Source organism: Nelumbo nucifera, chromosome 8 (assembly GCF_055504915.1).
Source record: "Nelumbo nucifera cultivar China Antique chromosome 8, China Antique-T2T, whole genome shotgun sequence".
Classification (NCBI taxonomy): Eukaryota; Viridiplantae; Streptophyta; class Magnoliopsida; order Proteales; family Nelumbonaceae; genus Nelumbo; species Nelumbo nucifera.
The window spans coordinates 25,129,892-25,190,839 of NC_142656.1; the positions used below are offsets into that span (position 1 = coordinate 25,129,892).

At 38.0% G+C, this 60,948-nt stretch overlaps 2 protein-coding genes, 1 non-coding gene and 1 pseudogene across 16 annotated transcripts; 1 reads left to right on the plus strand and 3 right to left on the minus strand.

The window, feature by feature from the left end:
• The first annotated feature begins 480 nt into the window (after positions 1–480).
• On the plus strand, positions 481–788 carry LOC148789771 (signal recognition particle RNA). The gene has a single exon (XR_016079980.1).
• A 10,585-nt stretch (positions 789–11,373) lies between these two features.
• LOC148789772 (major pollen allergen Ole e 10 pseudogene) lies at positions 11,374–11,781 on the minus strand (annotated as a pseudogene).
• A 10,614-nt stretch (positions 11,782–22,395) lies between these two features.
• LOC104605434 (putative vacuolar membrane protein YML018C) lies at positions 22,396–33,856 on the minus strand. Of its 13 annotated transcripts, none has more exons than XM_088893214.1 (9): positions 33,597–33,854; positions 31,210–31,269; positions 30,874–31,005; positions 30,255–30,469; positions 29,380–29,450; positions 29,145–29,246; positions 23,087–23,204; positions 22,848–22,983; positions 22,396–22,747 (listed from the first exon to the last, which is right to left on the minus strand). In XM_088893214.1, the coding sequence occupies exons 1-9, from the start codon at positions 33,624–33,626 to the stop codon at positions 22,610–22,612; spliced, it is 1,002 nt and encodes a 333-aa protein (XP_088749340.1). In that variant the 5' UTR covers positions 33,627–33,854; the 3' UTR covers positions 22,396–22,609. The 13 variants fall into 13 exon arrangements, with proteins under 13 accessions (XP_088749340.1, XP_088749339.1, XP_088749338.1 ...); XM_088893213.1 differs by having other exon boundaries at positions 33,461–33,854; XM_088893212.1 differs by adding an exon at positions 32,079–32,175 and having other exon boundaries at positions 30,874–31,269; positions 33,597–33,853.
• A 13,094-nt stretch (positions 33,857–46,950) lies between these two features.
• Positions 46,951–59,362, minus strand: LOC104605433 (putative monogalactosyldiacylglycerol synthase, chloroplastic). 2 transcript variants are annotated; one of them, XM_010270204.3, is made up of 8 exons: positions 58,474–59,362; positions 58,201–58,373; positions 52,337–52,498; positions 52,092–52,233; positions 50,336–50,560; positions 49,303–49,365; positions 49,144–49,218; positions 46,951–47,345 (listed from the first exon to the last, which is right to left on the minus strand). In XM_010270204.3, exons 1-8 carry the CDS (start codon positions 58,969–58,971, stop codon positions 47,106–47,108), a joined length of 1,578 nt encoding a protein of 525 aa, XP_010268506.1. In that variant the 5' UTR covers positions 58,972–59,362; the 3' UTR covers positions 46,951–47,105. The 2 variants fall into 2 exon arrangements, with proteins under 2 accessions (XP_010268506.1, XP_010268507.1); XM_010270205.3 differs by lacking the exon at positions 49,144–49,218.
• Positions 59,363–60,948: the final 1,586 nt, after the last annotated feature.

Consider the following 60,948-nt stretch of genomic DNA (forward strand, 5'->3'; position numbering starts at 1 on the left):
AATAACTAATTATTATAATTCTTAATTTTTAAATATCAAATAAAAAATATTTTTTATATATAACTTTTTTTTTATTTTGATAAAACATTTTTCTCAAATCAAGCTTGAGCCGAACCAATCTTAAGCTTAGGAACTTTTGACTTGAGTCGACCTCGAACTCAAGGTTCTAGCTATTCAAGCTCGGCTCGGCTCGGCTCGAACCCACCCCTACTTAGAGTTAATAATTAGTTTATTGCCAAATGGACATCAAGATCAACAAGAATTCGAAATTATTAGTATTTCCCATCCCACCTCAATTGCTTTGTAACTTGGATAAATAGCTTTAAAGTTGAATAACCCCTCCAAACAAGAACCTTTAACTTCCACAATATTCTTAGATTGAGAACTTGAGATGAACACCACGTGTATGGCAAAAGTCCCATATTGGTAAAGCATAAGAAGTTCTTGTTCCTTATTAGATCCATCAGTCCATTAGATGTTGCCGAGCTTGGTAGCACAAGCTTGTAACTCAAGCGAGGGCACCAAGGTGATTGAACGTTGGCTCGATTCTTGCAAGCAGGAGCAGTCGGAGCTAATTTGCTGGCACGCCCATTCCAAGTAGGGAGTTGAACCATGTGACGTGAACAAAAGCTTGGGTCATATGGCTCTTAGAGTGGAGGGCACCGCGTCAGGCTGGCTTCACAGAGCAGCGAAAACCTCCCGCTCCTATAGGTGGAAGGACAACGAACTAGTGCTTCCCTGTCCCAACAATTGCCCTAAGAGTCGAGCCTAATCGGACAATCACCTTTTGCTTTCTTTTTTTTTACTGTAAGTCTGTAACAGCTACTGGATTCATTCAAGGGAAGAGATTTGGGTTTTTATGGAATCTTGTAGATCAATTTAATTTCCCTTTTCTTTCTCAATTTGCTTAGATACTCCTATAGTTCTATGCGTCCATGAACCACTAAGGAAGGCGCACGGCTGAATAGTTTTGTAACTGTCCATTCTTGTGTCCTTCCATTCTTTGGAATTTGACTAAAAATTAACTCTTAAAAGACCCAAAGGAAGAGAGAAACAAATGGTAAAAACTCTTGTTCTTTAAAATTGGGTAGGAGAGAAAAACAAGCAGATCGAACTTGTTCTACTCTTTTCACTATTGCTTTTCAAGTTTTCTTCAGATTTTCAGGCAGGAATTACTAGGTTTGGTTATTACATCATATGATATATGATATTCTGGAAACCTACAAATGGAAACATTTTGCCTTTCAATGTTTGAATTTAAAGTGATCAAAATGGAGGAAATCCTAATTTGGTGAAGGTTGGTGATGATATCATTATCTACTGAAGTTTGTCTTATTGCCTTAATGGATTTGAGGGCATGCATTTTTCAATTCTTATCCGTAAATAAACAAATGATAATAAATAAAATAATAATTGTTTCAATATATAATTCTAGGAGTCTAGAACCAGGGTACCGCCATGACCAATGTCCACCCAATCGGACACCATTTCAGATGATTGCAGCTTAGTGGTAGAGCCTTGGTTCATTAGTGGGGAGGCCTGGAACAATGACATTCGGTTATGTCCACACCCATTGAATCAGATTGGCCCAGATGATAAAATTATATCTTGCCACATTGGACATTGAGTTCAATGTCTAATATTCTGCATATATTCCCACTTAAATTGCTTTGGATTGATAGCTTAAAGGGTCCTACTATGATATGGAAAACCATATAATATCTAAAACCTCTGCTACTGCCACGTATACAGCAGCTACCTGAGTTATGTAAGAAGTAACTGGTAATTATATTTTTATATGTTAATTAAAATTTAACACTTTAACCTATCCGTTAATCTCTAATCTTCCGTTACCCATTCTTATATCCTTCAAATTCCCTCTTCTGGTCAACTTCTTTGAGCTCCCTCTTCTGGTTGAACTTCTCCTTCAAGTTCCCTCTTCTGGTCGAACTTCAAGGGAACAAATTTGCTCTGAAAAAATTTACAATACGTTTTTTGGCCTAAAGATCAGTGGCTAATTCATTCTTAAGAAGTTTTGCCCTTTGATATCAGGTTCAAACATTTTTAGCTGAATAAATGAACACTTGAATTATTCAGTATTTGATCATGACAAGTTTCATCCTGAAGGGTATAGGTACTAATGAATTTCTATTCTATAAATTTACTACACATTAACAAAGTATGAATTAAATTTTGACAACTGCATGAAATTAACATTAAACGAGCAATGAAATTCATTTCCAAGCAGCCAAAAAGCAACCCTAAGAATCAAGAATCAACCTACAAATATACATGTATTCCAAGTTTCTTTTTCATCAATTCCACCAATACCTCGTTGTGTAGATCCCTGCTGCAAGTTCTGTCACTCCAGCACTTATTCTGGTCTGTCAATATGGCCCACAAGCCACCTACAAGAGAACAAGACTCGTCATTCCAACTCCAACATATACACAAATGTAGAGAAGAGGGATCTAATTAATAATAGTGTCTTGCGAATGAGATAACACCTAAAAATGTGTTTGCCGTTTACGATTGGTGTCGTCCATGGAGAACATAAAGAAAATCAAATATGATATCGAATACAGAGAGAGATGGAGAGAATGACAGAGAAAGAGGAGATAGAGATTTACCGGTGCTTAGATGCCGCCACTGGTTCCATCCTCGCCGGTGATGTGAAGTTTGATAAGAGATAGAAAGAGATGACTGTGGGAGAGATTCATCCAAGGAGGAAGAATGAACGGAAAGACGTTAACGTCTTTATTATTTGAAATGAATTTCTTTTTTTGAAATGTGATTTTAATTGTTGTTCAAACCAGTTACCTGCGATACCCAGTATTCATCGAAATAGAAAGACGAAGGTGATTGGTCCATTCCATTTCATTCCCTTATCCTTAACTTTCCATCACACTCAGTCGCATAACATCACATGACCAATATTTTTTTTTTCAAAACTTCTGAAAATACCCTTTCGAATCTCTCTCTCCTGATCTCTTTCCCCGGATAGCGGACTAGAGATCAACTGAAAAATCTTAGATCTGGTACATAGGCTACATGATCCTTCGGCAGTCAGATCCAGTCCAAATCTCATATCTGAGTATCTCTTAGACTCCATGTCATTTTCCTCAACAGTGCTTAGCTCCTCTGTGACCATTATAGACATAGGCACTACCATCACTTGCTTGCCACCGTTGGCGGCTCTCCGATCAGCTCTCTGACGAGCAATGTCAGATTATCCTTCGGTTACCAGCGTTGGCTTTTGGTGCCCAGGATTGTTGATGCAGAGAGCATAGCTCTAGTATTTTTAGCTTTTGTCGGGAATGGTGGCCCAGGCAAAGCAGCCATAGTTGAAAAAAAATAGCAATAGAAATTATAACCAGCGGCAGCAGCACCGACCTTGCTCTCTCTCCCTCTCTCTCTCTCTCTTCCTTGCTCCTCACCACCACCGACCTCATTCCCACCATTTTCCCATTTGTCATGTATTGGAAACATTGGATTCCAAGACCGGCAAGCAACACTCACTGAAGTGAAGGGGAAGGCCTCAAGAATTCACTCCACATAGATTTCTCTGAATTAGCCATCCCTGCTGCCTGTCATATATCTAACAGCCTTCATTCTGCCTCATTCTCATTTTCATTTGTTTTTAGCAAGATCACTCTTGCTTCTTCAACGGTGGTGTTTACATTTGTTTTTATAAACCAACAAATACAAAAAATAGACAAATGGGTTCTCTTACTGTGTCTTCCTGTGTTATGGTTTGGGTTCCAACATCAACTATTACTTCCTCATCACTATGAATGAGTGATGAAGAAGGCATCATTAATATTTCTTTTGAAGAGAATTTTCATCTTGAATTGATATTTAATTTAAGAGGGGGGGGGGGGGGGTGCGGCCAGGACGATGGATCTAAGTGGGAAAGGGTTTATGGAATGAGGTGACAACTTCAGGGATGGAGATACAACGGTGGTGTGTTAAGACGTTCTTTTGGTGAAAGAGGAGGAGACTGGGAAGTGGGAACTGTTAGCGATGGAGAGCGGCATTCTTTCAGTGGAAGAGGAGGAGACGGGGAACTATGAGCAGTGGAAACGAGTTAGGCTCTGTCGTTGGACAGGACCCCTATATACCATCCCATCTCTAGGAAAAAAAAGATAAAACCCAGAAACAGGAAACTAGATCTGTTTTTGAAACACTCATTAGGCTCCGTCACAGGACGGGACCCCTATATACAATCCCATCTCTAGAAAAGTAAAAAGACAAAACCCAAAAACAAGAAACTAGGTCTACTCCCAAACCCTCATCTAGACTCTCATAAGCTCCCCAACAGTGACAACTTTCTTTGACTTAGGTGGATCCTTCCCCTACAATGACAGAGAATGGAGATTGGGATTTGCAATAGTCATCTTGAGGAAGGGCAAATTCAAACCGTCTCCGAAACATCATCAGAACTCTTCGTCAATTGGGTTTTATTTTGAAATTTGAGAAATAGTGCAGGGCAAATTTGACATTTGGTTTCTTTTTACTTTAAGGCAATATGTAAACAGTACGGGTAGAGTTAGTCAATTAGCTAAATAGTAGGGATAGTTTAATGAAATTGCCCATATATATGTATATAATTATTTATTTTTATAGAAAGTTTGGCCTATAGTTGAGCTCAAACTTCAAGCTTTTGAGTTGAATAGAACTCAAGCTCAATCCTTTAACTTGAATTGAGCTCAAGTTCAAGCACAATCACTATAGGTATTTTGTGAGCCTAGCTTTAATAGCTAGGTATTCAGCTCAGCTCAGCTCGAATCCACCCTTGCTTGTAAATCGAGCAGGGGCATAAGGTAGTCAAACGTTGGCCCGACTCTAACAGGTATGGATAATCGATAGAGTTTGCATGGGCACCCCATATGTGCCCCACAAAATATCTCAACCGTGCACTAGGAACATCTCCCAAAGCAAGTATGGGAGATGTTCCCAATGCACGTTAAGATGTGCATGTGGGGCGCTCTTTGCTGGCCACCAATCTTAACTCCAATCGGCACTTATTTGTTGTCATGCTCGTCTCAAATATAGAGGTGAGTCACGTGGCTTTTGCGAAGGCTTGGGTCATATCCCTAAAACGGGATCAACTTCCCACATAGCGCACCCCATAGGGGCCCCACCGCCCATCCCCTCTGTACATTGGGAATATCTCCCCATCACAAGCACAGGAGATATTCCCAATGCACGGAGGGGATGAGTTGTGGGGTGCATTCTGTGGGCAGCCAATCTGATCACCATGTCCCTCTTAGAATGAAGGGCACTACATCAGCTGTTAGGCTGGTTTCTTAAAGTAGTGAAAACCTCCTACTCTTAAGGAAGGCAACGGGGTGTTTTCAGGGAGGGTTTTGTAAATTCTAGACCCTACCCGTCACTTTAAACCTCCCAACCTGTACCAGCCCCAAAATCTGTAATGGGTTAGATTTTGAGAATCCAAATCCTTCCTGCACATGAAAATGAAAAACCCTCTCTAACCCTACTCTCCCTACATTCAGGGATATAGAAACTAGATAGGTTTAGAACTCATATATAATTCCATATTCTTTCGTGTTATATATAAGCAATAAATTAGTTAAATAACATAAACAACAAAATTTCTAATTATTTAGTTAAGCCATATAAAAAGCATATAAATTATCAATTATCCTTTACATAAAATTCAAAAGGTTATTAAATCCAATACCTCGTAATAAAGTTTATATGCTGTCTAACAATTTATAGATCGGAAATGATCAAATATCCAAAATGTATGTCTCTCTCCCAGCCGTTCTTTCTCTCTCAATACATGAATGTATTCATGTCTTTAAAAGGACAAAGGGAGATCGACCTCTGCGTCTTTTTTTTTGTTATGGATCGATGTTATTTTTGTTTAATAGGAAGCAGGGAATAGTTAATCAAAAGCAGTGTTTTCAACCAGCAATTGATCCTGTTATTTGGACCATTTGAATCGTCACTAAATCTTTATTTTAGGTATTTTGAGTCCGATTCTATTGAAATCCACTGATGGGTAAAAAACCATATGATCCGAGTAGTTTAACTATTGATTGAAGAGATGCCAATGCTGTACCCCTTGTAGTTCAACATTCTGTCAAGGTGATTTCTCACCACCGCCGTAATAGAGCATCTACCATCACTCAATTGAGACGCATCAAAGTTGATTTTGACCGTGTCATGTTTCAGTAGGCGCTAATAAACATCCACCCATTTCTTCTCCGGTCTCGAGGTGCTTGAACCCTACAAAATAGAGACATACTCCTCCAAGTTTTTTCAAGCTTGCAACACCACCACTTGGGGGGGGAAGCCATGTCCCACAAAAGTTTATGGTTTCTATTCTTGAAGATCTGCCATAGCTAGTAAACACTGATTTCCACTAAATTGTTATTATTCTTTTTATCTTCCTCATAATTTTATCCACCATGCTTTCAAGTCAGAATTCACAATATTTTTATTATAAATTATTTTGTTTTGATTAAATTTATTTAAATAGAACATTAGGATCAACACTGTCATTTTAATTTAATGGGAGATCAATTAAATTCATTGCAAATTATAAATTGTGTTTTAGTAAAATTTTAACTATAGGGTAGATTTTAGTGAATCCATGAATCTATAAAGGGTATTTTAGTAAGTGACCATTTCTATTATTTAGCATTCGCTTAATAAGTCCCATGCATCACACGGGTCCCCGCTAGTTTTTTTTTTCTTAAACAAAGAGGTGCTACACAAAACAAGATGGGGTAGCACTCCCCCTCAGATCGTCTAGAAAATAACATTGAGATTCCAAGGGGGATTACCAAGGTTCATTCCCAATGAACCTTGCCCGCTATCCAGTCAACCGCTTTATTAGCTTCTTTAAACGCATGTCTATGCTCTACTCTAAATCCAAGTTGTCACTCTATAACAATATTTCTAATCGACCAGGGGGCTTAACATTTCCCTTGAGGCAAGCAATGACAACACTCAAATCACCTTCAATGATAATTTGATGATCTACTATGGGCCTCCCACGCAGCCCAAGTAGGGTGAGCAAAAAAAAAAATCGAACCAACTGAACTGATCAGTTTGGTTTTTGTTCAGTGTTTTTAAAAACCCGAAGGTATTGATTATGTTTCAATTAACCAATATAAAACACCAGTAGTTTGATTTTACTATTTGGTCTTTTTGATTTGGGTTTAATGTGTTGTATTTTGTTATGTTGTCTTTCTTTAGGAAAAAAATGATTGATGAACAATGGTGATGGGAAAATCCAGGAAGTATAAAATCTTGATTGGCAGACCGTGGAACATACTTCACTAAGTAAGAAGGAAAGCAATCAAATAAACTTCTGTAGTCAGCAACTAATAGATGAAGCCTCTACGGTGGAATCAAATTTCCCACCAACAAAAGTCGAAGGATTGATTAAGCATAACTTTCTAACAACACTTAGGAATAATGTTTTAAGAAAGGGTAATTGTCCAAAACCCACCATCACTTTTTCTGAATTCTCTTAAACCCACCAAAACTTTTGAAAACGTCTAAAACTCACCATGTCAGTGAGATTTTATTTTCTAAAACTCACCATTCGTTACAACACCATTAAAGTTGAATGATCCATGTTGTCCATGTCAACCTAAATGCATATTTCATGACTAAACTACCCCTGAATGGTGTGGGACGGCAACTAGGATGACGATGCTCCTTCGAGCTTGGGGGGAGCTTGGGAGCAGGTTCCGGAAGCTCGGGAGACCTCCAGTGATGTGGCCACTACTTCTCGAGGGAGAGAGCCTGACACCTTCGGTCCTTCCTCTATGACGGAGGAGAGACTCAGGTCTCTAATCCGCTATTTTTCACCTTCCTGGAGACCTCGTCTACAGTCTCCCCACTGGTAACTTCCCTTGAGAGCATGGTCCCGATGATATAGTTATTTTCCAAGAACAGCTCGAGGCTGGCCTGCATCTTCCCCTACACCCCCTAATAGTGGAGGTGCTAAACCACTTTAATGTTACCATCGATCAGCTTCATACCAACGCTATCCGAAACATGGTTGGGACCATTTCTTTGTGTTATGAGTACTGCCTCCCCTTGAACCTTGACATTTTTGCTTCTATTCTCTGTATCAAAAAAGTCACTCCTGGAGTTCCTCTGGAAAGGCGTTTTTACTACCTCTCTCCCTGTCGCGGCTATAAGCTCTTGTACGAGCTACCAAACAAGATTCCCGTCTGGAAGCGGGATTATTTTGTGGTCCGTAACCCCGAGGAGTGGCCCTTCCCAACTTCTTGGAGAGGCGCCATCCAGGACCCTGGGGCCGAGATGGACCCTAAAATTTGGAAAACGATGTTGTCCTGGGCATCGGTAGGCTTCCTCTGTTCGGACTACTTGACCGAGGAGAAGCTCGCGCAGGCCGGCTTGAGCCCGGGTAGGTTGCCTTTTAGGTCGCGTAGTGCCTTGTAACAATATTGTGTATATATACATTTTGTTTCTTACCGAACTAATATCTTGTGGTTTTTTGGCAGCCATCATGTCTAGTGTTGATGCGCGTCGCCTCCTCTCAAGCAACTAGAAGCGCAAAGTGAAGAGATCACGTCCTGACCAGACTCCCACCTCTGGGGGTACTGAGTTCGGGTCTGCGGAGCCAGACTTCAATTCTCCACCTCCTGAAGTTCTGCTGCCTCCATCTGAAGGAGGTGCTGGCGGAGTTGGCCTCGAGGAGGGCGAGCTCCCGCAGCAAGGGGTGATTCCTCCTAGTCCTTCTCATCCATTTCCCTACCTGCGGCTCCCAGCGGGGAATTGGGAGGGTGTTAATGATTATGTAGTGGCCAGGCAGAAGAGCTGAAGGGCGATCTGCAACGAGGAGATCGCTAAGTGGGGGGAGATGGAGCCTGGGGATCTCGCCGCGCTCACCGCCTCTCACTGCATGGTGGTAAGTGGTCCTTCCCCTCTCCTTGTTTTTTGCTTCCTTTTGCTGCCTTCTGACCTTAGTCTCCATGGCCCTCTAGACGAACATCCACTCCGGCGACGCTCACAACCAGAGGGTCATCGTTCAGAAGCTCCAGGACGAGCTCGACCGGACCCGGGGCGAGCTCCTTCACAATCGCAAGGGGAGCGAGTCCCAGGAGCAGCTCGCCCGGGACCAGGAGGCACAAATCGCCAGGCTTCCAAGGAGAGCGCATGCTAGAGGGAGGAGTCGTCGAGGGTTTCCGCAGAAAGGGAGCTCCTTCGCCAACAGGTTCGGGACTTGGAGTCCACACTTCTAGACCGAACTTAGAACTTCGACACCATGGTGGAGGCCGAGCGGGAGAGGGCGGTCTGGGACTTCAAGGACTCCCAAGAGTATCACGACCTCCAAGTGGAGTATGGCTCGAGCTCGTACCGCTCCGGATTCAAGCTCTACCACTGGTTGGTCTGAAAGAAATTCTCTGGGCTCAACATTGACGGCATTGCAATGAAGGGCCTGGCTCTTGAGACGGCGGACCAGGCGGAGGAGGAAGAGCCTGACTCCCTAGAGGACGAGGATGAGGTGGAGGAGGTGGACCCCTGAGGCTAGCGGCTCTGCTTTTCTGTTCTTCTGATTGCTGGTGGCTCCCGGGTGCCAGAACCCGGTCTTGAAAGATCTTCTTGGGTGGTTGTTCCCTTTTATATCTCTTATTGAACTTTCTCGAGCTGTTTAGCTCGGTTTTTTTTTATATCATGGTAATGAAATTTCTTTTTCTTCAAAGTATGGCGTGCTCCCTTTATTTTTTGCCAAAGCGATCTCATCACCCGAGCTATTAGAATTGCATACCCGAAGTAGGAATTTTCAGTAATCGTTATCCCAGGCTACCCTTAACATTTAAGGCATCTCTACGGTATACCGCGAAGTGATTACCATGTATGCCCGAACTATACATTTGTTGGTTATTCCTCAGGTCGACCAACGTACTGAGATGAGCCATGCTTCGTAAGGTTTAAACCTGAGTTGCTTACGCCTCTGATATTTCATACTTTGCCTTCGACACTGAAGTGGCTAAGTCTTTCTTGATGCCGAGGTCTTTTAGATTTGGGTTTAATGTGTGTATTTTGTTGTGTTGTCTTTTCTTTGAGAAAAAAGGATGGATGAACGATGGTGATGAGAAAATCTAAGTAGAAAATCTTGATTCAGACCGTGGAACATACTTAACTGAGTAAGAAGGCAGTGAAGTAAATTTCTCTAGTCAGCAGCTAATAGATGAAGCCACTATAGTGGAATCAAATTTTCCACCAACAAAAGTCGAAGAATTGATTAAGCATAACCTTCTAACAACACTTAAGAGCAATGTTTTAAAAAATTATTTGGAACCCCATTCTAGCCATCAGTTTCCAAGTCGATAGTTTGATTATCTGGTCTCAATGAATAGTCCATCCTAACAAAAGTAATTAAAAAAAATGGCCAAAAACCATTAAATGAATCAAATGATCCCAAACTAGGTTTGAGACAAAATGAAACCGAATGATTGAATGATATCCAAACCGAACGGTCCGACCGTCTGAAAAAACAGTGGCTATGACAGCAGCATCAATATTTATCTTATGCCCTGTAGGAATTGAGGCCTGGCCTGAGGAACAAAAGTATGGTAGTGTCGGGTACCACACGCTTCTTAGAAGCAATTGAATCTGGGAAAGGGATTTTGTGATGACTCGTTTGGGATCAAAAAGGACAATTTAAAAAACATAAGAGTTTCGAGCATGGCAGATCTGGCACATATATAATATTAACATGTAATCACTGATTACATCAAAATTTGGCAGAGCATCTAGACGAAAATGCAATTCAGAGCCAAATTAAACCACATGGGGATTACGGTAGGGCATTGAAAAAGAAGATGAAGTAATGTTTCTTCAGAAGAGGGCAAGAGGTATCCAATGACATATAATGCTTCATCGGTGCTGTAGTAGGAAAGATATTTAATACACTCTTCCAACATCATCAGCCTCATCATCTGGTCGTTTCAATTTAATGCTTCTCCTTTACATTAACAAAGAACAATTCAGAACTCCAGTTGAGTTTGATTTCTTTTGGGGGGCTTACCATGAAAACCATATTAATGGTTGAACATAGATCTACTCAATCAGTTGTTCTCTTATATTCACCCTAACAAAAAAAGACATTAGATTGGACAGTTATCACGAAATTTTAGGATTCTTAGTAAAGGTACTTGAAATTGAATTGCAAATACAAAATGCTGTAGCCACAACACAATCACAGAATGTAACACTTTTTTTTTTGGTGCTTCATGAATGTAAAACATGTTATTTCACTTTATTTTTTGTAGATTTTTCTGTAGTTTCTCCATGTAGGCAAGGCTGAAGAAAACCCATAAAGTAGACCAATTTATTCTAAAATCAACGTATGCAGCTTCATGTAGCCCGGTCATAAATGCAACTCCCATAACCTGAAAAATAAGAGAATATATATCAATGTTATAGAGCAAGAGAGAGAGAGAGAGAGAGAGAGAGCTCACTGGGGTCAGTAATGGTAATAATTCCGTTGTGATTGAAATCACAGTTCCACTCATGTCGCCCTCTCGATTGATAGTATCTGTTCATGACAAAGGAAGCATGGTTTAGCAGTGTTGGGGGAAGATAGCAGATACCACCTTCCTTGATGGGACTGCAGTCTATCCTCATATTCCCGCATACATAATCAATAGCATCAAGTAGTGCTGCATCGTCTGCGCCATTCTTTGCCACACACCATCTTTTTTCCTCCTCGTTGAGTGAAGGATTACTGAGATCCTTGGACCTTACACCTCTCAGAAGGACCATTACTACTATCAAGGAATACAAAATCCCCTTCATCGTCATATGTATGTCTATCTCCCTTTCTCTCTTGTTTTAAATCTCTTTCTCTCATGTCAGACTGTTTGCTTTGGTTGGGTTATATAGACATCAAAGAAGGAGCTCTATACATGGGTTTTCAATTTAAATCTCAAAGACTTAATGAATGGGGTGATAATAATGTTTACCCAAGCTAGAAAGGATCATGCATGTTAATTTTGAATCAATTAATTGATCTGGGCTGTGGCCACTCAAGTGGAATTTGGTTTAAGAAAAGCAAACCCACCTTGTCTGGCCATGGTTTTAGTGATTGCTATCACAGACTTCCTTTTATATATGTTTCTTGGTTTCTGTTTTGACTTTGGGATTCCTCAGTTATTTTTTTCACATAAAGCCTTTTCTTCTTTGGGATATATACTTTGTGTGGTCTCTGTTTATTGGATGGTTTGTTTTTTCAGACAAGCTTTTCTACTACTACTTCCATGGTTTGTTTAATGTGGAAGAGAATATTCCTTACCAAATTGCTTCTCCATTGATCAGTTGGTAAAGTATTGAAAAACTCAATGTAGTTGCACTCCCCTACAAGTGATGTCAATATTGAATTGCTAAAAATGTCTAATTTATGCTATTAAGCTATATGGTTCATGCCAGTAAGCTTGCAGCTTTTACTGTTTCTAGCAAGAGAGGATGCATGAAGGACGAAAAAATTTGTTAAAGGAGGCATACAGATCAGAGAAGCTATTTAAAGGAGAGAGAATGCAATCTCTAAGAGCCTTTGCAACAATGCTCCCAAATTTAGGTTTCAGTGTGGACTGTGGGACTATTCAGCCAGCAATGTGTTGGGTGGGGATCGGGTCTAATTAAGATATATTGAGATGTAATACATACTTGTAAAGGGAAATGTATCATGTATCGATACATGATAAATTTTAAAATAAAATAATAATATATTAATAATTGAAAATTGTAGTTTTTAGAAAGACAACATCTAATTTATTACTAACCAATTGAGAAAATATAATCCAACTTAGATGCTATTAAAACTGAAATCAATTTGTTTTCTCTTGTGGTGGCTTTACATTAATATGCTTGTAACATGAGAGAACGGATGGGAACCCTAGAGAAGCTGTCGGATCCTCCTTCGCTTGGATTCTTCCATCAATTACATTTTTTTTTTTTTCTTTTGAAGGGTTACACAACAGCGATAGACCATCCTCCAACCCTGGTTCTGGCAGGATTCGATCCCAAGTATCCGCTATGACCAACAGGAGAACTTACCAACCCACTGGTTGATACCTATTGCCAATCATTTAGTGTCTTAATGCTAGTAGTCTTTGGCCGTTGAAGTTTGCGTTGATTGGTAAATGTGTTCATGTCCATCATCCAATGTAGGAGATAAAAGAGCTCTTGATTCGAGCTTTTCATTTGAAGAGAAATCTGATAATTACCACTATGGACTCTGGCAATGTTCTCATTAGTTTTGCTTATGAAGAGAATATTTGAGAGTTTGGTTGCGAGAAATGGTACATATAAGGGATTTACTTTTTTGGTTGCTTAAATGGACTCCTTCATTTGACCTAGGACTTGAACCATCTATTGTGGTATGGATTTTGTTCTCCAAATTCCTTGTTAATTTATAAAATGACTCTTATATATGGGGGTGTTTGAAAGCATGGCCGTTTTTCTGAAAAATGGTGTCACGTCAGATTGTTTGGTTCAACAAACACCCACATACATAATTGTTTGGTTCAAGCGTTTTTTGAAAAAACATTGAAAAATGGGCATGCCTCGTAAATCGGGACCCAACCATTGCATGAAACATCAAATTTGGCGTTTCATGCTTCGGTGAACCGTTGCCCCCGACGGCTGACTAATATGGCGAATACGTAGAAGAAAAACGGTGATGAAAATCATCTTACCAAACAGCATAGAGACTAGATCTTCTCCTCACACCTGGTGCCTCACACGCACATCCTACCACGCATTGGGAGCATCTCCCGTACTTATTAATTATTATTCACGAGAGATGTTCCCAATGCAAAATGGATATGCATGAGGCACCCATTTGTGAGGAGCAGATCCCATCTCAACTGCATAGTGTTGCTCACTGCCTATGTGGCAGAAACACTCCCAAACATATCAAGGCGTTTTTTTTTTTTTTTGTGATTAAGGGGTTTAGCAAACATCAATATTTTTTTTTTTTTAAATTGGTCCCAAGAAACACCCACGCCTCCAAACACCATCTATATGAGGTCTATCACCCAATTTGCAGGTAAAGTTTTGAAAGTGGATGCTACTACTCTGAATTTAACTCGCATAATGGAAGCTTGTTTTTATGAAGTGGATTTGTTAAAGGACAACCTCCAACATTTGTGGATAAGAACTAGCTGGGGTGGATTTTGGTAGGAAATTATTTATGAAAATCTTTCGGATTATTACACTTTATGTAGTAAAATAGGGCATGAAGAGGATGTACGTCGATAAAAGAAGGAAAACTAGTGAGAAGGAAAATAATGAAAATACCGGTACTAGTACTGGTGCTCCTTCTAATCTAACTCTTTAGAAAGTGAAACCCAATCCACGCAAGAAGATGAAAATGATGATTTTCAGGCTAATAAGAGGATTGCCACTGCTACAGTTCTTCAACAAAAAAGTGCTGACAATAACAAAGTGTTCTCAAATTGGCAACCTACGATTGTGGTGAGTGCAGAGCAGCCAAATTCTATCCTGATGTTAAGCCTGCCATTCTTGGGGACATAACAGGTGCTCAGGAATGGTTCTATGAACAATGGTGCAGATCCGGACACACCTATGCAAGTCCGAGAACAATGCGAGATGGAATTAGCTAAAAGTATTCAACAAAATGCCAATAGGGACACAAAGAAGGAACAAGAAGATCAAGCAAAGGAAGGTAAATAGATGCTTTCTAACACAAAATCACAAGAGACGATAGAAACAAAACAAGCAAACGATGAAAAGTGTGATGATGGCAGGTTATATTTTCTTTGGCAAAGGGGTAAATCAATGGAGTCATGGCGATTAGGAGATTGGGATCCATGACAATGTCAACTTTCTTTTTCATAGATCTCGTCGTTATAGAGCTATGGATGACATATGCATGAGGACCTCTATTCATATGGCCACTCCTATAAAGAAAATTGATCCTACAAGTGAGAACCCAATTGGAATTGCTATACCCAAGGAGATAAATAACTCAAATCAGGATTGGGTGATAGTAGTGATGGTAGAAACAAAAAGGAAGAAAAAGAATTATAAATCTCAGAAGATGAAGGAGATGTCTCATATATCACCCCATTATTCTTAAATTAATATTTTTCTTTTGTTTTTAAGTTCATTTTCTTTTGTATCCAGCTTTGACTCTTAGGGTCCGTTTGGTTCGCAGTTAGAATCGGAATTGGAATTAAAATCTTCTGGAATCGGAATCAGAATGGTCCATTCTCATAATCTGTTTCTTCAAACAGAAATGGGAATGAGAATTAAAATCAGTAGGAATGGGATTTCATTATTCCCAAGGGAGGGGCAGGGAATGGTCATTCCTTCAAATGGGGGAATTTCATTCCAGCAGGAATAGGAAAGGGGATTTCGATTCCACTTAACCAAACAGTTGGAATCAAAATACCTCATTCCGATTCCAATTCCAAATCCCTATTCCTGCGAACCAAACAGGGCCTTAGTTTTATTTCGAGGGTTAGGCATAATTCCCCCTCTTTTTAATTATTATTAATAATAAAATCTTTTATAAAAAAAAACATTAATATGTTTGCAGTATTTATATAATATAATTCTAAACAAAATTAATGTTTGTAGTTTTGGTACTGGACTGACACGTTTTAAAATTTGGGGACTAGAGTGACTAGGCCCAAAGTATATGATCGACAACACTTCCTCATAATAATGCACAATAAGGGTGTGTTTGGTTGGCGGATAGAACAGGAATTGGAATCGGAATCAGAATCAGAATCGGAATTCCCAAGAATTGGAATCGGAATCATCTATTCCTAACACCTGTTTGGTTTAGTCAGGAGTCGAAATTGAATTTCGATTGTTACTGTTTGGTTCAACTAGGAGCTGGAATCGGAATCTATCAAAATTTCCAATTCTGCTCAAGAACCTCAAAAACATTAGTAAACAAATCTCTCACCACAATTTTAGGAAATTCAACCCAAGGCTGTGAGACTGTCAGCAGCAGTCTTCAAGTGATTGAAGAAATCAGGCCGTCCTTCGGTCAATGCATTTGCCTTCATGATGACCAAGGCTTGAGAAATTGTACCAGACCCGCAATGTCAGGTTTCTGTAACACACAAAAGCAAACCAAAATTGAACAATGGCTGCAATGGGAATCCGATTCCGAGGGGGTGGGTCGGGAATGACCATTCCCTCAAATGAGGGAATACTATTCCACCTCAATGGGAACCAAATTCCGATTCCACCCAACCAAACGGGTAGAATTGGAATGAACCATTCCAATTAATCCGATTCCAGACCTCTATTCCTGCGAACCAAGCCTACCCTAAACACAGGACCAGACTAGACACTTCCTTATCATTTTGCCCTCACAATAGGGGTATTTTGGTTATAAGACTGTCCAGGAATTTAAAGGCACATTTCTTTACCTAAAATAACTTCATATAGGGTGCATTTTTATAGGGTGTAACTTGAATAGATTAGGGTTGAGATTTTGTAAAAATTTCAGTGGATCTTATTCAATCCAAATTGCATCCTTACTAAAATAATTGGGGGCATATAAGACATTTTGAACAGAGAGAGCAAGAAGTATGACAGGTCTTTTGTCAAACCAATGACCAAAAAGGCTTATCAACCATACTCCAAACTTTGTCAGATCAGACTTGATAAACCCCACTAACAATAAGGTGGTCTAATACTTAAAACCCTGTAGGTGGATTAAGTCTGTATTTTCTTGTGGAGATCAGATGTATTGTACCCTGATCTGATCCAAACCCAACCCATGATAGTCCTACGTAGCAATTAGGCAGAAATAACCTCCATTGAGGCACAAATTTTTCTAACTTTGAGACAAGGTCTGGGAGAGAGAGTGTATTATGTGCAAAAGGATTTTTCCTACAAGCAGCATTCTCTTGATCGAGGTGAGTGCTCTGTGCTGAAGATTGAACCTTTTTCTAGAATGAAGGTAATTGAAAGGAAAGTAAGAGATAGAAAGCATAATCCTGTCTAGAATGTTCAATTGTTCTCTACTTCTCTTTTAGCTTTTTCTCTCTTTTCCTTTACGAAGATTCAGCCCAATGAATTTCAAACCGATGGATTGATAGTCTGGTTTACAACCGTGAGCTTCTGAACGACTACTTACCTACTCTCTTTTCTTATCAGGACCCGCCATGTAATGGGTCCCATTTAGGAGAACAACCAGGGTGGGAAACGGGAAGGTGTTGAAACTTGCAAATAGGGCCCACTATATGGTCAATGTCTTATGGCTTGCCAAAGGCCATTCGGCCACATTGTTTATCAACATTCAAATCTATTATATATATATATATATATATACCACTTCAAATATTATGGTAGTAACTGAATTTTATTCAAACACAACAATTTCAAAAGTAATGATTAAACAAATAAGTTAACTTAAAAATATTCAAAATATTAAATAGATAAAAATAAAAATAAATGAAATTCATAAAAATGACTAAACAATTAATACAAATGGTGTGAGTTTCATTCTTTTAGATGAAATAGTTTATTAATTGCAAACTGGATTTAACTATTTTTGGAAGTGTAACCTAATTTGGATTTTAAAAATAAATTTATCAAATAAATAGTAAATACCAATTAAGGTGGGTCACTACTTACAAATAAGACCTCATTTAATCTCTTGAATCATATTGAAAACAACATAAATTAATAGTGATTTTCAAATAAAGTAGGTCAGAATAAATTGTCAATTACAAAGATGTAAGACCCATGTTAATTTTTTATAGTTAAATAGTAAATTTCAAATTAAATGATACTGTAGTTGCCCCTTAGTATGGGGTCATTCTTTAGATAAAACATGGTAAGTCTCTTAAATCAAATAAAAATCCTAACCTAAATGTCTAATATAAATAATTTAAAAAATGAAATAATTCAGATTAATGGTCCCATACTTAGTTCAGGGGTCATTCCTAGTGTTTTTAAAACCAATTTGGAAGCTGAATCGTTCTTAATTTTCCTCCGATTGCCTTCAGGTAGTGGGTCAGCAATTCAACCTAAACCCATCATTCTCATCCCAGCTCTGTTACACTATCATGCTGGTGTGTGCTTTCTCTTGTTTCCTTTCCTATAGGAAGACTACACATCATTAATACTATTTCACACTGCTTGTGGAAGCATAATTTGTGAAACTCTGACCCAGAAACTGCAGAAGGGTAATGTGATTACTGTAATCTTAATTTTGAATTCTTTCTTTTGCTTCCTTTAGCACTGGACTTGGATGACTTTCCTGTCCCACCACGGTGTATTCATCATTACAGAGGGAAGACCATACTTTGACAAGAGGGAGTAAAAGACTCAGAGCCATAGCCAGTGCTGAGTAGCCCAAGGATGGGATATTCTCCATATATTAAGCTTTTCATTCTCTACAATATTTCTCTGTTAAAAGTGAAAACCAGAATATATCTACCAGTGACAAGCAGTCTAAGCAGACGGGTTAACACTGTTGGAGAGCATTTTCTGTTTAATTATCTATTTCAAAGACCTATTGATTGAATGTTTTAACTACAAGTTAAAATGGGGCAGCTCATTCAGTTGCAACTTCCTAATAGTAATGATGCCTAAAGAAACAATTTTATTTCTATGGACCACTTTCTCACTGGTCTGGTGTTTTTAGAGCGAAAATGTCTAATTTTAAAGTAAAAGTTAGGAAAACGGGGAAGCTGAATTCGATGGCTTTAGAAAATGTCCAAAAGGAGTTCCATTCTTGAATGTTGAAATTTGATCAAAAAGTCAAAAAGAATACAACAACAGACAAACATACAAAGTGGAAGAAAGCAGTGCAATGCTTGCATTCTTGAATGTTAATGCTGATCAAAAACAACTGAGGCCTCAACTGAAAGTTTAATTACATCAAAGCATGAAATTAAAGAGAAAAAAAGAAAAAGAACAAGGAAAAGAAAGAGAGAAAGAAAGATATTGGAGGATTGTTCCACTAAGCTTTCTATATGAAAGAACAATCAGCTCATTTTGCTTGTTGATTCACTTTTACATATGGAAAGGCACCAATCACATTATTATAATCTCTCCGGCTAACTGGGTTCTGTAGATGATATGGTGAGACACGTTTACGAGAAATAGGTATTAACTCTAGAGAAAGTATAAGAATTTCAAATAATTTCAGTGAAATCTAATGCTTAAACATATATTTTTGGCTGTTGCAGCTAAAACATGTGGAAAAAGACCCCTGATTTGTGGAGTGAAACACTCAACCATGCACTATTGTTTAAAGAGAAAGACTGAACTATGCATTAAAAATAGCAATGCAAAGCACGGAACTATATGAAAGTTGAATTCAAATGCTAAGCCCAGATAGCAGTGTGGTCCCATTAATACCATTACTGACTAGTAACTCTGAAAACATTGGCTAATCTTGGGACAAAAGGCAGTTCAGATGGGATGACCACAGTAGGGCCTCTTTACCAGACAAGAAAAATCTGTCTAATATAATGGTGTAGAATTTGAAACACTTGAGACAAAATAATAGATAAGGATCAGTATCACTTAAAACCTTGTTTATATACTCAACTGGAAGACAAGGGTTAATTAGTCCTGAGTCAGGCTTTTGATTTGCTCCTTCCAATCCCAATGTAGATCTAGGTGTCGGACTTGCTCAATTCAAAATTCAGTAACAGCAGACTGAATTTCTGCTTAGTCCATATTGAATCAACCATTTTAAAGCTTCAATTTCATATATACTCATCAAACCTCTCTCTTCTTCTTTCATGGGTTCTCTAGAAAAAAAGGATAATTAGCTCAGCCTTTCTAGAAAATCAAATCAAACACCAAATATAAAAACAGATTAAGCTCAAGATTTCTAAGAACTAAACTTGGTTTCAAGTAACTTGTAAAAAATTCAATTCAAGCACTAGAGATATTTCAAGAAAGAAATATTTCATATAATAGTACAAATAGATTAGAAATCTCTCATATATAGACGTATCTTCAAAATTGAAGAAATCAACCAGTTGAGCTTAGTGAGACAAAACCCTCTCTAATTAATTCTAGGTTTGAAATACAATTACAAGTCCAAGGCATAAGACCAAAAATGATTTTGAATTTCATTCTTGATTTCTTCTATTCATCTTCTTCCAAAAAGAATTTTGTGAAAACCTCTCTTTTCTTCCAAAGATTTCTAACTTTCAACTCTGTTTCTTCACTTATTCTTGTTGGAAGTCTGGGTCTATTTTTCTCTTTTTGTTCTCTAATTCAAGTTTCACTTTTTCCCTCTTATTTATTTCCTTTTCATTTCAAAATGTTTTCTAGCCCTTTTCCTTTTTAGGTTGTGTTAAAGAGTCTATTTTACACTCTTGTTATTATGCTATGTTTGTACAAAAATTAGGCTAGATTTTTGATTGTCAGCTTCAGAGCTTCTAATTGTTAGAACTTGTGTCTTCATTGTCTTGAATGCTGGACTAAATAGATGATTGGATATATGATTTGGATTTATTCAGCATAAGTTCACAAAACACAGGAAAACTTCGTCTGTCCACATTCCACAATTCAGTCTATACCAGTTTGAACTAAGAAACTATTAAGAAAAATAGAGGAACACGTAGGAGGGGAATCGACTTCAATGTCATTGATCACTGAAGTTAATGGTATTTATAGATTTCATTGGAGAGTTTCGGTTACATAAGTGAAACATACAAGATAGCAGCAGAAGACTAGATAGAGTACACTGGTTCTCCTTCTAATCTAACTCTTTAGAAAGTGAAACCCAATCCACCCAAGAAGATGAAAATGATGATTTTCAGGCTAATAAGAGGATTGCCACTGCTACAGTTCTTCAACAAAAAAGTGCTGACAATAACAAAGTGTTCTCAAATTGGCAACCTACGATTGTGGTGAGTGCAGAGCAGCCAATAGAGCGGTCATAGTGTTCTAATTTGGGATTCTATCCTGATGTTAAGCCTGCCATTCTTGGGGACATAACAGGTGCTCAGGAATGGCTCTATGAACAATGGTGCAGATCAAGACACACCTATGCAAGTCCGAGAACAATGCGAGATGGAATTAGCCAAAAGTATTCAACAAAATGCCAATAGGGACACAAAGAAGGAACAAGAAGATCAAGCGAAGGAAGGTAAATAGATGCTTTCTAACACAAAATCACAAGAGACGATAGAAATAAAACAAGCAAACGATGAAAAGTGTGATGATGGCAGGTTATATTTTCTTTGGCAAAGGGGTAAATCAATGGAGTCATGACGATTAGGAGATTGGGATCCATGACAATGTCAACTTTCTTTTTCATAGATCTCGTCGTTATAGAGCTATGGATGACATATGCATGAGGACCCACTCCTATAAAGAAAATTGATCCTACAAGTGAGAACCCAGTTGGAATTGCTATACCCAAGGAGATAAATAACTCAAATCAGGATTGAGTCATAGTAGTGATGGTAGAAACAAAAAGGAAGAAAAAGAATTATAAATCTCAGAAGATGGAGGAGATGTCTCATATATCACCCCATTATTCTTAAATTAATATTTTTCTTTTGTTTTTAAGTTCATTTTCTTTTGTATCCAGCTTTGACTCTTAGGGTCTGTTTGGTTCGCAGTTGGAATCGGAATTGGAATTAAGCTTCAAGGAGGTTGGCTTGTTGAACGGAGAAAGGGTAATGCAATTGGAGCTCTGAATCGAAGGAAATGAGTGAGAGATCCTGAAACATATGGACATCATGGTAGCAGAAGCCAGAGTTTCTGTCCAAATAATCTATCCGTTCATTTGTCAACCTTTTTAAACACAAATTACTGTGTGGATAGGAAAGTTCAATAGCAGAGAGTGGAGACTGGAGAGTCCTCGAGCAAGCTTTCTTCATTATCCTCAGCGGAGGATGTCTATGACGAACCATGGTCTGTACTCTGTACTCTATTACCGGACCCGGATGCACGACAGAGATGTGACGTCAAGGATTTGGAACTTCGGAGCACCCTTCAACGGGTCCCATCTTGAAGATCTCATGGTGCTCTGGATCCATTAAACTGATTAAAGGTAGTTCTTTCATGGAACCCAATTTGGAGCATGGATTATCCAAGTCAATCCGGATATAGCCAATAGGGTCTGACAGATGACATCGTCCTCTAGCAAGTGTAAGGCTTAAAATATGCAGGTTTGATTGAATTGAATTCGTTTTCTGAGTCGGGGGCTTATTCATCCTACCCAAGTTCATAGATTGAAATTTTGGTTCGATCTGTTGCAAGTCGCCTTTGCTGAATGCGAATGTAAATAAATAATCTTTTCATGATCAGTGACTGAAGATTTGAATGCTATAAAAATTAAAATACAAGCAAGATCTTTCGTGATTTGAATGCTATAAAGATTAAAAATTTAAAATACAACAAAGATTTGGCTTTCAAGAAATACATCCATCCATTTATATAATTTTTATAATCAACTCTTAGAGTTCAGGATGTGAACCAAACTCCCAGCAGTTATTTTTCATGATTGGGAAACTACAAAAGGACAAGACTGTAAGATATTGATATTAGTAAGTAAACCCCCTAAGCTATTCGTATATTAGCTTGGTTATGCATTGATTAGCCTTCATACATCATAACTAAATCACTAATACAGTATCGTATCCACTTGGAATAGCATGGTTACTCTTGAAAGTTCTGAGCTTTCCGACTTGATTTCAACCGGAGAATCTACAAGCCTACAGTGTGCATGAGCACTTGTCTGAGAGGTTAGCCATAACAAAACCTGCAAAAACCTGAATCAGGTGAACTTTTATGAGTCTTTTTTGTGGATAGACTTTCTAGAATCATGAACAAGAATTGAGATAAAAATAACAACAGGGCACCTGAATTGATCCAAATATGTACAAGGCAGAGTACTGGCGCCCATGGATGACCATGTCTGCAACCATTGCCAGAGGTATGGTAAGGGACATGCTCAAGCTTGCAACAAATGGAGTCGTCCAGACCACAGACAGGGCCCTGCTTTGATTTCCATTAGAGAAAAAACACTCGGTGAGAATAGAAAATTCAGGGTAGGAAGCGTGAAATAATGAATTATTGATAAGGTGTCTGCCTTGCATACCAAAAATAATCTGAAAGAACGCTTCCTACTAAGCTATTTAGCAATACAATTTCTTCAATGGATGCCGAGTGTGGAAATCTGAACTTGGGTTCAATTCCCACAGCCATCAATGGCCAAACTGCATCGTAAAATGTTCACAAGAAGAATCTCTCAGAAAATGAGGAAAGGTTGGGTGTATGTCTTAGAATTGCAAACTTATCTTCTCTTTTTCCTTTTCCTTCAAATCTTTCCCCTGTTTCTAGCAAGTAGTAGAGTTCAAATAGAGGCATATTGAACTTACAAACAGAACAATTTATTACAATACAATTTTCGTACAACTTAAGCATATTTGTTTTCACTCCTTTGCTTCTTCTGACATACATTACTTTTTAACTCATGAATCAAGCCTAATCCATGAAAGTTCATAGGAACTATATACGGACTATGTCTTGCATGATGCTGATCAACTCAATATATGAATTATTCAACAGAAGACTATCTACTGGAAATGGCTAACCAAAAAATCCATAAGAGTCAACAATCATAGCGTCAAACCTATTTTTATGAGAATATTGACTTTAAACCTTAGACAATGTTATGGTCCCGCATGTAGGATCCCGTCACGGGTCGGTCCACGGTGCGAAAGCCCTGCTTCCCCTTGCGCCTTCCCTTGCTTGCAGACCCGATTACGGAAACTGAATGGGTGATTTGTCCAAGAGACCACCCGAACTCTCCCTTGGGGTGATTTGTCCAAGAGACCACCCAAACTCTCCTCACTCTTTTCTTGGCTGAAAAACTGAATAATGTTTTATTTCAATTCGTAGCTCCTTAAATAGGAGATTACAGAAGGAAATTCCTAATTAAACTCAAACTCCTAATTACCTACTCCTAATGGTAACTTACTCTTACTTAAGATAAGATAAAGATAAGATAAGATAAGGATAAAGGTTAAGATAAGGAAGGCTGGTGGCGAGTTCTCTTTGATGTGTCCTGATAAGGGTGGGCCCACCCCTATGAGCTGTCATGTGGGCCCCGCTCTGCTGTTGCTGCCCGGGTGCGTGCGCACGGCTCATGGTGCTGCCGCCGCGCGGTGCGTGTGCGTGGTGCCGTTGCCGCGCAGTGCGTGCGCGCGGCTCATGGTGCCGCTGCCATGCGGTGCCGGCTGTGTGCGCGGTCGGTGCTGCCGTGCGGTGCGCGCTACTGCCTCTGTTGCTGCCGTGTGGTGTGGTGCACGCTGCCGGGCAGTGCGTGCGGCTGGGCGGCCCGCTGTGCATGCTGCTGCCTATGACTACGTGCTGCTGCCTCTGCTGCTGCCGTGTGGTGCGGTGCGCGCTGCCGGGCGGTGGCCCATAACAGGTGCGTGTTGCACGCTGCCAGGCGGTGCGTGCGGCTGGGCGGCCCGCTGTGCGTGCTATTGCCTTATGACTGCGCCGCAATGTGCTTCCGGCTGGCATGCCCATAACATTACACCCCTCCCGGACTACGAGCTTGTCCTCAAGCTCGTATTCAGGATACATGGCTTGGGACTCTGCGAATGGATCAAACGGCTGCATGCTATTTCTTAGTCCACCAACAGTATGGACAACAGGGACTGCCCCGTCTCTCAGTGCATAACGCTGGACTATTTGATGTAGACCCCCGCCACCGTCTTTAGTTTCCAGCTCCCAGGCGTAACCATGGCTTATAGTGACCCCGCGCGTAGGATCCCGTCACGGGCTTTGCCTGCGCAGGTTCGAATCCTGCTGTCGACGCCAGGAGAGACAAGATATAGAGGTAATTTTCTTCCAAGCTTATATTGATGGCATAGATTTTGTGTTCATGGACAGCCCTATGTTTCGTAATATTGAGGAAAATATATATGGGGAAGGCCGAGAGGATATTTTAAAACGCATGGTCCCCTTCGGTAAGGCCGCTTTTGAGGTCCTCTACTGTACGCATACCCGGTGCATTCTTATGATCCACAACATAGCACACCGGGGTTGTGGTTCAGTACGTGATTTCTGTTATGTGGACCTTCCACAAAACTACTTCAAACTATATGACCCAGGAGGTAGGGAACACTTCAATGTCCTTGCGGCTGGCCTGAGTGCAGCAGAGCATGCAGTCACTGTAAGCCATGGCTACGCCTGGGAGCGGGAAATAAAAGAACCTGGCTGGGGTCTGCATCAAATAATCCAGCGTTATGCACTGAGAGATGGGGCAGTCCCTATTGTTCATACTGTTGGTGGACTGAGAAATTGTGTGCAGCCGTTTGATCCATTCGCAGAATTCCAAGCCATGTATTCAGAACACGAGCTTGAGGACAAGCTCGTAGTCCGGGAGGGGTGTAATGTTATGGGCATGCCAGCCGGAAGCACACTGCGGCGCAGTCATAAGGCAATAGCACGCACAGCGGGCCGCCCAGCCGCACGCACCGCCTGGTAGCGTGCAACACGCACCTGTTATGGGCCACCGCCCGACAGCGCGCACCGCACCACACGGCAGCAGCAGAGGCAGCAGCACGTAGTCATAGGCAGCAGCACGCACAGCGGGCCGCCCAGCCGCACGCACCGCCCGGCAGCGTGCACCACACCACACCACACGGCAGCAACAGAGGCAGCAGCGCGCACCGCACGGCAGCACCGACCGCGCACACAGCCGGCACCGCATGGCAGCGGCACCATGAGCCGCGCGCACGCACTGCGCGGCAACGGCACCACGCACACGCACCGCGCGGCGGCAGCACCATGAGCCGCGCGCACGCACCCGGGCAGCAACAGCAGAGCGGGGCCCACATGACAGCTCATAGGGGTGGGCCCACCCTTATCAGGACACATCAAAGAGAACTCGCCACCAGCCTTCCTTATCTTAACCTTTATCCTTATCTTATCTTATCTTTATCTTATCTTAAGTAAGAGTAAGTTACCATTAGGAGTAGGTAATTAGGAGTTTGAGTTTAATTAGGAATTTCCTTTTGTAATCTCCTATTTAAGGAGCTACGAATTGAAATAAAACATTATTCAGTTTTTCAGCCAAGAAAAGAGTGAGGAGAGTTTGGGTGGTCTCTTGGACAAATCACCCCAAGGGAGAGTTCGGGTGGTCTCTTGGACAAATCACCCATTCAGTTTCCGTAATCGGGTCTGCAAGCAAGGGAAGGCGCAAGGGGAAGCAGGGCTTTCGCACCGTGGACCGACCCGTGACGGGATCCTACGTGCGGGACCATAACAGACAAGATGGTAACCAACTAGTTAACCTATCCTGCGTGATAAGCTGAATCTTCATATACATAAGTTAGATCCTTGAGGCTGCCCAACCATCAATTTTCTCATAATTAGGATGCAAAAGTTACTTGAATACTACCTTGAATTGAAGTCTCCTTGCCATTCATGCACCAAGCCAGCCACTAATCTTTGATATCCTCGTTATATATACTTCATGTATATTTCAACCAGCCATAAGGTGCAAATAAAAATAGTGGTTAAGCACACATATGCTTTTCTATTTTATGAACCATATGTATATTTCAACCATAAGATTGATGACCAGGAGATACCCCAAACAATCCACTTCTATTACCTTGAATGAATTATCCATAATGAAATATACATATGGATAAGTATTAATGTTGTCTTAAAAGTGGTTAATGTTTCTTTTTATATTCAGTTTGATAAGTTCATAGGTAAAGAGATTAGGATAAGCATTAATGTTTAAACCTGTTAACAAGCTGTAATTCCCAGTATTTAGTGATTTGGTGAGCCTGAAAACAGAAACATATCCTATGATACGGTACTATATGAATGGCTACTTGGAACCATGACTAGGACTTAAACAGATCATAGCACTCCTAGTGGCACTTAAAGCAAAAGTAACAATTTTTTATTAAAACAAATAACTGGGTTCATAAAACAGTTGTAAGGCTAGTTATGTTGTATGGAGCAGAGTGTTGGGCAGTCAAGAAACAACATATTCAGAAAATGAGTGTGGCAGAAATGTGAATGTTAAGATGGATGAGTGGAAAAACTAGAAAGGATAGGATCAGAAATGAAACCATCAATAGAAACCTAGGAGCAGCTCCAATAGGTGATAAAATGAGAGGGAGTAGACTAAGATGGTTTGATCACGTGCACAGAAAACCACCAACAGCTCCAGTTAGAAGAATTGATTTGTTACAAGTGGAAGGTGCTAGAAGAGCTAGGACATAGGTAGAAGTACTATAAATGATTTAGCACTAATGATTTAATAGTGGGTATGGATTTAAATAGAATAGATTGGCAAAACAGGATTCATGTAGCCAACCCATACAGTTGGGATAAGGCATGGATGATGATGATGATGAGACAATTTGAAGGTTCCATAATTTTGTGCACTTTCATATTCAATTTCATAGATGAATAACTCTAAAATAATAAATGAACGAAAACATCATATTTGTCCATGTGATCCACCAACGGAGTCATCTTTAAAGGGCTCTCTTGGAATCAGCAACTAGAAATCATCATCATCATCTAAGCTTATCCCAATTATATGGGTAGGTGATACGAGTCTTGTTTCACCATTCTGTTCTGTTTAGTGTAACTTTTTTTTGAGGACAAGGTAATGTATAGAAACCAAAAAGCAGGATAAAGTTCAACTACACAAGAAAAAATATACTTGTTCTCCAAGGCCACAGTCTTACAACCCAAGAAATATACTTGTTCAGTAAAAAAGTTCAACTTAGATCCATATACAAAGAAAAGTGGTCAACTACATAGTGAAAGCAAAATTAGGAAACCTGAACAAAATTAGAGCAATGTGGCAAAATGAAAGCTAGTAAATAACACTATGCCTCGGAGAGACTTATTGCTATGTATTAAGACTTAAAATTCAACAACAATACGACTAAAAGATGAAGATTATGATTCTGACCATATGCTAAAACAAATGCACCCACGAGACAGATATTTATATTCCCCAATAAGGAGTCCCAAGGTTAACCTAATCCAGTTGCACCCTGAAATTATTTTCCCTTTTGTATATAGAAAATGTGCAGGCCCTAGGAGATAAACTCTCCCTATTCTTCTTGGTCGTCTCTCTCCTGCAATAGACACTAAAGGAATTAGGTGTTTGGTTTTAAAGACAAAGCAAATCTCCAAAACCAAGGAATTTGCAGACCAACCTAGAACCCTTTGGTTTCCTTTTGGAAATCTAAATAATGGAAGACAACTGACCAAATGGATCCCAGTCTCTTCCCTTAATGGATGACTTCATCACTTCTTCTTAGCCTGTTTTGCCTACATTTCACAAGCTTGTCAAGATAGCTTCTCTGCCTGGTACAAATCTGAGTATGGAATTTGGAAATTTGGAAAATTTGAAGGTTAAGATGAAAGAGTGAATAGGTCAATCGGGGAATGAAAGAATGGCTTAAGTTTAGTATTAATGCCTAGTTGGGGCTAATTCTGGTCAAGCAGCTACAATTAGGGTTTTATGAAATTTGAAACTTCAAAAGACAATTGATAGAAATTGGGATAAAAAGGGTTAGAGGAAGATCTAACCAAAACAGCTAGAACCAACAATGTATTAGGATTAAATATATGGGGTAGCTTGGTTGGATTAAGTTCCTCAAGTATTTTATTGGGTTTTTAAGGTGGAATTTTCTGGTTCAACTTCTGAACATCCCCCTCTGCCAACTACATAAAGCTCTGAAAGCATGTAAATAGTATATTAAGACAAACCATGACTTTAACAAACTCAAAGTAAATGAAACAGATCAAACAAACATACCTCTATAGCTAACCCACATGAGATCTATGGTAAAAATACAAACACTACCCCTTCTGTGCAAATAGAAAAAAAATTAAAAAGCAAAAAATGGTTTATCTAATTTTAATCCCCAAGTTCCACAATGATGCAACAATATGAAAACCACCATGCCAGCCTTTTCCTCATCTATAAGTTTTAACTGGCTATTTGGGATTCCCATCACCACTGCTTCCATTTCTTAGGATATGTACATAGAAATCCTTCTAGAACTCCTGATCATTTTAATTCTAGATTAAATAATTAAATGTAATATATCCAGCTATACATAATAAAATAATAAAAAGATTTATTGATCTCTTACCAAGCCACCAAAGGCCAAGAAGGGTGAACAATCCAATATATCCAAAGAACCTTTGCACATCAATCTTTTCTCCTTCTGATCCAGCACATCTCTTAAGTAGCACTGCAATAAACAATATAATAATCTATAAGTCAAGAAGATTATTCCAAAACAGACTTCTGATATTGAAATTAACTTAAGTCCTGTAAGCCCCAAAAAGCAAATATGACAGATTGATGAAATAAAAATGCTTCACCAGTGAAGAGGCCATATGTTACTGCTGCAAGAAGACCATAGATGTCCCCTGCAATGGAGTGTTTTGCACCTCTACAAGACATTAAAACAAAGAAGTAAATTAGTAAAACAGAAAAAACAGAGTCACCTTCTAATAAAGCTATATAGGTGCAAACAAGAGGAACTGTCTGTAGAAACTGAGGCATCTAATAGCATTGTAGTTAACATCTTTAAAAAGTTGTGATTCTATTGTATATAAATATATTTTTCTTTTTATTTCTTCTGTTTTCTTTTCTTTGTGTGTCTGACTGTCTGTGTAGGTGCAACCAATAAGATTTGTGTGGAAAATCTATGAAGCACCTATATAGTCTCTTATTTAACATCTATATAGAGGCAAGATTCTATTGTACATGAAAATTCTTTTTTTTTCTTCTTTCCTTTCTTTCTTTCTTGTTCTTTCATTTGTGTGTGCCTGTCAGTGTTGGTTGGGCAGTGACCATAGACTGCTCTGCCCGGCAAGTTCTAGGACCCCATTGCTTCAAGTTTGGAAATTACATGCAACCACCTCATTGTAGTTGTATTTCATGAATACACTTCAAACTAATTTTTGTCTATGATAGTTTGAATTTGAGAAAGTAGATTACAAAATTAAATTAAGGAGAGCAGTTTAGTCTTTTCATCATAAGAATCTTAAAATAAGGCAATTAGAATATTCATACTTTGATGTAGTAGGAGTCAACACCATGAGAGAAGGTAACCCATAGACCTCATCCGCTTTGACAAAAAATTAAGGCAACCCATGTGCAGAAATATGATAGTAAACAGAGCAGACAGTCAGACTCAGAACTTATGTTCTATTAGAACTCTACAGATAAATAAGAAACAAACTAGACTTACTCAGAGATGTTCTGTGGCTCATCGATTGCCCAAGTTTTTCCTATTGTGGTCATGGCAACACCAGAAATGCTAACAAATACTGCAACAATCTTTGCTATACTTAAGGAGTCCTGACCAAGATATGCCCCAAAGAAAAGTGTAAAAAGTCCAGATGTAGAAGTTAGGACGGTAGTACTTGCAACACTTGTGTTCGCCAGCGCAGCATTCGATAAATACTGTACCAAAGAAAAAAAATAGAGTGCAAAAATTAAAAGAAATCCAGATGTACCAGATGAAGGGAAAAGGGCAAGGAAGAACTATGAATGTAATTTTCCAGATTGCCAGCCTACAAATTATATTGCTTGGTAATGTGTGCAGTATCTGAAAGACATCATATGATAAGTCTCACATTAGAGATCTCCATGTTAGTCTAGTCATCCAGTTTATCACATTCCTTTGGGACTTCAAAAATATAGGATCATCCAGTCACTGTCTTACATTAGAGATTTTCCCTTCTCTTGTGGACTATTACATATACCCCTTCATCCCCATCACTTTTCTATGGATTTTTTAGGTCTACCATGCAAAAATTAGTCCAGTACCAGGAAACATAAAAGAATTCAGCATGCAATTTTATTACCTCTGTAGTAAACCATATAACAGCAAGACAAAAGATGCTCTTCGCCATTCTCCATGAGCTTTGTTCACAATCATGTCTTAGAAAATCAAATTCATCTTCATTGCTCTTGTCAATCAAAGGCCAACCTTCTTCCTGTTCACTAAGATACATGTCCCCAATCAAGCAGTTTCTCATCTCTGTTTCGAAACCATCATGCATTTCATTAATTCTAAGTGGGGTATTCAGACCCATCGAGGAGGCCATCATTGTGTTTGCATCTAGAAGTTTCTTAAATGAATTGGTTCTTATGAAGTTCCATATCCAGTTACTCAGAAACGAAATTGGTAGATAAATCACCATAAGAGATACCCCCAAATAAGTGATTGCAAATGGTTGTTTATACTCTGTAAATATTCTCTGCAGGAATGAGCATTAGTAAGTTGCACATCCTAAACCCAGAAAATAAAATAAAACCTCATCATGATATATAAATTTGGAGGAACTTTACATATAAATCAACCTAAAACAAGTTATAATACAAATTATGTTTTCCTGTCTAGTAGTTATGATGGAATGTCATTTAACACCAACTTGGCCTTTGATATGAATAATCCATTCAGTTAAATAGCATTCTTACAATGGACAACCTTTCAAATATGAAAAGAACTTGTAATATTTATGCTCTAAACTTCCCAATAAACAAAATTGAGGAGTGAACAACTTCATAATTTTACAATAATTATCACCCAAAAGAATATAATAGATTTCATTATCTAGATGTATCAAAAGGCAGTCCAAACCCTCAAACATTACCATGTGAGTACATGTATGAAACAAAAACTTCAGATACATGGGTATCCAAACCTAAGTACCTCCATAGAAAGATATGTTCTTCAAAACCCAGAATCAACTGATTTGAATGGCACAAAATAACGAAGTAAAATAGATATCTGAGAAGCAAGAGAAGAAAAGAAGAGCACAAACACAGATTTATGTGGTTTGGCCTGGCCTTTGGCCTACGTCCATGAGCAATCCACTAAAGAAATGATATGGCTCTAACACACAAAGCCCTAAACCCCAAACCACCCAAAACTCCAAACTCTCACTCTTTCCCTGTTCTATTTGTGCCCAATACAATGAGATACATATTTTGAGAAAACCCTATGCATGACATACACAGACTGATAAACAGAAAAACAGGTCAGGTGTGTACCACAGAGATGTACCTCAATGAAATTTCCCCTTCGGGTTCTCTACAAATGTCAGATCAGGTCATGGAGCAGGCCGCCAAACTGGAATTCAAGGCACAATCCAACAGCATATCTATACAAGGATAATATATCACACAAGTAACCTATAGGGGAAAATAATTTGAATAGCAACTAAAACCATGAAGAGTTTATTGAGGGTGGGGGTGGGAAGAGTGAAGACGGGATGGAAAGCTTCCTACTTTAAAAAAAAAAAAAAAAAAAAAAAAGAATTAAAAGAGAGATTGTACTGAAAAGAGTGTTGGATCTAAGATGGAAGTCTTTTGGAAATTGCAAGACTCATCACCAAATAAAAACATTCATTTTGCAATCATTAACAGACAAATCCAGAAACAAAGATACAAGGTTATCTGGTCAACTATAAGAGATAAATATTTCATGTTTCATAAAAGAGAATGTTTAAATTCTTGGAATAAAGCAGTAGAATAAATAAGAATAGTATATTTTTAAGGGTAAATAGTAACATCTGGAAAAGTTTGCAACAAAATATATAGAAAAAGAAAGTTATAGGTCTACATAATTCGCTATTTGCTATTTATACAGAAGGAAAATCTAATAATAGGGAAAAGAAAAAGAGATGCCCAAAACCTAAAGCTATAGCTTTCTAAAATTTCAACAGATGAGAGTTATCCAGATGGCTTTAACGAGTCCCTACTGTAATAATCAAATGTACGGTGTTAATTCAGAAATAAATAATTTATCAACGTTGACAAAACACGACTGTAAAAGAAAGAAAAAAAAATGATTTGAAGTTTTGAACACTTGAAGCTCAAGCTCAATATTTTGCCTCCAAAATGCTTGTAATATACAAAACAGGCATTTGCACAGAAAGAAATAATTAACTCTGAAATTCAAGTATAATAGAACTTATACGATCAATAAACACATGAGTGTCAAACATTACGAACTGATCATCCTCTCAAATACTACGAGTTAAGAGAACAAACCCATAACATGAATTACCCATGAAAATCCTATAAGATAAAAAATAGTAATCAATTATCATTCTTGATTTGGAATTTGGACTTCCTTGTACTTAAAATTACTTCGTTCTGCTTAAAAATTTTCAATCCTGTTTTCTTTCACTGAGAAAATCTCATTACCAAAATACAGTTTTCATGTTGAAATTCATCTACTAAAAAATCAACAACAAACTGAAAGAAAGAAAAACTAATTAAATTGTCATAAGTGGAGCTGTGGAGGGAAAAAAAGAACGCAGGTTACAAAACCAACTCGACCATCAAATAAAAGGAAAGAAAGTAACAAACTAAACGGACAAATCTAGAAAAGAAAGAAAAATGAATAAAGTCTAAGAAGATCAACGACATATGGTACTTCACCTGTGTAATCTCTAAACAAGTAACCCAAATGAAAACGACGACACCAATTAAGCATAAACCAGCTCTGTACCTCCAACCCATTACTGAATTCAACCCAAAAAGCACAGAAAAATTCGAAAAAACTAAATTAAATTACTTTAAGATGTGAAAATTCTAGGTTCTCCATCCTCTGCTCCAAGAAAAAAAAATCGTCTGTTCTCCAAACAAACTGAACTCCGTTTCTTTGTCTTCCTTCTCATTTTCGGTGCACAAAGGTGGACGAATTGGAAGAAACCGTAAAATTGATTTCAGCTGCCGAACACGCGTGAAATCTCTCGTCGTCCTTCACAGCAGCAGAGTAGAAGTTAATTGACAAGTCGCCAACACCAACGTTCTATGCACGGCAACATTAAAATTGTAAAAGTATCCTTTTCTTTCTATTTAATTACCACCTAAACACAGGTTGGGCGGATGGGTAAACCGCAAACAAGATCCGTTTGCCCGACAGACGTAGCAGAGCCGCCTAGGCCCAGCCCAGCCCTCACTTCGGGTTTGATAATATGTATCCGGGCCTGAGCTTGTCTATATGAGTCGTGTTTGCCAATGTTTTGTTTGATACATAAAAAAGTAATGATTATTAGAGTAAAAATATATTTTTTGACACTTTTGTACTCTGAAAAGAGAGCATTGTTGTACCTATTTTTTTATATAATTTCGTGTTCTTTTAATAATTAACTTTTTGACCTAAGTTAAGGCATTGAAGTATTTAATGATGGACCCACACTTTTACACCGATTTCAACGAAACAAGATGAATGCAAAATCGGTTTAAGATGTGAACCATGTTTGCATTCATAAACTGAAAAATGGGTAAGTATGTAGTATACATATTTGCATTTGCATTGCAACCAAAATACTTTTACCCTTGGCCGCTATATAAATGACAATACAGTGATAGCACAAGAGATGGTTCACACACTGTGAGATAAGACCTGTGTTTGGTTTGAAGGAAAAAGTAGGGAATGAAAGGGAAATATAAAAAAACCTATATAAGGTTTGTAAAGGTTTCTTACATTTCCCTTCCTCTCCAATTTACCATTATATATCCACTACTAGTATGGCTGTGTTACTTAATGGTGTATCTGGTAGAGTCTTTCATCCATCTAGGGTTCTACATCAAAGTTGCCCCCTATCCCCATGTATTTATATAATTTCAATGTGCATAGAAATCTTGTCTCGAATGCTTACTACTCATTTGGAGAATGCTGAACTAGTGGAGCATGGAAGATGCTACACTCATTAAATCCACATTAGAATCTATTCCCGCCTACCATATGCAATCATATTTGTTACCAAAAACTATTTAAAACTATTTGCAATCAATTGGATAAAATTAAATTTTTAGGGATTTTTTATGGATGTATAGAGGTGAGGTGACAGAAAAAAATATATATCATTTGTTGGCATGGGATCAATTGGTGCAAATGGGGTATTTCCCTTAATTCATCTAATAATTCTCATTTGATTACAAAATTCTAGTGACTAAAGACCAAATGCAAATGATTAATAAAAGTGCCTTTGTCACATCCTCAAACCCAAGGAGGTGTTGGATGGTGAAAAAATAACCAACTACCACATTTTCCTTCATTTTTCTCTGTTATGGTGCTTGCCTTCTAAAATCAAGTATTATATGCAACTTAGCTTATATATAGTCTCTAAAATAATCAATGAAATGAATGTCCATATAATGTTCACTAAAACAGTAAGTAGAACAAGATGGATTAATTTTTTCCTTTGAAAAAGAAAATACCATTTGAAAGAATGCCAATATTCTTCTTTTTAAGTATTTTATTGTCATGTTCTATTTCATTTTCCATATTACAAATATTTCACTTGACAAAAATATATTTATTAGTAAAAAATGGTAATTGGTATTATAAAGTCTCTCACTGAAGAAAACAAGTATTATATATAAAAGGTTTTGGGGTCAAACAAGTGAATATATAAACACATAAAAATCTAGGTTTGTATCATTTCGTGAGCCTAACTAATTGGATAAGTTATCATGTAGGGATTCATTTTCTTTGCTTATTATCATACCTTTGAAACATGGAAATGAATTGGGAAATACCTCATATCAGGACAAATGTGAGGCACTTTTATGAATTTTAGTTCATTTTATTTTTAAACTCCCTATTCCTAGTGAGCAAAAAAAATTGAAAAACTGAATCGACCGAAACCGAATTGAAAATTTGATTAATCGAACCGGTCAGTTCGGTTTCGGTTCAATGTTTTCCAAAAATCGACAATTTTGGTTCGGTATCGGTTAACCATTTAAAAAAATCGACGGTTAACCGAACTGACCAATATATATACAATAATATATATTTATATAATATTATATATATATATATATTATTTTGAAAATATAATAAAAAAGTTCGGCAGTCTAAGAGTGTTCAGACTGCCGAACTGAAAATCTGAGACTTTCAGGTTTCAGTTCGCCAATCTAGCAAACTGGCAGCCAAACAAGCAAACAGCCTGTCTGTGTCAGACACCCACCACACAGGGACTTTTCCCTTTCTTTCCATCTCTCTATCTAAGCTCTCTCTCTCTTTCTCTCTCACTCGGACTCTCACTCTCCCAATTCTCTAAGCTCTCTTTTAGTCTCTCTCTGAGCTCTCTTTCTTTCCCTTTTCCCTTTTCCCCAACAAACTCTCTCTCTCTCTCTCTCTCTCTCTCTCTCTCCCAATTCTCTTCTTCCCTAACAGACCGACGGCCTTCGACGCTCTGCCCTCCAACCGAATCATCAGCGGCCTTCAACACTGGCAAGCCCTCCTGCTTCGGCGACACTAGCAATCCCTCCTACTTCTACAATACTAGAGGCTCGGCTGCATTTGCTCGACAGGTTAGAGGCTCTACTACATCTCCCAGTTCTCTTCGACTGTGTTTTTCCCCTTTTTTTAATTTTGAGGGTATAAAAAAACCATAAAACCAAATTACGGTTAACCGGTTACATCAATTCAGTTTTGTTTCAGTTAAATGTAAAAAGTGAACATATCAATTCGGTCCAAAAGATCACCCCATTGTTCAGTTAGCACCCCTACCTATTCCAAACTGATTGATGAAGATTCTTTTGGATAATTTATATTGGGTAGAAAAGCCAGATTTCCAGTATTTATACTAAAAACTTACAATATGGGAATAGGGATATTATTAAAATGTAAAGTGCATTGATGCCATATTCAGTGGCTAAACTATCTTATAAATCAAATGACATTAATTCTATATAAAATTTCTTGAACACTAATTTTTGGCTTGGTTAAAATATAGGAACTTCAAGGAACTTGCAGTTTAACATTAGCAACTAGCTATTGCATAGCCCCTAACAAATTGAATTGCATGTTATACAAGCGGAGTTTCATATGCTGAATTTTGAAATTTCTTTCCTATATACTCCAAAAATGTTGAATTTAAACATTACATCTTTACCTGAATTGTTACTTAAACATTACACGTGCAACACACGTGCAAGCCACTAGTATTAAGATGAATGTTGATGTTGTCACAACCAATGCTGCTTCTATTGGACTTGTTTGTACGAGATCATTGGCTTAATTTTCCATTTGCTCAGCTAATTGGATTCCTCTGCGTGACCCTTCATATGCTAAAGTTGTTGCTTTTAAGGAGGGTCTTACTTTTGCTTCCCACATGGGTTTCTCTCATGTGTTGTTTGAAGGCAATGCTCAATCAATTGTTCGACTTTTCTTGGTGGAAAACTTGGGGCCCGTTTGGTTTGGAGTTAGAATGAGAATCGAAATTCTTCGAAATCAAAATTGGAATGGCCTATTCCCATAGTCTGTTTGGTTCATACAGAAATGGGAATGAAACTTAAAATCAGCAGGAATAAGATTTCATCCCCAAGGGAGAAACAGGGAAATGAGAATGAGATTCCGATTACGCCCAACCAAACAGTTGATTCGGAATTGCCCATTTGGATTCTGATTCTAGACCTCATATTCCTACAAACCAAATGGGGCCTTGATTCCACCATAAAGGCTTCATCTACTGGTTGCCGACTGCAGAGTTTACTTCACTGCCTTCCTTGGTTAGGTATGTTCCACGGAATGCCAATCAAGCAGCTCATGTTGTAGCACGACATTGTTTGACACTCAATTCTATCTTTATGGGTTTCGTATCCCAGATTTTCAATTTCCTACTCTTGTAAAAGACAACTTAACCGAGACTTGATGAATGAATTTAGCCTTCAGGCTTTTCTCAAAAAATAAATAAATAAGTAATATATTGTATAGAAAATTTTGTCATATACATATTAGTATTATATATTAAATTTCTGAATTGGTATGGGCTTTCTGGACCTAAGATTTTAGATATTGGGCCTGTCTTACCTTATGTACAGGCTTGATGTGGGTCGAGGCCGGGCTGGACTTTGTACGAAATTTCTGCCCAAACCTACTACAATTAAATTGTATCTGGATCCAACCAGCTCCGGATCCATCCATTGTATGTAAATAAAATTAGTATTTTTTTATTGGTACAGTTGGTTTTTATGAACAACTAGTAAAGTTGGATTTGAATGCTGTCTTTTCTTTCTTTTTTTCTTTTAAAAATAGAGCCCTAACTTCAAGTAATACTGCTAGTGCAAGCTTGTTTTATATCATGGATCTTAAGTAATGCTGCTATGTTCCCTCGTGAATCTTTTCGTGTTCATGCTAGAATGTTCTTCAGAAGCAATATAGTACACCTCTATGATGGACCAGTTTTGGGTTGGACCCATCCAAATTAAAATCAATTTGGACAGATTGAACAGATTAATAAGACATTGAATTGGATCAATCCAAACTTAATGGTTCCAAATATTCATTTGATTGGATTGGACTTGGTCCATCCATAATGGATTCATATTAGATTTGGTTGGATTGAACCAATATCTAGTCCATTGATAGAAGATAAGAATATAGATGTCAATGAACCGGGATTAAATTGGAACCAATCTAAATTAAAACCAATTTGAACAAATTATATGATCCAAACATTGAATTGGACCAGTCCACAATGGTCCAAAATATTCATCAGATTGGATTGGACTTGATCGATCTATAATAGACTTATATTGAACCAGATCCAATTGGACCAAATCCAGTGCAATTGTTTAAAAGGGTTAATAGACCTGTATGTAAAAACTATTGCTTTTTTTATAAAGAAAAAAGAAACAAGAGCTCCTTTTAACAAAACAAGTGCTGGTTCTTGTTGCTAAACAAATTCTGACAAAATGACACCCTACTATATTGCCACTAGTTAAACAATGCATGCACATCAAGAGCAAGGAGACAGTGCGGTACGTCAAGCCAAGACAAATAGTTATTTATTTTGTATGGTGGCTTGGACGTGAAGCTAAGGCGAAGTTTAGGAGTGCTTATTTAAAAAATTAGTGCTTATTGAATAAATGCTTAAAATCAAGTGCTTATTCTAATAAGTACTTATGAGCATTTGGTGAAAAAGCACTTATTTTATACAGAGGTAGTATAAGTATTTTTAAAATAATGTGGTAGGTCAAAATAGGCTATAAAGGAAATAAGCACTTATTGAATAAGCAGTTAAAGAAAAGTATCATGACTATCATCAGCATCACACTAGTAAAGATAAGTGCCCTCTTTAATTTTATCATGTGACAATTTTAAATTTATACTTTATAAACAGTAAATAGGGGCCATTACTTGGTGTAAATGGTAAAATCCCATGCTGTCAAGGGTAAAAATGTATGTTCGAGTCTGAGAGTAGCCACATTGTGCAAAAAATATCAAAAATTAGTACCATGTCCAATCAAATCCTCATAAAGCCGCAGATAGCTAAAACCAACATTGGATAATGGCCTTAAATAAAACAGTAAATAATAGTCCTATGTACTATTTTGTTTTTGCAACTCTTGGCCCTCATACAATGTGGAATAGGGTTGCAAGTTGCAACATAGGCAGGCTGAACTCAATCTTTTGCATGCGTTGAGCTTGAGTTTTTTGGCTGACCTAAACTTAGGTTGGACTTAGGTTGAGGTCTCAGGTAGCTGAAGCCCAATCTAAGCCTGGTCTAACCCAACCCAAGCCAACCCAAACAAATAAACGCATACATGCAAAAGAATCTTTTTATATAATTATATATACATGTATATATGTATAATATAATACATTTATAAATGAAATTTTTACATACTTTTAATCAATTTCACTCCTAAATTGATCCATAAAAGCCTAATAAAAGATGGTCATACAAAAATATATTCATAAAATTCTTTCAAACCAACCAATCCGCCCAAGTTAGAAAAATACTTGACTATAAGAGTTTGGGCTTTCAAAAGCAAAAGCTCAGAGTTTTAGGGCTTGTTTAAGAAGGCTCAAGCTTAAGTTGAACTACTTAACAACAACATCTAACGAGTAGAAAGGAGTAGGAGGCAACTTTGCCAAGGTTGAAATTGAATGAAAAGGGTAGTTTTGATTTCGACAAGAAACTATAACTAACCTTCGATGAGGAATTACTAATTCTCGGTTGCTTTTGCTACAAATGGAATTGAAGAATGCAAAGAGAGGGAAAAGGATAAAATCTGGCATCAAAAGGTTTGGTGAGGTCTTGAAATTAAGAAAATTATGAATTCAAACCAACAAGAGGAAGAATGGTTTAAGTGTGGGTGAATATCGACTTAAGAAAGTTTGTTTCGAGGCTTTTTTTTTCTGAATAACAACAACGATCCAGTATGGATCAATTACATGTATGAAAGTAGTAGAAATCATTGTTTGGAAATCTTGATGAATTCCTTGTAAAGAGAAAGAAGAAGAAGATGAAGAGTTTCAGTAGTAGAGAAGAAAAGAGAAGAAAGAAAGATTAGGATGTCAACCAAAATTGAATTAGGTCTGGCCACCAACCCCTCATTACATTTTATACTTAACTTAAAAGAATAAGAGATTACAAGAATGCCCTTAGTAGGGTAGTTACTAAAGTAGCTAAACAGTCACAACTTAAAAACATAAGCTAATGGGCCTAAAGCCCAACAACTTCCTAACTTGACAACTTAAAAAATAAGAGCTAAATAACTGGGCCCAATAACTAGAAATCGGCCCAATTCAACACTCCCCCTCAAGTTGGGAGTAAATGTCACACATTCCCAACTTGCATAAATCATGCTCTAGCTTGTTCATTGCAACACCTTTTGTAAGAACATCAGCAAGTTGTAGATCAGAAGCAATATATGGCAGACAAACATCCCCAGAAGTCACCCTTTCTCTGATGAAATGTTTATCCACTTCAATGTGCTTTGTCCGATCATGCTGAACTAGATTATGGGCAATGTTGATTGTTGTTTGGTTATCACAGTACAATATCATAGGTTATTCTTCCTGTGCACCAATCTCTCCTAATAAGGAACGAGCCATAGCCCTGTATTCAGCTTCAGCACTTGATCTTGCCACCACTGTTTGTTTCTTACTTTTCCACGAGACAAGGTTACCCCCAACAAGGGTGCATACTCCTGAAGAAGATCTCTTGTCATCAAGACATCTTGCCTAATCTGCATCTGTATAAGCCTCTAGTTTCAATTGTCCATGATCAACAAACACTATGCCTCTGCTCGGTTGTCCCTTCAGATAAGCAAGAATCCTATCAACAACCTCCCAATGCTGGACTCGTGAAGCATGCATATATTAACTTACCACACTTACTGCATAGGAAATGTCTGGTCTTGTCATACACAAGTATAATAACCGCCCCACATCTCTGATATCTCCCAATGTCCTTTACTGGCTCACCTTCGGATGCATTAATTCTGTGATTCTGATCAATAGGATTATTGATTGCCTTTGTTCCGAGCTTCTCTGTTTCTTGTAGAAGATCCAAGACATATTTACTCTAAGAAACAAAAATTCCATGTTTTGATCTTGCAACTTCAAATGACTAAGAAGTATCTAAGTTCTCCAAAATCCTTAATTTCAAATTCTTTGTGTAGATTCTTTTTCAAACAATTAATCTCACTTAGGCCATTCCCTATGACAACAATATCATCCACATAAACAGTTAGGACTGACACCAAGGATCCCCTCTGCTTCACAAACAATATATGGTCAGATTGAGTCTAAGTGTAGCCAAAAGCAACCAATGCTTTCTTGAACCTGTCAAACCATGTTCTATGAGACTTTTTTAAGCCATAAAGTGACTTTTTAAGTCTACATACATTTTCCTTTTCAGCATCATTGTAGAAACCAGCAGGAAGATCCATATACACTTCTTGCAGATCTCCATTTAGGAAAGCATTATTCACATCAAGTTGAAACATAGGCCAAGAGTATGTGGCAACAAGAGAAATAAGTATTTGAACAGAGGTCATCTTTGCAACTGGTGCAAAGGTCTCTAAGTAATCAATGTCATAGGTCTGTGTGTACCCTTTTGCAACAAGTTTGGCCTTATACTTTTCTATACTTCCATCTGCCTTATATTTGACTGTGTAAATCCATCTACATCCAATAGTCTCCTTGCCCTCTGGTAGTTCCACAATCTCCTATGTCTGATTCTTAATTAAAGTTTCCATCTCTTCCTGCATAGTTGTCTTCCATTCAGGTTTGGAGAGAACTTCATTGACACCCTTGGGTATAGACACGGAGTCAAGAGAGGAAAGAAAAGTTTGGTAGGAAGGAGAAAGTCCACTATAGGATAGGTATTGTAAAATACAATGAGCAATACACTTTCTCTTTCCTTTTCTAAGAGCAATAGAAAGGTCTAGGTTATTTATAATGGGGTTAGTATAATCAATGGGAACTGAAATAGTAGAGGGATCAAGAGGAATACCTGAATCCGTATCAACTGAATCTAGAGTCTCCAAGGAACCGACAAGAAGTGATGTGAGTTCTGCCATAGTGGAATCAACCACCCTGTGAAGTCTCTACCATGAGTAACGCTGAGAAGTAGGACATAAGGGAGGTGGTAAGGTAGGTGACATAGGAGGATCAGGCACAGGAGTGGACACAAGAACTGGAAGAGGGAGATTGCTCACTCACTTCCCCAAAACACTCCCCCTGATAAGGATTCTTCGAGAAGAAGTATGTGGACTCAAAAAAAGTGACATTCATAGTAATATACCGACTCCCAGAGACTAGATCATAGCAGTAGTACCCTTTCTGATTTTCTGCATATCCAACGAAGACACACTTCTTTGCCTTCGGATCAAGCTTGGAATGGTGAGGATCAAGAATATGTGCAAAGTAAACACACCCAAATACTCTGAGAGGAATATAGAACATCTCGCCCTCAAGAAAAATGAAGCTAAATAGAGTGTTGAATCCAAGTATATGGGAAGGTACCCTGTTAATAAAAAATACTGTTGTGAGAACTGCATCACCCCAAAACCGAACTGGAACTGTAGATGTGATCATCATGCTTCTTGCAATCTTAACGATGTGTCTGTCCTTCCTTTCTGCAACACCATTATGTTGCGGACTGTAGGAACAACTGCTATAATGGACAACACCATATTCTAATAAATATGAAGCAAGGTGTTTTTCAAAATATTCCCTAGCATTGTCTAATCTAAACACATTTATTCATCTTCCAAATTGTGTTAGCACCACCTGATGAAATTGCCTTACCAAGAATGGTACCTCATCTCGGGATCTCATCAAGTAAATCCAAGAATATCGAAAGAAATCGTCCACAAATAAGAAAAAATATCGATAACCACTCATAGAAGGAACATGATAAGGTCCCCACACATCAGAATGAATAACATCAAAAGGAGATGAGCATCTTTTATTACTTACTTTAAAGGAATGTCTACAATACTTTCCAAGTTGACAACCATCACACTCCAGACTTGACAAACTAACAGACTCAAATAGCTTTGGAAACAAAAGACTCAAAGAAGAGAAAGGCAAATGACCTAAACGATTATGCCAAAGCATAATCTAACTCACAGACCCCGACTCACTGTCCCTGCTGACATGATGACTCGGATGAGGAAGCACATCCAGGAGATAGATTCCATTCACTTCACGACCACTCCCAATTGTCCTCTCTGAATCCATATCCTGCAAGATACAATGACTAGGAGAAAAAATTACTGAACAGTTTAGGTTCTTAATCAAACTATTAATAGATAACAAATTAGTACTCAATCTGAGAACATGAAGGACAAAGGGAAGGGAAATGGAATTACTAATCATGACATACCCCTTTCCCAACAATGGAAACATGAGATCCATTAGCTATGGAAACCCTGTCTCTTCCAAAACAAAACTGGTAAGAAGAAAAAATAGTGGAACTATGGGTCATGTGCTTTAAGGCTCCAAAATCTATAATCCAAGGAAGTCCCTCCTTACCTGAAGTAGAAACATAATTTGTAGTGGCATGTAAACTACCTGTGTGAGCAAAGGAAGTAGAGTGTGCTCCACCAAAACTACCTATATTTGGCTGTCCATCTGTTGCTAAACTAGAACTGGTTGTATCCCGCTGGTTCAGAAACTACCCATTCCTCTTAAGTTCGGCCCTTACTACAACAGTTGCAATAGACTCCAGAGTAGTTATAGTAGGAGGGGCCGGAATGTCACCAGTGACTATAATGTGAGCATTTCCCTTTGTTATTTTTTGAGTCTATTCGGCACAAGATGGGGATGAAACTTTCAACAAGTATCTCTTGTGTTTTTAGGCTTCTTACAATAGTCACAAGTCAAATCATTTTTGTCTTCCTTCTTGATTTCACTATCACCCTGGTCTCCACCTTGTTTAGGTCTCACAGTGCTAACCATGACTTATTGATCAAACCTAGAATTTTTCATCATCACATTCTCCTGTTCTCTTCCCCTAACACAAAGGCATATGCCTGGAAGAGAGTAACACTATCCTTGGAAAGAATGTGTTGTCTTGCAATATCATATTCGGGGTTAAGGCCAACAAGAAATTCAAACACCCTATACTTCTCTAAGAGCTTCTGGTAGGTAGTTGCATCCTTAGTGGTTTCCCAAACAACTGTCTCCAAATGGTCAATCTCCTGCCATAGGGTTTTAAGGGCTAAAAATTTAACAAGTCTATCTCCCTACCTTGTAGCAATAATTTGATTTCTCAACTGATAAGTCCTACCAACATTCTCACTTTGTGAATAGGTTTCTACAACCCATCCCATATTTTTTTATCTGTATTTGCCTACAAAAAGTTTTTACTTATATGAGGCAGCATGGAATTACATAGCCAAGTCATCACCATATAGTTCTCTTGTACCCACCGAGAGATGTTAGTTTTGGGTTTCACTTCTTCACCAGTGATATACCCTAACTTCCCACGAGCACCAATGGTCATCTTTGCAGATTGTGACCATTCTAAGTAATTCGAACCATTCAACTTAACTATAATAATGGTTCCAACCCCAAAAAAGTCTCCAACACCTTCTCTCACTGTTCTCATTTCACTCTCGGGCTTGTTTTCAACTCCGTTACCCTCCATACTTCTCAAAAAGGGGATAAAAGATTACTGTAATATGCAAGAATATCAAATAAATCACTTTTGGTACCAACGACACCCTTTTGGTGCCCTAAATGGTCCTCTCACAAAAGATTCCTTTTTTACAAAACGAGAGAAGAGAAAGAAGAAGCAACCGCTCTCTCTAAAAACCTCCAAATCAGGCAAGACTTGAACCACCCCTTACAGAAAACTCCAAGGAACCCTAAAAAATTAGGGTGCCACTTCATAGGTCAAAACTGAAGAGTCCAACAGAAACATGACTCTCCCCCTTTCTCCAGTTTTTCTTGATTTTGATAAGAAACCCTAGACCAGCTACAGGGCAAAACAGATCCACCAAAAAATCCAAAAACTAGGCTTACCTGAGATCTTTGATCATCCTCTTAAATCACCATGTAGTCAACAGATCTATGACTGCATGAGAGAACAGTTCAAGGAACCTTCAGCCTGCTCTGATACCAAGTAGAAATCACTGTTTGGAAATCTAGATGAATTCCTTGTGAAGAGAAAGAAGAAGAAGATAAATAGTTTCAACAGTAGAGAAGAAAAAAAGAGTAGGATGTCAACCAAAATTGAATTAGGTATGACCACCAACCCCTCATTTTATTTTATACTTAACTTGAAAGAATAAGAGATTACAAGAATGCCCTTAATAGGGCAGCTACTAAAGTAGCTGAACAGTCACAACTTAAAAACATAAGCTAATGGGCCTAAAGCCCAACAACTTCCTAACTTAACAACTTAAAAAATAAGAGCTAAATAACTGGGCCCAATAACTAGAAATCGGCCCAATTCAACAAAAGTCTTACCAAGCAAGCTTTGTGTCTATTGCAGCTTGGTAAAAAGCATGGAGGAGGTTCTACTGCTCAAAAATACCCACCATTGCACCATTGAGCATAAATGGTGAACTAATGCCCATCATTAAATCTACTCTATTTAAAATCACAAATCCAAACTTAGAATTAGACCTGATGTGGGATTACAACCCTGTCAAAAATGACCCGTCTTTGACTGTCAATGCCACCCAAGAGTTTCCCATTTAGATGGAAACACTAATAAAATATTCTAAATTTGAGAAACAAACAGCAGTTTTCTTTTGTCAAATGGTGAACTATGTTTGGATAAGCTTTTGCTTTTGACCATGGATAAATCTAATACAATAGAAAAATGAAACTATTAATTCTAGTATCATGCTTCATGAATTTACCTGCACACAGCATTTTCTCTATTACAGAGTTCTAATTATCTCATGAAAGTTGTTAAGAAAAACTGGTTTATTGCTGAGTGTTAGCATGGATGACCTTATGGGCATTTGGGTCTGAGTTCACTTGGCTGCATTAAGACAATCTTAAACTGTTAAAAACACAGAGACCTCACAATGTCGACTTCGTTTGGTAATCGTTGCTGCAGAAATGTAACCACTTGGGTATGGTTCACTTGATGCCAAGTTAGACTCCAGTGAGCAGGAGCTAAAAAATTGGAGCAATTAATTTGGACAGGAAATTTCATGAGTGTTGTTAAGCTTTATTGGTGGAAGAAATACGCATGTGGGCTATTCTCTTGCCATCTTTTTACAGTCATATTGCTACATTGAAATTTAGGAAACTTAAAAGTTAATGACCATGTTCTTTGGAGTTCTGCAACACGTTACACTGTTACAGACTTACAGTTAAATGACCATGTTCTATTTTCCAGAGCAAATTTCATACACCATGATCACAAACTTTTTGGCCTCCATCAACAACTGAAATGCCTTCACCTTTGACCAAGCATTCAATCACATTTGAGAATGTGTAGCAGAAAGCCAGAGACATTGCCTTCTTGGCTTCATCCAAGAGTCTTGAATTTTGACCCCTTCACTCTAGTTATTCAGATTATAGTTTCGCTCAGAAAATTATTGTTATTTCAGAGTTCGAGAAAACTGATGATGTTTTAAGCATGCAAGCTGATACAAAGATGGTGTATTCGACATGCACAAAGCAGAAAACAACTTTACAGATCTCAGAATAGAAGAAAAGTAGAGGCTCAGAACAAGATTAAGAAACACAAATTAGTTTGATGACAAGTAACATTCCACCTAGAAGATCAACAAAATTGACTTTTTCTTTCTCTTTCTTTCTTTCTTTTTTTTTCTTTTTTTTTTTTGGAGGGGGGGGGGGTAATTAAGTTGTACAAGAATATTGGGGTACAAGTAAACTTCTTTGCCTCACTAAATCATGAAGATCCTGAACGATCTTAAAAACTGCATCCGGTCGTGCTAGTTTCAATGCATTCTGAGACATGGCCTTGAGCTCATAAGCCTTTGGACCAAACCATTCAGCAACAATATTAGCTATTTGTTTTGGTGACTTCGAGAACTTCCCACATCCATTTTCCACCACAAATGGCACATTTCCAACTTCCTGCAAAATTAAAAGTTAATCTCAGTATTAAATGCTTTAACTTAGCAGGGCAAATATTTCAGAATGCATGCACATTGAAGCATTAACAGGACAGGGCAAATGTTCCAGATTAATTGACTAATCATAGTTGTCAAGGTGTCAAGGCAATGGATTTTGAAAATAAAAGGCCATTAACCTATGTTGGTCCAAGATATGTGGGGTCTTGGGACGGGATACTGAAGACATAACTGTTGACAATTTCTTGCACAAAGTGGCTGCTTGCAGACTTGAACACACATTACACTTATCAGCCTGAGATTTTACCATTATTACCAAGCAATGGTGTTTTGCATGGAACTATCATCTATACTAGCAGTTAGCAAAACTATTCATCAAATAACTACAAATTTCATATTGAAACATAGAAAATTATCATAACCATGAAAAGAAAGACATTGCTGCCTGAAAGACATGGTACTAGAATGGCAAAACAGGATTCATGAAGCCAACCCCATATAGTTGGGAAAAGGCTTAGATGATAATAATGAATTCCAATATTTTACATATAACATTGCAATATAATAATAAGAATTCAGTAAAGCAACTATATAAAAAAAATAAACTAGTGAAGAACAAAGAAGACGAAGAGCAACCCCTGTTTGTGTCCCAGAAAATAAGGGGTGTCTGCCACCATATTTTTCCTATAAAAAGAAGGGAGCAAGGCCAGAAAAGAAGAACGAGATTATTAAGAGCAGAGACCTTGTTTCAATCCAAGAAAAAGAAGAGAACTCAGAAAAATACTCAAAAATGCAGGAAATGGGTGGTGCCCCTGTGTTAGTCCAAGAAAAGAAGAAAGACCAAGTATCCAAAGTTCAATTAATTGAGTTTCTATTATAGTCTGAGCATTGATTAAACCCTAACCAAATACAATAATAAAAACTAGGTAGTAAATAAGATGTAAAAATGGTTTAGTGTAGCAGGACCTATTCTAATTATAAACTTGCAATATAAAAATACTAAAAATTTATGAAGCACCCAGCTTGGCTTTAGGTGCCTGCCTTATTGCCTAGGGAAGCACCGAATTCATTGGGCATGCACCATATGGAAAACTTCATGGCATTTAGGCAGGACAACCCTTTGTCAGCACCTAGTTGCCTTCACAACTATGTGACTGATAATAGATCATTTTGATGGTCCAGATCTTTGGCTTATATTTCATTCATCACTATAATTTTTGGAAATTTTAGTTTGGTTTACTTGAATTTCCAAGATTAGTAATCTTGGTACAGTGTTTGGATGGCCAAAATTAATTCTTTGCTCTCGGGAGACCAGTTTGATAGCCTGAATTTTTGGGTTGATTCAATACAACATTTGGACAACCCAATTTAGTTGAAACTTTGGTATATCACTTGGATAGTTGAGATTAGTTCACTGATCATAGGAACCCACTTTGATGGACTAGATCTTTGGCCTTGTTGGTTACATCATTCGGTTGGGTTTGATTAGATGAAATTTTGGTACATCATTTGGATGGTTGGAATTAGTTGATTGATTTTAGGATGCCACCTTGAGGCCCAGATTTCAGGTGTCATATGGTACATTACTTTATTTAGCTTAGATTTTTTAGAAAGCTTGGTAGTTTACTTGAATGACAGATTAATTAAAATCTTGGTACATTGCTTGGATGACCATGATTAATTCTTTCCTCTTGGGAGACCATTTTGATGGCCTAGAATTTTGTGTTGATTTCCAACTCCATCCCAGAATCCAAATAGAACCCTAAGTAATGTAAAGGTAATAAAGTAAAACCAAAATTTACCTGCCCAGCAATATAATCATTAAGAATTATAGGCAGGCCACGTATCATAGCTTCTGCAATAGTTCCAGGTCCCGCCTAGATATAACAGTTCACAAATATAACTACAATATGGACAAAATGTCAAAAAAAAAAAAAACTCCAAATATATGATGAATTTACCTTTGTAATAATGCAATCACAGGCCCCCATGCACTCTTCCATTTTAGTAACAAATCCCTTAACCTGAAAATGAGTTCCATCTTCTAGTGTAAGGCAGCCACTTGTTGCAACAAAAAGAGGTAATATATGAAACACCTAATTCAATAAGATAATAATGAACCATTTATCATTACGTTTCTATCTTAATTTCCCATATTACAAATTCTATAAGTTGGTCCACCATCATATCTAGGCCTGTTCACTGGCCAGGCTTCGGGCTCAGCATAACATTTTACAGTGTTTCAAGCTCAGGCTTTGGGCTGGGCCCATTCAAATTCTTGCAAAATCTCAGCCCAAGCCCGGCCTGGCCCATGAATAGGTCTAATCATATCCTGGCTTAGATGGTTGTTCTATCAGTCTCATATGGGGGGATGAGGGATTAAAACTTCATAGAAAGAAAGGATTCCTTAAGAGAGCAGTTGTGCCCTCTGTGGAATCCATCTTTCCCTTTTGTATCGTGGAGGTAACATAGAGAGATAGCTCTAGCATCAGCACCCTATCCAAGTAGACACTAAGGTTGCATTATCTAAAAAAACATGGGACTTTGCAAGATCTAATGTATAAGTTGGCAATTAGGGTAATGTAAATAGATATAAAAGTTCTAATTGGTATCTCCAAATTGGTCTGTACCTCCCCCCCACCCCCCCCCCCCCAACCAAAAAAAGTCCATGGTTCAGAGTGAACAATCTAAATATGGTTTAAATCTTCCTTGGTTTTAGGTCTGAAATTTTGACCTAACTGAACCTGAATCGGCATTTAGAAAAAGATGTAAACCTGAAAGGACTGGCTTCAGGTTGACGGTGCCTCAACCCAATTTAAATTCAGGTAAGTTTCTCGTTGGTCAACCTCAACACATCGCAATATTTAAATAATTTGACTAACCAATTACCACCTCTAATTGAAATTAAAATTAAAATTCAAAGTTGAGGTCATTTATAATATCAAGTGGGAACATAGGAACTGCTATGTTTATGAAAGTTGATCTTAGACATACCTGAACAGGAATCTTCCAGTCAATTGAAAGCAATCTATTTGCAAGTTTTTTATTACGGCCACAAATCACAAGAATCTGGCCAACCGGTTCCCCAAGACTCTCATCATACAATGTATTTCCAAGAGCCCGAGCAGTATCCTCAATAGGGCCCATGCCTTCTCCACCACCCATAAGTAACACAGCAGGAAGATCCTCATTCATTCCTAGTTCCCTCCTTAATTCAACCTAGTTACAAACAAGAAAATACACTGAAGCTCAACATTAAATTCAATCAAATATAAAGTAAAAATTGAAGAAACAAAATCTGAGCAAAATTTAATGTAATCACATAGCCAACCGATTCTACAACCAGAAGTATGCGATGGATCAGGTAGTATGATTAATCTAAGCAGGTTAATTATAGGGTGGTTATCAGGCCTTTATTTTCCCTCCATGGTTTTGAGAGAACCATAGTATGAGACTCCAAAATAGTTATCATTAGGAAATACCTGTATTGGACCACAAAGCCGAATACTTCATTGGAGAGCAAGATCCATAGTTGTCAAGGTGACAAGGTGCCTATGGAGGGTCACCTTTCTATTTTGTAATTTGTACATGGTGCTCTTATATACTTTTATATTCTTAACTTTTTGAGATTATAATAAAAAAAAGGACATTATCAAACTAAATTATTCTATTTGTGAGTTAAAATACTAGTTTCTTCTTAATATTTTCTTATTTGTTAGAGTTCAATCAATACACATGTTGGTGTGCTGTCTTGAACCTTCAAATACTTCAAATCCTGAACCAATAAGCAAGGAAGAACTTAACATTTTGTTCAATCATCAAATTTCTGCTTCTTCTTTCACCCTTTCTTTTCTTCTTTTCCTAGGACAAAAACAAGGGCTCAGCCCCTTCTTTTCTTTCTTCCTTTTCTTCTCATAAATATGTTGGTTTTCTATGTTTTAATATGGTTTATACATTTTTTTATGAAGATAATAGAAAATTGCTACTGAAAGATTACTGGTTGCTATGGAACCTAGGGAATTACCCTAGATTCATAGTTTTTTATTTAAAAAGTCTATCACCTAGTGCAACTAGGCAACAAGGCACCCCTATTACCTAGGCTTACCTTGGGACCTTGAAAACTATGGCAAGATGTTTGACAACTTTCTCTAGCAAAAGCTAATCGTAATTGAACTAGCCTATGTAAGAATCCAAATGAGTAACATGTTCAATTTGTTAGCTCAGATAGGACAATGAAACTGACACTAATATGGGAAAAGTGGATAAGACTCTTCACTTCTCAAAGTCCAAGGCAAAACATGAGCGTGAATATCTCATCTATTCTGCTGATACTGTGCTTTTAGTTTTAAACCTATTTATCTCTTAGATGATTATGCTCCACTCAATTGAATGTTCTGACATTTATAAAGGTTATATAGTGAAAGTTCAAAATTGGTATAGGTTTCATGTATTTTTGTTGGCAAAGCAAGCATGCAGGATAGAAAATAACAACTTAAGTTACATAAAAGTATCCATGCAGTATCCAGTGTCATATTCAGGTATTATATCATGTTGACACGAGTATGCTGAACATACTGAGATATCTGGGTATATTAACAAGAGACACCATGTGTTGAACATAAGCAGTAAATTGCTCTTATGATCTGCCCAACATGGACCTTAGATCTCCTCTTAAGACACTGCATGCAAGAAAGCTAGAATACAGTGGTAATAAAAGCAACAAATGCATACAGAAAGAAGGATCATCAACCTTGGGTCGAACAGGCTTGACAAAAGAAGATCGCACAGGGAGGCCATAAACTTTAATTTGGGAAGGTTGAAGTCCTGCTTTTTCTGCTCGCTTTGCCACCTCTGTCGTAGGGCAGTAGCATCTTGTGACAAGCTTATGAAACCTGAAAAAGAACAGTGAAAAGATACGAGATATACAACATCACAAGACAAATAAGCAATTGGGTTGTGGGTTGTAGGAACACTAACTACAAATGTAGATCATACCATGTAGGATGGCAAGTGCATAAATCTGTCACAACTGTAGTAAATACGATCTTCTTCAGAAGACCCTTTGCCCTCAGTATACGAAGAGGAACATGTTGCATCAGAGGATGCACACTGATAATAATATCTGGCTGGTATTTCATCAGTCCTTTTGCAACTTCCCTGTAAATATACAACAAAGAATCAACAGACATTTATAAAATGGGTTATGGAACTTAGTAATATATCACTGCCAGAAGCCCAGATCTGACTTTCAAGAACTGAAATAAGAGGTCCTAGTGAGAAGGTCAAAGGAAAACTTTCAACAGAAATACTACTTTCACAATTTACACTTTTTGATCACGTATTTGGAGATGGAAAAAGTATCCTCGTTAAACAGAACTTTGGAACTGCTCCATACCATGAAAAGCTAACATCTTGGTTCAGAACTAAATAAAATTTTCAACTGATAGACTGCATCCATGGTGCCCAGATACAAATAGAAACAGCAGAATGCAAGATACAAGGATAAAATCCCCATTCCTAAAATCTTGGACATGGACATTGGTACAGTATCCCATTAAATAATAACTATATCATATTTTTATGTATAGCGAGTCCATTGCTTGATGTTATACTAAACTCTTGGGCAAACAAGCATGAGAACATGGGTTTGAGTCTGAGTTGTGTGTTGACAACCCATTACAATACTTTGATTTGGATTTTTTGTTTACTTGATTTAGTCGGGGGTCTCTTGTATGTATTTGGGAGAGACCGGTTTTTTGTTGACTTTTTGTATAGTTGTTGGCTGTACATGGAGTTTTGTGGACCAAAGGTTGTAATGTGTTACAGTTATACTCATTAATACAATTACCTTACTTTTTCTCAAAACAAAAAAAAAAATAGTAAGCAACCCCACTCTATTACAATTGAACCCAATACCTTTACTGTTTATGAACTCCTCTAAACCATCCACCAATCCATTATATGACCTTACCCAACTTACTATAATATTCATACCTCTTGAGTCTTGACAGCCTTTTGAATTGCCTGAATTTTCTAAATTAACAAACCACCCCCTCTCCTTTCTTCAACCACCTAATTACTATCTTAGAATCCCCTTCAATCACCAACCTTGTAAATCCCATTTCTTTAGTTTTTTTGCAATTGGACCCAAATACAATCCCCATATGTTGCCACCCTCATCCCTTAGCACACCCTCAATTCCTGAAGGACCAGGATTGACCAAGTTACTGCCATCAAAATTTAACTCCATCAACCACCAATTGAGAGTGACCAAACCTCAAGGAATTTTTGTTTCCTCAAGGAGTCCGCTATTGTCCCCCAATTCCTAAAGATGTCCTCCATTGTAAAATCTGAAAACAGATTCAAAGTCTTTACCCAATGTGCCACTCTTAAGGTTACTAATTCAATAATTGTATCCTTACTATTTCATTGCTTCCCTTGTACATCTCCTGATAATTCTGCCCCTTTTTTGTGCTCCTCAGAAAGGATGGGCTGAACAGCCTATCCAAACTAGCAGGGGGGTCCACCTACAGCCAAAAAAAGAGCAAAACCATTCCCAAATACAGCAAATAAAGGGACAAGAGATTAAGAGATAGTAAGCAGTCTCACCATTCAACTTACACAAGATACACCAGTGGGGGAACAAGACAGTTTAGTTTTTTCCTTTGCAGCTTATCACAAGTATTGATGCACCAATGGAGAACTTCCTAGCAAAAAGTAATGACTTTTGGGGGGATTGGAAGTTGGAACACAGCAGACTTCTCTTACAAGAAAGAAAGGAGAAGTGGTAACAAGAGAGGAGAAAAAATATTTACAAGAAAACAAACCAGAAGGGTTGAGGGACTAAACCCAACTATTAGTTGCAGAATCATCATAGACCACACAGTCCAAGAGGCCTAACAAGATAGACACTGAAGAAATCTTACTCTCTAAGATTCCTTATTAGACCCAAATTCCAATTTAACCTAGTCAAGGAGGGGGACACAATGAAATAAAAAACAGGTCTTTCTCTGAGGTTTGAAAGAGCAAACAAAGAAGGAAACACATCTTTCAAAGGGGACTCCCCAATCCAAACATCTTCCCAAAATCTGATCCTATTACCAGGCACCAAATCATACCTGACATGAGCAAAAAATTAAGGGAGAATACCTTGAATAACTTTCCATGGTGTGGCGAGGTTAGCTCTTTACAGAATACTGGCATCCCATCCATTACCCGATTAGACACCACTTTACATCAGAACCTCAATCTCCAAGGGGAAGCGCCAAAGCCACTTGCTTAACATAGAGATGTTCATTCTCTATGTTCATTTTTCTTAACACTGAGATGTTCATTCAATTATCAAAAAAAAAAAACATAGATGTTCATTTTGCTAATATTATCAATTCCCAATCCACCTTCCTCTTTTCTTTTTTGTCACCTTCTCCCATCTCACTAAATAATGTTTTTTTTTTACTTCTCTCATCTCCCAAAGGAAATCCCTCATAAGTTTCTCGATTATTTTCACCATAACCTTAGGAATCCTAAAGACCAACACAAATAAACAGGGAGATTAGCCAAAGTGGATTTGATCAAAGTGATTCTCCCACCTAGTGAACTAGTCTTTTCTCTATTCTATCCACAACCGGAGCCCAAAAGCTAACTGATCTCAGATTGTCACCTAGAAGTTAGCCCTAAATATCATAAAGGCCACTCCCCACTCTCACACTCCAAAACTTTTGCCATAGACCTCAAATCCACCTCTTCAACATTAATTCCAGCCATCATACTCTTATTCCAATTAACTTTCAAATTGGACATTCTTTCAAAGAGGCTTGCCACCAATTTCAAATTCTCAACCCCATCTACTCTCCCCATAAGCCAACAGATATAAGGATGGACTTAAGAGTCTTGGAAGCAGAGAAGGAAGATGTTATGGGAAATAGGAATTAACCTCAAATGGGCTAGAGTTCAAATCCCTTTCATAGAGAAGGGTTTCACTATTTATAGAAGTAGGGGAACAAGGTTACATGCATGAAGTAAGAATTCTAAAATAATCCTTAGCTTAGGTAATGCCAAGAGATAGATCCCATAGATTTCTCTCTTTGGAACATGTGTCTTTTGGGACCACAAGGCGATTAAAGCACAACCCTAGGTCTTCTTGGAGAGCAACACATGTTGGTACAGCACCCAAGTACAGCTAGTCATGGTTTCCCTAAGACACCGATCACGCATTTGACTCTCGGAGTTTAACCATCATTATACTCCGCTCACTAGGCTTCCTAGCAAGCTATGCAGAGTGCCTTGCGGAGTCTATAGAGTGAGCATGCCTCCACAAGGAAAGTTGTTCCGTTTGAGCAAGGGACTTGTCACAACATGGGGTTGAGGTTTCACGAGGCAATTTCTTGCAAGGCGGTCACTTGGCGTTGGCGAGGCAATTTCCACGAGGCAAATCATTATGACTTAGCGAGACGACTCCCATGAGGCAAGATTTAATGGCCTAACAAGGTGACTTTTGCGAGATCGATTGATACAGCCTTGTGAGGCAATTTGTTAAGCTAGGATGTTTTATCTTCAAGAGGCCAACTCAATTCTGTTTTGGCTGCGATCCTTTGTTGCCCTGCGAGGCTTTTGTTTAGCCATCTATTCTGGGTCTTACCATACATATCAATGAAAAATTACTTCTTTACCCTAAAATCAAGGTTCAAAATTTCGATACGATACGCCCTGGCATATCGTATCATATCGGTGGCTTCATGATATGCCTTTTTAAAGGGGTTTCGGGAACCACTCTTTTTTTAATAAAAAATATGGTTAAAAATATGCCCAAAAACCAAAACTTGAAGAAAAAAAAACTAAAAACAATATATACTTATTGTCCTACAGATACACAGGGGCATATTGATATTTTAAACCTTGCCGAAAATATATACTTACTGTCCTACATTCTCCATCACAAAAAATCAAGATATCACCCACAAACTAAAGATGGGTTACCATCACCCTATCCCTCCCCACAATCCAACCTTTATACAATTGTAATTGATTAGCTCAAGAGATCTGCCTGCTCAAACCACCCACCACCAAAGTATAGTGGAAAGGAAAAAGGAGGTCACCCTATCTAAGACCTCTAAAAGCTTCAAAAAAATCCACCACTAAACCATTAGCAATCATTGAGAAGTGACTAGACTGCAAGCATCCTTTGATCAAGTTACATCATAAAGAGAGCAAGAACCAACATTGGGTAATGACCTTTACATTTTTGTGTCTAGTATTTGAAGCTAAATGCCATTTTAAACAGATTTTTTATAGTGTGGTATGGTAAAATATACCTTTTTTAAAAAGTCTTGTATTTCAAATCAAAAACTTATTTGCATCCCTCTATACATAAATCCACAAGGTATTAAGATGACCCAAAAAAATTCACAGCCAAAAAAGAGAGAATGGAATTACTCTCATTAAAAAAACAATAATAACTACTATATTTCAACCAAACTCTAATGAAATCAAAAGATGGGTTAATGATATGCTCAACAGGATGGTCCTTGGATTGAAACCAATGTTTTAAAAACTGACCCAAGGCTGAACCGTTTTTGCCTCTGGTCATAGATCACTAGTTCAACCATCCAGATCAAACGGGTCAGACCGTGACATATCAGCATGTGTATAAAGATGTGCTTTATCAATAAAATAATTTACAATTATATGGCTACATGTAATATTTTATTCATATTTTCATAAGAAAAGTATCAACTTCATATTAAAGTATAGAAAATCAACATATTCATGAGAAGAAAAAGAAGAAGGAAAATAAAATTCAAAAAATATAGGGGCTGAACCCTTATTTTTGTTATAGGAAAAGAATAAAAGAAAACGTATTGGTAGTAGTAGTAGAAGTAGAAGAAGAAGAAGAATATACGGAAGAATAAAATGTGCTGACTAGATAAAATTGTAAGTTCTTCCTTACTTATTGGTTCAGGTTTTGAGGTCTTTGAGGGTTCAATACAGCATTTAGCAATGTTTGTGTTGATTAAACCCTAATAAATAAGAAAACAATAAAAAGAAATTAGTATATAAACACACGAAATGATTATTTTAGTTTAATAATGTCTATTTTATAATTATAATCTCAAAAAATAATGAACAAAAAAGTATTTTATAGTAGGAAGTAAAGAACTGCTTGGTGATTAGTCGAGGCGAGCCTCAAAAGGTGCCTTGTCGCCTAGGCGTCACCTTGACAACTATGATGTAATATATGTATATGTATGTACTATTTTATGTTTAATTTATACTTTTCATTTTAGTTTTTAGTTTTTATTTATAAAAATGCTAAAAGTTGGGGTTTGAGGCCAAAAAAAGGGGCTTTTTTTGGCAAAAAATAGCGGGGCAAGGCACATCATTTAAGGCATTATTGTTGTCTTGTCATTGCATTCTCAACTCACCATATATGCCTAGTTGTGAAAGGCATTCTTAGTAACAAAATGAAAGATCCTTGATGTCTAATCTTAAGAACTAGTTGCAACTTCAGCCTCAATGCCACAAATCGAGTGAAAAGTTACTCATTATAGATAAATGGCCGACTCTAATCATATTTTCTGCTTACTGGGTTGTCCCTTAGAATTCTGAGTGTGTTGTCAGTTGTCACATCTACTTTCCTCAACTACTATCTCAGGTATTGGTTAACTGGTAAAGGTTTAAGGTTCTCAGCTGCAGTCCAATGATGTGAGCACCTGGATACTAACATTCTTAGTATACCCATGTTAAAAATACCAACCGTTCTGCTTCAATTACTATCAATCTGGTTTCCCTATTGATGCCAAGAAAACAGAAAACGACAAGATTCTTCGGTAGTATTAAAAGAAAGGGAAGAAGAAACTTACCGAGCTATAAATGTCGAAGTTGCAGCAAAATTGGATTGATGCACCAACCGCGGAGCAGACCCGTAATATGTCATCTTCCAGAGTGGCCCGTGCTTCACCAGAAAGCTATAGCTCCTCGGCAATTGATTAAACGGCCAAGGGGTGTGATCTGTCCACAAATCCGTAACAAAAACCTGCGCAATTCACTCTAACACACTGAACATGATCAACAAATGGTGGAATAAGTCCTACATAATAAGAACCAACGTCATACTATAACAAATTCGAACTGACCTGATACTCATCTCCAAATTCTTCATCAAATGCCGCTTTGATAGCCTCAGCTGAAGCTCTATGACCACCACCGGTGTCACTCATCAAAATAAGCACCTTTTTTGGATTCTCCGCCTCAACCCCGTTCATGTTCATCCCCTCCTCCTCCAAGACACCACACCCATCTTCTCTCAATCCGTTTTCCCCAGTCGAAACACCAATGGAAGCAAAACCAATGGGGATTCTATCGCAGTGCAACCTAACAGCTTTGTTAAACTCCCTCCAAATCCTCTGTACCCTTGAAGCACCGCCGCCCAAACCCAAAGAAGCCACGACCTTGGGCTTCTTTTCCATGACCAGACCCCCAAATCCATCACTACGCAAGAAATTAGACAAATTTGAAGAGTACCCATTAGAACCCAAATGATAAAACCCTCTAGAATCTAAGGAAAAACAATCCAACTTGCATAGAACGTCGAAAAAATTTATGGGTTCTTGAGCAACAGCTGGAGTAGGCATTGTTTCGTATTGCAGGTCCTATCGGAACTCAACCAATCAATCCATCGGAATCCTTGTCGTGAAGAAATTAAATATGGATTACTTCCAAAGAAGGAACAGAAGAAAACAAAATAGAAGTAATGCAGTAGAAAAGGGCAAAGGGGAAGTGCAAACAAAGGTGAAATGATGTGACTTTATCGGGAGAAAGACACCAGGAGACGGTAGTTAGCAGGTGGTTGATACTCAGAGAGAAGGGGAGGGAGAGGAGAGGCGTTGGGATGAAATCTGACAGTGGAATTGCAACCACAGAGAGAGGAATGGTGTGAAGAAAATTCTTCGATTGTGCCATGTGCATTTTCTAAATGAATCCATGGAGAGAACAGAGAAGACAAAGCTCCCACTATCCCACTATGGTGTGATTTTGTCTGTTTATTTCATAAATAATTACAGTCTGGGACTAGAGACTGGGCCCACAAAAAGTATTGAACGGTTCAGATTTTTCATATGGAGAGCTTTTATGTCATCAGATTGGAATTTATTCAACACCGACCCCACCTTGTAATGTCCCAAAAGTCCCGTCTGGCACTAATCCATGGTCAAAAAGCTGCCCTTCTTTTATGGGACCCATCATGAACCATTGCAATGGATGATCTAAAATCTGCTTTTGGAATTTCCCGTGTGGGCCATACCTTGGACGGTGCAGATCAGCAGATGTATTGGAAACAAGTCAATTCAAAGATCATGTGATTGTTGTGTAAGACTGTGAAAGCATCCATGTTATTCTAACTTCTACTTCTACCGTGCAGTTCACAATCACATACAATGCAATTGAAGTAATGGGACCCATTTGTTCGGGTAGCCCTCAGATGGACCTTATACCCAACAATCTGCTTAGATCCTATGATCTATGCCCTTCGTTTGGTTGCCACCCCTCGTCATCCAACGGTCAAAACAGAATCACCATCCAACAAAGAACACGTCATTTCGGAACAAATTTCAAATTTGATCTGGAAAAATGCCTAGTTGCAACTTGCAAATGAAAGGGGAAGGTTAATCGGGCTGATGGCATGTCGGGTCGGATCATAATATCCCAAACCCGTGGGGGACCAAGGGGTGGCCTGTACGGTTGATGTGGATAGTATATTTGGTCCATTTAGAAAGGTGGACGGTCAAAAGAAGTAATCCACCACCGTCCGGTATGTACAAATGTGGATCCCCCATCAATCTGTTCAGCACCGTCCATGGTGAGTGGACGGGTCAACACTGCACTTGATACCGACCCGATCGTGTTGCATGGTAATATGGTATGAGTGCATATTTGACTTTTGATCACAAGGGTGTCCGACTCAAGTACGACCTAAGTCAATAATTTAATATGTATAGTTCATACACGTTTTTCATGGTTTATATATTATTTAATATATATATATATATATCTAAAATTATTATTTTAGATATAACATTTTAATAAAGAGAATAAATGCAAGTAGATTTATCTAAGAAAACAACAAGTTAAATGCTTATAAAAATAATTATAGCTATAATCAACCGCGAAGCTGCAGGAATTTTTCTCTTTGGAGACCGGTTGATGAGGGAGAATGGGGAATGAAGGGTAGGTGCACTTAGGGTAAGTATTGTTCAGTCTCCGATCCAACCCAAAAAGTTTGATTTGAAGTTTCTCTTAAGGTTAGGGTTAAAAATATAAATCCTATTTAACTTCACGTTAGACTAAGGTTGAGGTATTGTTCAATCTAATACTACAATATGAAAAATCTAGTCCAAACAAATTGGATTGACCGGGTGAACCCCCAAAAAATATAGTTGTTAGGTTAAAGTTAAAATTGGGGTTTCAACATATTGAGTTGGGTCATGGTTGAGATCAAGGCCTCATTTGCTTTTTGACAAATTATTTACTTGGATAAATGCATTTATTTGGGTAAGTGTATTTATTCATGTTCTTTTATTTTCTAGTTAAATAAAACAATGATCATTTTAGCC

Coding starts and splice junctions, on each gene's coding strand:
- LOC104605434 (XM_088893208.1), bottom strand. CDS start 33,541: ATGGGTTGGAGGTACAGAGCTGGTTTATGCTTAATTGGTGTCGTCGTT. Junction 31,270..33,460: donor CTTGTTTAGAGATTACACAG/GTGAAGTACCAT, acceptor TCATTCCTGCAG/AGAATATTTACAGAGTATAA. Junction 30,470..30,873: donor TTATATGGTTTACTACAGAG/GTAATAAAATTG, acceptor TCTTTGGTACAG/TATTTATCGAATGCTGCGCT.
- LOC104605433 (XM_010270204.3), bottom strand. CDS start 58,971: ATGCCTACTCCAGCTGTTGCTCAAGAACCCATAAATTTTTTCGACGTT. Junction 49,219..49,302: donor GTGATTGCATTATTACAAAG/GTAAATTCATCA, acceptor TGTTATATCTAG/GCGGGACCTGGAACTATTGC. Junction 47,346..49,143: donor ATGATTATATTGCTGGGCAG/GTAAATTTTGGT, acceptor TTAATTTTGCAG/GAAGTTGGAAATGTGCCATT.